The sequence below is a fragment of the Notothenia rossii genome, assembly GCF_949606895.1.
Source record: "Notothenia rossii genome assembly, chromosome: 9".
In the NCBI taxonomy this organism is placed as follows: domain Eukaryota; kingdom Metazoa; phylum Chordata; class Actinopteri; order Perciformes; family Nototheniidae; genus Notothenia; species Notothenia rossii.
Window position 1 is genome coordinate 62,509,349 of NC_136907.1, and position 71,872 is coordinate 62,581,220.

Below are 71,872 nucleotides of genomic sequence, written 5' to 3' on the forward strand. Positions count from 1 at the left end.
GGAAGGGGGAAATAAAACAGGTTCACAGTTCGAGAGACTCTTAGAGAGAGGGAGTGGCGTGTTGTTTGTAAAATGTGTTGTATAATCCCACCGCATCACCCCTCAAACATCGCGTCTCTCCATTCAGAAACAGCCTCCACCCTGAGGGACGGCTTCAGCTCCAGAGGTCACGACAGCCCGCACACTGTAGTATCAATCATTTAAAGGTTACACCTTCTAGTGCCCATTAAGAGAGGTGGTTAAAAGAATATGATCAATGTCTGCTATCTATTTAACTGAAATTGAACAAGCGCAAAGGAGCTATTTGCAGATTAATTGAATTGTTCAAGTCATTTTATCGCCAGGCACTGACTGATTAAAATGTCAAGCTTTTAAAAAAGATTAAGGGAGTATTTGTCCAGCTCAAGGGCCCTTTAGCTTTTTGATTGGAGTCCATTTACAGCTAGGAACACATACTCAAGCGTATAAAAACACACACGCAAGTGGTGTTTTATTCAGAAAAGCAGAGACGTTGGTTTCCACTGCTACAAAAATAACTTGTCATATGGTTGCTGTGGTGTGCATGAGTAAGGTATCATGCACCACAACAAACAAACTGGAATGCATTTTATAGGGATATGTCATTTCGTTAAATGTACCTTTGCCAGTGTCTAAGCTATTGATGTTTCTTGGCAGTTTCATGGCCATAAATGTTCACAGGTCTATCTGATGTTATTAAAAGGTACATCCTTATAGGTGTGAAATCTTAGCTCATCTAAATGATGTTGTATCTGTTGTGTACGTTGTCAGCCAACAGGGTACTATAAGGACTCCAAGTGATGGATCAGAGGTTTTTAGACTCAATTCCCAGCAGGTTCCTGGTGGTGGAAGATTTACTGACTCAATCTGTGATTCTGCTGCGGGGCCTGTGATGTGCTGTCTATGTGCATCAATCGTTAAAGACCCACGCTGTTACTTGAGACATTCAAAACAGAAGAAACCTTTTTAGTGATTGGTACATGCTATGTTCCTTTTATCTCCCTCATTATTTCTACTGAATAGTTCTCCCTGCTTCTGTTGGTTACACATATTGAGCTCAGTGGGATTGAATCAGTGATTAAATGGAACATGTTCAGCTAGGTCCACATTTTCATATCAGCTTTTATTGTACTCAATTTCTCCCTCTCTCCAAAATACATTTGTTTAATTTTGTCTCATAGATCAGTGTCAATTTGTTCCATTCTCTACAAAACATACCTCCTCCGTCAGTCTGTACACCCATAGTAGGCAATGGGGACACTTCTGGTGTTTATCCACATGTCCATCAGAGCAGCAGGGAGAGAATGATATCAGCTCAACAACAGCTCGCGTGCGTCACAATGGCAGAAAAGCACACGCCCATATGTGCATATGCAATGACAGCCAATTGCAAAGATGGAAACACACAAAGCCTCGTAAAGCTGAATCTTTCTTTGATATATTGTATCAGCTCAAGGACACGTTATCAAACATAAACAACTGACTTATAGTAGCAACCTTGGATTTCTTCCTTGATGGCTTAACATTGATGAAGCCATATGTGGTCATTCTTCCCCCCTCTCCTTTGTGTGTTTTCTTCCTCACCTCTTCGCCCCCCGTCATGAGGCTGGGAGAGAATGGCACGCCTGTTGTCATGGCTCAACATCTTCTCAACCAACGTCTCCATGGTGACGCAAGCTCATGGCCTTTCATCTGCTTCCAGCGTCGTCTCTCCCCACAGGTTGGTATCCTCCTCTTCTCATTAGTCGCTTCTTTTCTTAGCATTTTCTGAGTGACTTGAATTCATTACTTTTCTCTTCTTTTGTACCCATCCGGCTCATCTCTCTCCTTGTGCCAATTACTGTGTTTAAATCATGGTCCTTGTCTTCAGGAAGGCAGCAGGTGGTTTCAGCCAGGAGCAGAGCGGGGGCTGCATTAGGGCAGCTACATGTTGTCTGAAACCATTAGGACAGAGGAGCAGTCCTGAGGGTAGAAGTGGTCTGTCTTGAGGAACATAGGGAGGAGAGAGGGAAACTGAAGGAGTGTATGACAGGAACAAAGGTGGACATTTTAAACAGGTTTAGCATTTTTGAAAAGGGCAACATGTCCATGTTATGCTACAGGAAGCCTGTGTGTGGGCAAAAGTATATTTGTTTTTTAATGAGGCTGAGTTCACCAACCGAGCCTCTATCTTCTATTAATGGCCCATGTTAATATTTGTCTCTAATAAGAGTTTGACATTTAGGACATGCGTCACTTTCTTGCTGAGAGTTAAATGAGAAGACGATAAGAGTTTGTGTGATAAACATATACAAAAATGTAGCACCTGGTTGGCTTGGTTCAGCTTAGTTTAAAGATTGAGAAACTTTGGAAACAGCTAGCTGGGATATGTGCAAAATCCACCTTCTGTACTAGCAATTCTAAGATCACTAAGAAGCACTTTATACCTTTTATTTTACCTTTATTTAAACAGGATATCATTGAGATTAAAAGTCTTTTTTTTAAGAGAGTCCTGGCCCATCTTGTTTGTTTTGTCCGTACAAAAACAGAATGAAGAAGATGTCGTTTAACAGTTTTTTTTGTGCCAGATTATTTCCTGGACGGGAGCTGTAACTGCTGTTCTGGAAACTTGCTCACGACCAAGACAAGTCCAGCAAATAAACCACAGTGGTGTTCAAATTGCTTTTTTTACACCTTTGGACTGAGCCCCGCTGTTCTCCATTAACAGTCTCCATGCCAAGCTTAGCTAACCAGCTGCTAGCTTCAGCTGCACACATATTCAGCGAAGACTGGTTTTGATCATCTCATCTAACTCTCGTACTTGACTTTGGAAAAATGGAAATCTCTGCCTCTCTTGCAAATCGATTTACCCTCAACTCATTTTTACTTCTCAACATTAAAGCCACTATTTCAAGCACCATCACAAACCTATTCTCTCTTGTTGAATCAGCAACCAATCCACAAAGTGTAGCACTATTTTATTAAACTTATCTTCAGTTTCAGCTACTTTTACCGCCCTGCCTCCTGCTACCCTGTCAACCAACATTTCGCTCAATACGAAAACCCTCTTGAATCTTCTTTGACTACATTCATATCGAAGGCTGCAAGTGTTCACCTTGGTGTTCTGACTCATCCCCCTTTCATCAGACCGACGGTGAGCTTTCGTGCTTGCTCCAGCCCTCCACAGTGCATGTGAGCACACGTGCACAGATTATGCTAGTGTCTATGGTAAGAGATGCAGTGTGACTCACTTGCTGACGTCACCAGAGGCAGGATGTGTGTTTCTGATGAAGGAATCTTGTCAATGGAGAGAGCGGAATGAGAGACTTAACAAACCAATACAAATATTTGCAGCAAGAATGATACAAACCATCGTGCACATGGTTGTGTTGTGAAGCTTCAAATAAAGTATCTCAATTCGATTTCTGTCTCCCTAATGACTTGCCTTATGTGTTCATTCAGATGTACAGCTTCTAGGCAACCGGTGGTCATGGTTCTGTCCCCTCTACATGACTCTATCTGAGGCTACAGGGAATTGTGTTTTTGCAAATGTGTATTGACACTGGTTACACAACAGCTCAGACAAACTGTATATTTATTATCACAAAAACCCAATATGCCCTATTCTTAAGTATCCAAACACTAACAAGCAGCTGCTTCTGCAGTGTGGCACACCCAGCAGGATCGTTTTTTGTACACTTCATTTTAAATATGCTCTTTCTCATAGCATGCTGTTCTAATTTTATCTTATATTGTTCACAGTTCACCCTCTCATCTTCCCATTGTGTTCAGTCCCATTCATCCACCCTCCCTCCCCTCCTCTCCCCTCGCCGCCTCCTCCTACTGGCTTGTTTTCCAACCTCCTCCTCTGCTTTGTCCCTCCCACCGTCCCTCCTCTCCCCCATTTTTCTCCCCCAGTGCTTCCTCCCTGTGGTCTCCGTCTCTCCCTCCACCACTCCCTGTCGGCGGTGCAATGATGCTGTCCTGTCCGCCTCCCAAACCGCTTGCCCCCCTCACTCTTCCACCCACACACTTCCCTCCCCTCCCTCCTGATGCTATAAATACCCAGCATCGGTGAGTCATCGCCCAGACATATCGGTTGCCTCTCTCTCTCTCTCTCTCTCTCTCTCTCTCTCTCTCTCTCTCTCTCTCTCTCTCTCTCTCTCTCTCTCTCTCTCTCTCTCTCTCTCTCTCTCTCTCTCTCTCTCTCTCTCTCTCTCTCTCTCTCTGCTCAAGCTCATTGCCAGACCTCACACATTTTCCCACCTCCACTTTGGCCCTCACATCTTGATAACCCAGCTGGGCAGAGTTGAGGTGTGTGTGCCTGGCATGGAGCAACCAGTGATACCGAACGCTGCCAAAGGTCAGGTTGACACTAAAAAAACAAAATCAGCAGGAGTGCACGCAATATGGGGAAACAGAGCTAACCAAAAAAGTAGAGCATCAGATTCACTAACTTTTAATGAGCTGGCTCTCCTTAAATGTGCTGTTAGTATCGTCAGCAGCGGGTGAAATATCTTTCTGTATATCTTCTTGTTTTCAGGGGTAATTGCTGCTAAAATATGATACGAGTGAAATGCTGAAAGCCAAGATTGCATTAGTACATCAAGAAAATATGTTGGATGTTTTAACTTTGCTATTTTAACACAACATGATATACTTGGTATATTTAGATGCATTTGAATATGGATTTCAAATTCTTTAGCATTGTGAGTGTGACAAAATACATTACAAACACAATTGAGAAGCTACATTTCATACAAAAGTGAGGGGTGGAAGAGAAAGAAGGCAGCTTTATTTTTCTATCCTGCCTTCACTATCCACATTTTTTCTAAACTAGCCCCTACTGTAACGTAGTGTGCTTTATATTTCATTAAGACACTCCAGTGTCACATCTCAGTCCCTGGCCTCACTATCACTCTCTCTGGTAATCATTCTCAGTTTTTTCTCGAAGTACCACCCACCTCTCCAGAGTTATGAGGCAGACCAGCTCCTCTCATCCTTGGGTAAACTCCAACATGGCCCTTTGGCTCACACTGGAGTGTGTGTATGAAGCACAAACAGATACAAGTCTGTGCGCACTTCTGAGTCATAGGTAGACAGGAAGAGGGAGCAAGCAGGGCGCAAGGGAGGGACGAGGGAGAAAGGAAAAGTTGGAATAAAGTATCAGAAAGTAAAATGAAGGCTATCACATAAACACATAAACACATACACGCATGCACTCACACACAAATCTCATTTATGCAATCTAAAAGATGTCCTTCACAGTTTCTTGCTGTCTGGTGCTGTTATTGTTTTGTGGTAGAGACACACTGTGTGTGTGTGTGTGTGTGTGTGTGTGTGTGTGTGTGTGTGTGTGTGTGTGTGTGTGTGTGTGTGTGTGTGTGTGTGTGTGTGTGTGTGTGTGTGTGTGTGTGTGTGTGTGTGTGTGCGTCAGTGCGTCAGAGTCAGTGGGCTAATGAAGGCAGCATGATGCCTCTGACGCACTCTCCAGTCCCATAGGGTTAGATGAAGGGAATAGAGGAGGGGAGGAGTCAGAAGAATCAGTCATCTCTCTACGGTCATATAGCTGCTGTTTAATGTCAAATAAAACGCGGAAACGGAACCATAACGCAGGACTTCAAGCATCTGCGTTTTCTAACATTGCTCTTACATGAAATGTTTGTCGTTTTCAATACGTTTGTTATCAAATACCTACATTTAATATGTACCCGTTTTGTTATTGCCTGAAAGCTCTGAAGCCGATTTGGACAGACCAGAATAATTTGTACTAATTACAGCTGAAATAATCAGTCCATTAATAACCTGTCAACTAGAGAGTTATTTTTGTTATGTTGGTAAATCTTCTGAGATGTGAAAACTGCTTTTTAAATTCCTACTATGATACTAAACAGAATTACTTACATTTGTTTTGGAAGGGCTGGACCTGGTCAGACAAAAAATATTCAAATATATAAACTTGAGCTTTGGGCAAATCTGACATATTTTCCCTATATTACCTCATGATTCATCATCATCAGTTACAGTCCCTTTATCTGATCAGGGCCCAATATCTAAGATAAATTGATCATTGTTATCCTAAGCAATGCAAATAGTGTGGTAAAATGCTGGATTATATCTTATCTAGATGTGTATGGGATCAGGATAGCAGGTGCAGTGAGCAGTTAAGCTTCTTCCTTACATTTCTTTTAAATGATTCACCAATCAGAAGCCGAGGTCGACACATTGTGAATAAAAGCAGCCTATGACTGGAAGAAGAGAAATCCTTTGTTTACTAGCGCTGAATGAAGGTTGACTCCGAGGACTGCATGTTCTGTTGGCGTCCTCATACCACAAGTCTTTCACAGACCACACTCACTAAAACACACATGCACAGACACACTCGTTTCCGTTGCCATAGAAACTCAGGATGATTCTAATCAAGCTGCTGATCAAACCAGCCACACGTCGTGCCTCGCTTTGTTTAGTTGTCAAACACACACACCTCTGAAACACACAAGGACAGCAGCAATTACAACACAACTTTTTTATTTTCATTACATCGTTTTCAAGGCCAAATTACAAATAAATAAGGAAAGAGACAATTGCAAATAGCCTGGCTCGCAGGGCCACTTAATCACACAAATCAACGAGGAGACCCTCGAAAACTGGTCAGTAACAAAGATTATTAAATATAACAGGAGACTTTACACCTGTACAATTATTGGTAGTTTGAATGGACTTGAATTCATAGATCCCTTCCCCTCTCAACCTATTTACAATGCAAGTGAAACTAGAGGAGTGGTCTTCCCACCGCCACTTTGTCTTGGCCTTGCTGAAATGGATGTAGCAGGACACAGCATTGCGTGCTATCAACTAAAATATGGGTAGTGCTTCACATTCTTAAGACCCCTGAAGACAGCTCATGTGTGTCAGAAGGCAACTAGCTGCCTCTAGCCAGGCAGAGGAAAAGCAGCAAACAGCACAGTAAGCTACTGACTTTTCACTAAATGTCGAGAGAAAGAACTGTAATAAAAATCAGGAAGGGAGGAGTGGCTTTCCATTTCATCATGATGGTACTGTAACTTCTGTACATGCTAAAATAACCTTTACGCTGAGCTAGTTGGATAAGAGAACTAGTTAAGAGTACCTGACTGTACATTTGTTAATGCTAAAATTCTTCAGTACAAGCAAAGCAAGACTTGCATTACAAGAGGGCACCTGGGGGATAGACGTCGGCCTTACAAAAGACCGTTGACCAAAAACTATTTTGTGTTTTACCCATAAATGTGAAGCGAAGAAAGAAAGACTGAAGCGAGGGTGTCACTCGTACTGATGCCATTCAGGTCATTTCACCACCAATCTGAAAACTACAGTATGACATGTATTCAGTATTTTTTACATGAGTTCAAACATGTGGCGGTTGAACCTCTTCATATAAGTTGCAATACAGTGTCATACACATGAACCAATTCGAAGATACTATGAGGTCTGGTAAGTTTATGCTATTTACTAACAATTAAAAAAGGGAGTGTATTGATAAGGAATTTCTTCAGTTGTTTGACTGGAGCGCTTTCCTCCTCATTTCTTCCTCAAATATGTATTCAAGTGCTTTGGTACAGTTGCACACTTTATATTAAGCGGTTTCTACAGTGCCCAATAATAAATAGTTCAGTCTGAATAAAGATGATAGCATTATTTAGCACAGTACGTTCAAATGGGCTTCATCGAGACCTCCCTCTCAGTGTGTCTCAACCCCTTTAATCCTTTGCTTGTGTTCCAACATGTCTTTCAATACGAGCAACAGACCTTAACATTCATACACTACGGAGGGGCTGCTGTATGTGCGGTTTTTTTCTTCTTCCTATGTACTCTAGTTTAAATTTGTGTATAAATATTGCACATTCATTTTGTAATTCATATTCATAAGTAAAAAAAGACAAAAGTAACAGTTACTCAATCTATGGAGAAAAAAATATAACATTTCCGCCAAAAAGTAATTGAAAGAGTAACCCATAAAAGGCTTAATGTAACTATTTTTCTACGCTGGGCTTATTTCCCTCTGAGACATCCATACGGTGCATTGGTCATGACTGGAGGAATACGAGGCAGGGCTTCTTAATGATCAATGAACAGACAATACAGAATAACCATTTAGATACAGGCTGGGAGGTTTCCCGGGGGGCGCTTAGGTGGAAAAATGAAGCCGTGGGCAAAGAGCAGAGACAGAAAAAGCCCCAATGGATGCGTTTTACAATTTAGGTTTGACCCTGCTGCAAAGGGGCCGAGACCAAAAGAGAGACTGAATCGCTTCTGCTAGTCAAGTTAGCAAGCACACACTCAAATGTACAAGCTTTGAGACACAGGCAGAAAAAAGGGGCAGGGCAGGAAAGCCAACCAAAAAAGAACCTGGAAACAAAGCCCAATAAAGTACTTTGCGTAAACAAATTGGCAATACAAAACAGGAGGATAGAGAAAAAAAGACCCTTTAGAATATGACCATACAAAATACAGTAAGAAAATAATAAAAAATGTTGATGCTCAATCTCTCATGGCTTTGCAACACCGATTCCTCATACTTAAAAAAATACTCATCAAATGGGGTTTCAAAGCTGACGAACCAAACATGAGAAACGTGTAATGAAGATCCCTGCATATATTCCAACCTGAATGTTACTTAAAGCCCAGGAGAGACCCCTCCATCGCTCTCATGCTACCCTATGTCCCTGCCAGGTATCTGCACTAAGTCCACTACCATACTGAACATTTAGAGCCCTCCAGAGAGCAGGGGAGGAAGAAGAGGAGCAACAGAACGAGCGCACGGACACTGATCCAGATATACGTTTAGCCTGACATTTATTTCACTTCGAGTCATACGGACGTCCGACTTCATGTGCCACCTCGGTTGTCATAGAAACTCAAAGGGGAACGGTGAGTAAGTCGCACCGGCTGGTTCAGCCATCTATGAGGGACCATGAGCCTTTTGGTCTTGAGAGATAGCAAGTAAGCTGGTTTCAAGATTCGTCTCCCTCTTTTGATCGAAGCTGGTCGCAGGGAAGCCGAGGAGGAGATGCATGAGATGCTTTATGTGCCTGTAGTAGAGTGTGTGTGTGTGTGTGTGTGTGTGTGTCTAAAGTAGAACTGCTCCCCCAATATTCCTTGTAGTGGCTTCTGAGCTCCATGTGTATGTGTACAAGTATATATGTGGATGGGTTGTTTAAAGCATTGTTTTATTTTCCTCCGTACATTCTCTCAATGTCTTCCTGGTAGTGTGATTTCAGCTCCTTGCGTTTCAGTTTGAATGCGTCGGTGACCAACCCAGTCTCCGGGGTCCAGGGCTCAGAACTCAGACGGATCTTCTTGGGGATCTCGAACCGCTCCATTTTCGCTGGTTTGTGGAGAGAGAAGAATCACAAGTCAGTTTGTTAGTGTAACACTACAGCAAGTCTGTCACAAGCCAGACATCATCGCACCCCATCTGAACCGTGAAGTTATGATGGAGAGTAACACATCTTTAGTATTGTTGAGAAAGCTTTAATGAGGGCATTTACAGAATGAATATAAGCGAGGAAGACGATTAAAGGCCTTTTGCCCCTACCTGAGAGGGCAGCTTCAGTAATGATGCGAAGAACTTCTTTCTCCATCTGGGAATTGTTGCACATCTCCTCCCATGTGCCTCTAACCTGCACCTGCTCCGCCAGGGCCATGAGCTGCTTGTGGTTAGGCACCACGAAGCTGATCACATACGACTGGTCACTGAAAAAAAGTACAAAAGAGTCCAAAATGTAGTTTTACCACCATTAGGGTCTTATATCTGAAAGGAACAGATTTCAAAATGGAGTGTGTGCAGGACTTTACCTGTTGGCATAGGCACAGATGTTGTCTATGAGTGAGCAGTTCTTCAAAACAGCCTCCACCTTTCCAAGAGAGACGTACTCGCCTGCCTGTAACTTCACCAGGTCCTTCTTACGGTCTGTTGGAAGACAACCAGGTCACAGTCCTAATCGAACAGATACAAGATGTGCCACACATGCTCTAGTTTGTGGATTTCTTACCAATGATCTTCAGGCATCCGTCAGTGTGAACCTCTCCAATGTCTCCTGTACAGAACCATCTCTGGCCATTCTCATCCACATAAAAGTCCTCACAGTTCTTAGTTTCATTTTTGTAGTATCCCATCGTTACGTTGGGGCCGCCAATCAAAATCTCCCCCCGTGGGTTGGGCTTATCGGTGCTGTAGTATCCACCTAGAGGAGCAAAGGCGTGATTAGAATACCAGTACTTTTTATTGCTTTTCTAACTTTAGTTTTTCTCATATAAAAACATTACAACAACAGCTGTGCACGTACATAACAACCCTAACAAAACAAAAAGATGCAGTTGGGAGTCACACTCTCATTTGACCATTTGTCAGAACAGTTCCTCTAACTCAATCAGTCAGTATTCCTTGTCGCTGGTTTGAATCTTAAACATTGACCATTTCTCTTCATATTGTGTTTCTTGCAGTCCCAGTCGATATGTCATTTTTTCCATTATATGAATTTCCTCCACGATCTCCCATCCACTGTTCCACAGTAGGAGGCTCCACCTTGCACCATTTCCTAGTTATGGCTTTCTTGCCAGCTATCAACAGTATTTTTTAAAGATATCTATGTAGTGAACATTTTCCTCTGTAAAATTGCCCAGATAAAGTATCATGTCGTCCATAGGAACCTCATATTTATTGCTTTCTTTAAAGTTGGGTTATTGGAATTGGACTCACCCTCCTCCCAGTCTTTCAGTTTCATCTCTGAACAAACCAATGGAGCACCAACTCGTCCTGTGCTGTAGTCCCACACTGAAAAGAAAACACCAGCAAAGACTTATGGTAAAAATATAATGACTACAAATCAAGATGTTTTATATTTTTCATTTGCTCTTCTCTTAATTTCCCAAAGGTGGCACAAAAACGACTGCCGTTTCACATAAAATGCAGTCTCTCTTACTCTCGCTGATGGTGCCGGCTCCACAGGTCTCCGTCAGGCCGTAGCCCTGGCCCACCGGGCAGCACAGGCAGATGTTCATGAAGCGCTGTGTGGCAGCAGAGAGGGGGGCTCCGCCTGAGAGCAGGACCCGGGTGTTCCCTCCCAAGAGCGCACGCACCCGTTTGAACACCAGACTGAAGGAGAGGAGGCAGACAAAATGAATACAAAAAAGAGACGAATGAGTGACTGATGAGGCCAATCAGATTGTTGTATACTACTACGTATATTCCAAAATTTACTTAAACCAGGGGTGTCAAACTCAAAGCCTGTAACCCCATTTTATGTGGCCTGCAAGAGTTTGCAAAGAATATAATATAAAATACAATTGGTGTAATTGTTGAATATTTGCTTTAAATGATTTTCCCTAGACTTCTGCTTTCAGACGTAGTTATTTATGAAGTTATTACCAGAACTGATAATAATCCAATGCAGAGCCAATAATGTAATATAATACATTATTTAATATATATTATATATTTATATATGTGTATTGATATAGTCTTAAAGTTACAACCGGCTCTTTGAGTGCAAAGAGCCGGTTGCTAATGTAGCCCACAATGAAATTGAGTTTGACACCCCTGACTTAAGCAAAATAACATCCTCTGCAAACACAGTGTCAGAATCCATTTTATGCAACGATTTACCTAGTTCCCTAACCTACTTTTATGACTAACACTAGGATTCGATTAACCATGTTACTGAGGTTAATGTTTGCTCTTGTTTCACAGGTGTCTCTCTCTCTCAGAACAGGAATGAAATGTTTATTTACCTGTCGCAGAGTGGCGTGCTGTAACCCTTGGAGATCTGCTCCATCTTGTAGTTGTAAGCCAGCGCAAACAGTGTCCTCTGCAGTTTGCTCATCTCCTCCACTTTAGTCATCACATTCTTGTAGATGCGATCCATGATTTCCTACGCACATTAGGCAGGAAAACTCTTTCAAAACACTTATTACAAGCCATATTACTACTAACAATTGATTTTTGGAATGATAAAAACATCTTACTGGTACAGCAGCCATGAGAGTAGGTTTCAGCACACTGGTGTCCCCTTTACTGCCCTTCTTTATCTTGGTAGACTGTAAACAAAACAATCGATCAACTGTCAGTAAGGGAGGTAGATACATTTTAAAATCATGACCAGAGGTAATTGAATGGATTTTTGCCAGAGTAAAAAACGGGATAAAAGTCAGGTAAGATCTTTAAGGACATTATCAAACACCAAATGTTGTGATAGGATTCAGGGATACATCGTTAAGGAAGTTTAAAAAGGATGAAGTAAAAACATGAACGATGATTTCCAAGGGCATCAGCAAAGGAAACGGTGCATTTCGTAATATATGAACGCGGAAGGCAACTAACACATTCTGCCCACAAGGTGCATGTGTGTGTTTTTACACTAACCTGGTCAGCTAGAGTCTGGGGGGAGGAGTAGCCGATGCTACAGCCGTGAGAGATGCAAACGAGTTCTGCGCTGAGCTCTAAAACATGCGCCAACGGCAGGTAGCCAATATAGGTGTCTGATTCACTGCCGGCGCAGAAATAACAGCAGATTAATTTCAACAACAAAAGGTAGGTGGTGGTGGTATTTGAGTATGACAGGATAGATGTGATCGTGTTTCAGAATCAGTAGAAAGAAGGGGAAGAATGGGAGTTGGGGGAGTTACGTAACACAGGACAAAGAGGACAGGAAGTGATTCTGATATGGACATACTTGAGGTTAGGGATTCGCTCGGCCATGCCAGTAATGCCAGCAATGATGTTGCCATGGGAGACCATGACACCCTTGGGGATGCCTGTGGAGCCGCTGGTGTACATGATGACCGCGATGTCTGAGGACTCTGGCTGACTGCGGTTTACTGCGACTGCACAGGCAGAGGAGCAGAGGGAGATGGTTAGAGAGAACATGGATCACACATCAATGTAAACATTATTAGTTTAAGAAATGTCTGCTCACTTAAGTAAAGAACAAATGGTACAGTGCAAAAACCATTAAAACACAAAGGGTGTCTATATTTCTTTTGAACCAAAGCTGAACTAAAATGATTTACAATGAGAGAAAATGATAAATGCAGCTAATCCTCACACTGAGTTTTGGAAATAGTTCTTGTTTTCTAAATTTCACAAGTATCTTTCAAAAGTTATTATTTCACACATTTATTGTTTGTTTTCTATTTTAATTATCCAAGATTTTAAAACAATCCACGTTGGTTTTCTTTACAAATACTGCAAGGGGAAATTGTAAAAAAGGTCTTAAGTAATTTTAGTAGCACAAAGTAATTTCTGTTTTCCTTAATTTTCCCTAAAAGGTCAACCAATGATATTGTGGCAATGGGGGTTTGACAAATTGTAATTTAACCTCTAGCTGACTGTCATGCACTGCACGTCACTCCAATTACATATGAGGGTGTCCGCTTTGAATTAATCCTCCATTAGTTGCGCTTCCATTAATTTCCCCGGACGAAATTGAAAACCTTTTTAATCACAAAACACGAATACTCACTATTTTCAGGCTTGGACCCTATCTCCTTCACAGCGTCCATACTGTAGACTGTGATTCCTCTGGGGATGTTTGGCCAGCTTGTGGGTTTACTGTCAACTACAATGATATACTGCAGCCTCGGCACATCACACACTATGGCCTGGGACCGAGAAGTTGGATGTAGGAGGGAGGGATGGAGAAGAGAGGACATTTTAATGATGCAAATGGAACAGAGCTTCTTATTAAGCCATAATGTTTTACACAATAAACACCCAATAATGAAGTGAACTTTAAGTGAAAACATAGCCTTACCTTGAGACGGCTCTGAAGCAGGTCTTTGCTTGTGATGATGTGCGTGATCTCCGTCTCGTTCAGGCCGTGGGCGATGGCCATGGGTCCGAGAGTGGAATACAGTGTCACAACTGTCAAAATCAAATCCAGTTAAGTTGGTCATTCTTTTCTTACTGTAGGCTCAAGATGGTCTGAATACACATTATGTTTGTCTTTCTGTCACTCACGTTGGAAATTGTACATAAAGCAGGCTTGTGCTACCAACATCCACTCTGCTCTGGTCTCGCAGAAGATGGCGATTTTACACTGCGGCTTCAGGCCGAGTGCTGCCAGACCGCTGCCAAAACACTTCGCTGCCTCGTAGGCTTCCTCGTACGACAGCCAGTTATAGTTCCCTAGAATTACCTGCACACAACATGCAATTGTAAAATGGATAATGAAAGATTATTTCCACACACTACACCACGATACATGAAAACTGTCCTATGTACATACATTCTACAGGACTACACATCTTCAGAGATTTCACTAAAAGTGTCCACAATGATGTGATTAATGTGAGAACTGTATAGCTGTATATAAAAAAGGTAATACTGACACAGCTGAATCTAAAAGAGGTCCGATGTTGTTACCAGTGGCAACATTATCCTTCATGTGTGGTCAGTTAGCGCCATCTGTAGGGCTTTTGTAGCCATGCAGGTGTTAATGAGGAGGCTCTCTGCTTCCACCCACATTCCTCACACTGTGCAGTGTCTGTCAGCCTCGCACACACAAGCAAACTTCCTGTTATCCCACAGATTCACCTAAAGCGTATACAGTTCTAAATGTACATATGATAAGCGTTGCCACCCACTGACATGACTATCTTTCCTCCTGACAACAGAACAATCATTCAAAAGAATACTGAAGGCAGTGTTTCCCCTAGGTTTACTGCTTTGAGAGCGGTGCTGCCTGAGCGTGGGGGGGGGGAGGGAGGGGGTGAAATATATATATTTTAATTTAAATCTATTGATTAATGCATCAGTGTTTCTTAGGGTCAAAAACACTAAACTCACAGCTTAAAATGAAAGTGTTTAGTTTGTTTTTTAACATTTAAAAATAAAAAAATAATAATATATATATATTTTTAAACAACTTGAATTTCAAGGGGGGCGCGGGGCTCCGTTGGCGGGGCGCAGTACCCCTCCAAGACAATGGTAGGGGAAACACTGGAAGGTGATAGAATTGTTTTATGAAATAATGTGTGTGTCTCACCTTTTTGAAGACCTTGCCGTTCGGCTGGATCTCATCCTCTTCACTGAGCACCTCCCTGGTGCCTAGACAGTCTCTCTGTGGAAACCGACTGGCAGCGTATTTAAACATTTTGTCCAGGGTGCCAACATTGGGGTGCATCCATGCCACCAGCTTGTCTTGACTGTTGGTGGCCCTGTAAGGCCCTAATGGCAGTCCACTAACTGAGCGTGCCTTGATCCGGTTTGCCCGCTCTAGGTTGTTGCTAGCTCCTGAGAGGAAGTACCAGGGTATGAAGGTGATGACCGAGTAGACCCACACCACAGAACGGAAGACTTGCAGCAGCAGCGGGTTCATATCCTCCTTCAACTTCATCTTTGAGGATGAAGGTAAATCAAATAAATCAAACTAAACAAGCGGCGTCACACTCTTCTCAGCGCTTGAAGTGTTTTGACTTGCTGCGGCTGAAGATTGCAGGCAGTCGTTCGTTTGTGCAGTAAGTCCAAACCTGCAGCACAGAAACACAACATGAAATGATAGAAGTATAGTCTGGAATACAACATTTAAAAGCACATTTGGATATTTGAGCAGCTGGAAAAGTGTGGAACTGCGTCCCAGTAAATAAATCCTTGCTGCCTATTCTTAGGCCGGCTCTCTGGTACTATCTATTTCACCAAATCTACTGGCAAGCAAGATGCTTTAGCAATTATCATCATCAACAATAATAATCGTGCTAGTTAATAAACAGTCAAATGAATGGCCTCTCCTTTGAAATGTGCAGTGTTTTCATTTCATTACCAATAAACATTGCCTCCATATGCCTCCCCACTAGTTTGCAACTCATACCAACTCAAGACATAATATTACATTCAGCAATACAGCATATGTCATACTTGTGACTGCTCTCATTTCTTTGGCTATACCACAAAACACTTTGGCTCTACTGGGACACTGCCCCTGCACGTCTGATCCTGAGCATGCTAGAAGTTGCAGCAGTGACTCATTCCTATGATTGAGAAGTCAAGAGTTCACGAAGGAGGTGAGCATAACCTGAGCAGCTAACAGGACTGAGAAGAATCTAACACTGACTGATGAGAGGGGCTGCTCAAACACAAGCTAAAGGAAACAACTGAGGAATGACTCTGTAATTCTACATGTTTAGCAGCACAAGAACATTTAGGGACGCTCCTGTCTAGATAACAAATAGTTTTCCTTTAAACGTGGCTCACAGCAAGGACTGTGAGACCATGGCCAGGATAATATTACACTGCAGGGTACAATCTGTTCCTACACAACAATAGTCATTCTCTGTACAGAGTTCGTTATTAATGCAAATCAGCATATTTATATGTAAGTGTGTGCACACGCATGCTACTTTCTCATGAGTTCTACACTCAGAGAAAAAACAATAATTTCAAAGTGAGTATATTGGCACATCTATTAGCAACGTGTGTATACATATAATGCTGCTAGGTGAAGGAAACAACATTCTGTTTCTGTTGATCTAGTGCAGGGTTTTAAAGGAGGCAAACAGCAACGGCCTATACTAGAGTATAATTCTAAATACACATTTTATAAATTGTGTCACAGGTGAACGTTGAACTTGTCTCACCTGTTTTGCAGGGAGACACATACCTCAACCAACTGAAACTTTAATTTAATTGTATATTTGGGCACATCAGGAAGGTGAAAGTTCCCTTTGTTTCTTGTAACACTGGTTCATTCATCGGGTGCTTTACTTTGATTTAGGTCGACACACCTGCTCCTACTTACTTTTCCAACAAGAGTGTGGCACATGATCAGATTGTCTAATTTAATCAGGATAGAAATTATTTAACATGGTCCACAGTTATGATTACAGAGCAGATATTCTGCTTCACATTCACAACTTTCATAATAAAAAATATCATCAGGACTGTAATGCCAGGCCATCTTTCCATCTTTCTTTGTCATGCCACAAAGCCAAAGGCCTAGAAAAAAGGTTCTGATCAAAGCAGACTTAAATAAACAAACACGTTGCCAATACTTAAAGGTTTGGTATGTAAAGTACTCCATCAACATGCTTGACACTACAGATTTACACCACAGATGTCAGCAGACTTGCAGCTTAACTAAAGTATCAATAATGATTTTATCGAGCTTTAATCTGATAATGAAGATATTTTATCGAGAGTTATAGTATAAAAACAACGTGATGAGGTTAAATGATAAACCTTTCCCCTTTATGATTTACATCTGGCAATCGTTACCTGCCTTTTTCTCCAACTTATCAATGAATTCGATATTGCGTCACATTTGAATTTTCAACAGGCTGTATATTATGTTTTAGCTTAACTATGATTAACGTTGTTTATATGTATTTATCTGTTGATATCAATAGTGTTTTGATTCGTGTGTCGATATCATGAATATTAGATAAAATAATAACACATAACTGTTATGATAACCTATACACAATTATAGATATGATGTGTGATGTTATCAAAGCATAACCTGGCACGGTGGTTGTTTTCATTCTAATCTAATAAACAAGACATTTGTATTACTCCGCAGTGTGCGTCTCTGAAGCTACAAGGCTAACGACGAAGCATCAAGCTTAGCAGCTAGCATGTAGCTCAAAGACGAGCTAGTATTTAGCATTTCAGCTAACCACTGCAGTTGTTGTTAGCCCGCTGCTGATACAGTTTGTTAGTTTGTTTAACAAAATTCAGTTGAGAATCAAACGGGAGCACACACATCGTATTGTACACAATTACATGGCACATTGTAGGCGATGTGTTGAGCAAACCGGTTGCTAACCATCAGTCTCATCAACATCAGCAGTTCACACAGCCATACATTCTCACCTCTTTTCCAGCCGCTACGCCTAAGTCGCTGCAGGGTTGAATCAAGTCTCTTTATCGTTGTAACCAAAGCTCTGACATCATATTGGCATAATCTATAAACAATATGTGTTTGGGTATGAATCACATCTACTACCCTGTTATTAAACGATTGAAAAATGTAGTGAAATTATAAATTTGAGCATCACCGGGCCAGTGCTGCCAGCCCGGAAGCTTCTGAGTGATGTCAGGACATTACTCCACAGCGATTGGAGCACTGGAGGTGGCGCGTGCTTGGGATAGCTGGACGTCAGTGAGGTTACTAGCGGTCACAACTGTGGCCAGCGTCAGTCGTCGGCACACTGTGACCCGGGATATACCCGGTCCCAACGGGTCAATTCGACCTGTCACCGTGAACAGGTTTGACTTTGCTCCAGTGTTAATGCACCCTGAATCCCAAAGATCGAGACAAACCTAAAGGTGTGTGTACACACCAGACATAGAAAGGCGCACATGGTAGATGGAATTGAAACTGAATGGTGGGCTTTACAGGAACGTATATTTCAGAGTCTAGACTACAGACTGTGCGAACAGTCACCAGCGTATTCTCCTAGTTACCTCTCATGTATGAAAAATTGATTTAATTATTTTTTGGGCAAAATCAAACAAGCGAAACTCCTTTTTCTTCTGTTAGTGCCAGTAGCCCCACCATGACTCCTCGTGACTAAGGCTATGGACTATAGACTTAAAGTGGACCTCCTACATAACCACCATGCAAAAATCCCCTAAAGTGGCATATGTAGCCTACAAAGGAAAATAAAGGGGGGCCCAGTGGTTTGCTTCCAGTTCCATTCTAAAACAAACTAAATAGTCAATACGCAACACTCTGGTATAGTGTTTTCTAAACATTTCCATAACGTTGCTATCCTAACATAGGCCTACTGCAGGATTTAAATTAAAAACATGAAAGAATAAACTAAAGTTAAGTGTTAACTTGTATATACTGTAGTTATCATATCCATGTATAGCCTATTCAACAGAAGAATAACACTGCAGGACAACTGATAAAGTGTACCTGTATAAAAAATCGTAGCCTATTTACAAAGGAAGTTTGTGTAAAATTAGCAATTGGATGGATTTTAAGATCCCTTGGTCAAACCCTTTGGTAAAGATGTAAGCAAACCGTCCTCTGACTGCTGACAGTCTGATAAACTGAGGAAAAAGATTGGATTGAAGGACTGTCGAACACCCATAAAACTGACGTCATGACCGTGTTCACAGCAACATTAGCAGACACTGACAGTGAGTTTCAACATAATGTACAATGATTATTAGACTGAAAAGGTTTTTTATGGTTACTATTATTTTTGTTTTACACTGTTAGCCTACTGTTTAATACTATTCATAAGGGATCTCACTGTTAGTATTTTATAATTTAATTCATCCAACGCTCAATTTGAAATTGCAGCCTTGTTATAGTAGCCTATATGCAGATTTATATTTTAAAAGGTATTCAACTCATATTATAATGGTTATGCTGGCTGTGATGTTGTAATTATTCAGTTATTTATGAAGTAGACCTTGATTATTGTGCTACATGGCTTCCTCAATCACAATATAAATAAATATACAGCAACAATAATCAATAATTTCCGGGATAATGTTTTTGATGCAAACCATTTTTATTTGGTTTTATCGACATTTTAGATGGAACAAATGTGTTATTTCTTTCCCTCTGCCATTTAAACGTTCTCTCATGTTCTTACAAACTTCCAGTTAACATTGTTGATTTTAATGTGTGCTTTCATTTTGGAGAAAATGCTGGGGGGGGTTCTCAATGAGGGCGGAGTTAAATGTATAACCCCGCCCTCGTTAAAGTGACACCCCCTTTATTTCTCACTTCAATCAGAAGGTATTTCAAGTCAAGTACTTGGCCCCGTTGGTAACTGTTAGGGTATAACTTTGACCCAGTTTATCAGTTCAAACTGTCCTGACTGAGCACACGCACTGTAACCTTGGCTGCTGTACTCTCAGTGTTTTGTCTCCCTGTTCCTGCCTGTTGGCGTCAGCTGATAGAGGTGTTATGATTCTATCTTGTTATGCAGCATGTTGATTATTCTCTCTGAACTAGCTAAATACATGGGTCTGGGGTAGAGTTCTTCAGATTTGACGTGGCAACTCTACCGTGAAGTCAGAAACTCTGGCTCTTGGACTTGTATTTTTAATTCTCCGGCCGAAGCTCCTAAATAAACCATCAGTGTTTGACATCAAAGCTATTGCTCTTCCCGTGTCTACTTCATGAGTCGATGACTCCCACTGCATTGCTACATAGAAGTTTCCCCCACATGAACCACTGGTTTATAGAATAAAGCAAGCTCTAACCTTATGCAACCAACAGATGTGACAATGGTGATATTGTATTCTAATATACGAGGTCCAATTGTATCCAAGACATTCAGTCAGATATAGGCCTTCTTTTAGAAATCTTTGTTATTCCAGTTTATCACTCAAGGCAACACCACATTAATGGTAGCTGCATAATTCATAATTTATTCACTACATGCAGTATGTTGCCATTGCAAAAATAATGTTGTTCATTTTCATCCTTTTTACCCGGAATACCTAACTAAGATTGACAGCGTTGGGCATTTTTCACCATAATAAACATTATAAAAACAGTTGTGGTCCTTAATAAGACGTATTGATAAGAGGTGCTTGCAATAATGTGAGTTGTTTGTGAAGTATTGGAACGTTTTGAGTAACAATGCGGTAACAGTTTCCTTTCCTCCTAGCTGTCCCTGTCACTTCTATTTTTGGCTCCTGGCTCGTTGTACTTCTCCCTCAGCTTGTCTCATTTGACCTTGTTTCTTTATCAGTCTAGTTCTGTCCTCTCATTTGTTCAAATCAGAAGAAGGATGACAAAGAAGAAGAGAGATCCAGAAGAGGGAAATGGAAGTAGAGTAAATGGAGAAGGGGCTATAATTGAGGAACCTGGGGGTGGATAATCATTGAACCATTTGAACTTCAGCCCACAAAACTATAAAGATTACAGTTAACCCCCTAAACAAAACATAAAAAACACATAGTCTGATTTTTTTCTTTACTGCGATCATCTGACAGGCACCATCCCTGATAGAGCCATCTGCAACACAGTGTGGATTAGTCATACTGTTACTGTTGAAAATCAATATATTCTGGTCCCATGACAGTACTGGTGGCTATTTAAAAAATATGTCATTGGGCAGAATACACCAAAGTCACTCAACTACAAATATATTTTGGGTCACTGTACTGGCAACTGTTGTTCTTTCACCATTTTGATACAAAGTTTGTATGTAGTTTGTAATAACTCTACTGTGTAACGAAACCATGAACGAAACTAGATGATTCCAGATACAGAGAGAAGAGGTTATTTTTTCTCTACTGTAATCTCACATGTTTACACTAGAGGGAGTTGGTGCACATTTTATTCATTTTTTTAACTGCATTTTTTTATAATCTGATTTGTTTCACGTTGACAGAGAGAAGATCCAAGAGTTCAAGACAGAGGAGAGTCTTAACATCTGAAGAGCCACATAATGGAAGTGAAATAGCTAGGTAAGCCATGTTTGACACATTGACCCTAAACCTTGATCCCTTCTCACTGGTCTCTGGTGTGTTTGCATGCTTGTTAGGCATATGTCTGTGCAGTCATAATCTGACAAAAACATGCACTCAAAACACAAGTTCATGCCTTTTTCTCTTCATAAACCCACACCATTCTCTCAACATGTGATCACATGACGAGATAGAGTGCGTACAGAGTGGTGATAATCGCTCTCCTCAGGCTATGTCTGAGGTCATCTTGATGGGACACAAACCATCAGAGGGCAGATGTCATGAGCAAAAGGAACACTTTCATCTCCTCTGTGAAATCCGTGTGTCCAATCTGATAACGACACACTTTGCTCACACTTGAAGGAAAGACACAGGAAGAAAAGAAATGTATCCTGGAACTGTCTGTCTCTGTGTGACCCTGTTTTTTCTTGACAGCATGCACAGTGGCTAATGGCTGTTCCCTTAGTGTCATGTGACTTGTTAGAGTATTCACTTAATGATAAGCTTCTTTTAAGTTCTTGCTGCTCTCAACAAGACTTCCATGCACAGTAAAGACCAACATTATAAGACTTAAAGTTCCCCTATTATACCGTTTTTCATCAATATTATAGGTATTATAGGTCTCAGATATATACAAAACATGTCTCTGAAGTGTTTGGCTCGAAATACTAAACAGATCACCCATTGTAGCATTCTATAAACCCCTCTGTTTCAGCCCTGTTTCAAAAGTGCTGATTCTCTGTCTTTTACTTTAGATGAAAATAAGGAGCCACTCCCCACGCTCATCTGAGAGATATTTGGTTAAAAAGAACACAAAGGTGCTCTAGGAGGATATTCAGGTGATAAGGTGGGGGGTGTTACCTTGGTTGGTTATTGGCTAATGGTTACATGAGCCAAAACATCGTTATGACATCATAAAGTGACAAAAATCTTATCAGCTCATTTTCAGACAGGTTTTTATATAAATGGATCAGGACAAAAAGTGGGCAAATATTTTTTCCTGAAACTTTCAGAATCTCTTTACACAGAGGGGACACATGTTTATGTAGAAAAGACATGAACAAGTGGATTTTGCACAATAGGTGACCTTTAAATAAAATAGTAATGTTGTTACAAGAGGTGTATCACTGTTATATTCCAATCTTTTCAAAGTAAAACAACGAAAAAACCAATACGTTTTGACCCCCTGGCTGATTATGAAGCCCCTTGGCGTCCAGTTGGATTTATAGGGAAAAGGAGAGGGGGGGTCTGTGTGGGGATTAGAGAACAAAAGGTTCCTTCTCTGTCATCAAAGAGGATCTGCTCAAAACTCATCCCCTGCTCTGTAGCGACAGCTTCTTATTTTGGGGAGAGGGAGTGATGGCTGGAGGGAGGTTTGGCTAAAGCGGGAGAGTTTGATGGCAGGGGATGCAGATTTCAAAGTAATCTTTAACTTTAAGCCCTGCAGTCCCTGTGAAATGAAGCCCTTTGCTCCAGACTCAGTGTTGCCTATGGCTCCCAGTGGAAACCTGCCACCCCTCCTTTTTTCTCAAGCTTTTGTCACGGTGGCATTTAAGTGGCATTACTCACCGACTGGATGACCAAGTGAAGGAGTCCCTTTGAGAGATCTGAAAGAGATGGATTTTTACTCCCGAGACCAGTGTCGCCTCTTAAAACAACACTAAGTGGAGATAAATACCTACTGTGTTTTTGTGATACAGCTAAACTAAATGGAGACATCTTGTTAAATCATAACCAATCTTATAATAACACAAACCAAGCAAATTGACAGCAGGATAAACACTATTATACTTTTTTCTTAAAGGAAATAATGGGTGATAAGAGCATCTGTTTTCGTCCTATTATTATAAAAGAGATCGACAGAAAATAAAGTAGCAATTATTTTCATCCCACACTTGCCTGTAACCCAAAACCTTTGAGAGTGATCTGGGCGTGGACCAAGTCGTTAGTGGAGTTTGTATGTTCTTGCTGTTTATATGACTATAAAAGCAAACTTAAGACCATCATATGATTTAGGACCCCTAGGAGGTCATCTGCATCTATTGTTTAAATACTTTACAACACTACTTATTTTGGCCCCATACCCCAAAGTTATTTCTCTCATCTTGTGAAGCCTCATGTCCCCTCGGGGTCTTTGGCCCAGGATCCCCTGCTGATCTGCTCCTCTGCAGGGAGTCAGTGTAATCACATAGAGGCAGTTATGGGGTTAGCAGGTTCTGTCATTGGCACTATAGGTCATGTTATTAATAATGCTGGTGGTGCAATGACATTATAATAAATCAGTTACATAGCAACACGTTGACACCAACGTACAGTACATGCTTGTACAGAAGCTTCCAAGCACCCTATATTAAGTCTGTTGTGTAAATAATGTTAGTGCAGGGAAACAAGTGGGAGGAGATGAGCAAGACAGTATCTGCTAATGTTGCCATTAGCAAGACAAGTCAAAGTGCTCTTTCTGTGATTTTAACCTTTAGCATAAGCATTTGCACATGATCACAGTTGCATTTTACTGAAACCAGCAAGAACTTAAGGCTAATGGGCATTTCCTTAAATGGGGTCCAAATAACAAATATTGAGGTTCATCAAAGGTGCATCCTGTGAACGGAAAGCTGTAAGAAGCCAGAGAATCTTACAGTTTTTCTCGATTGCTAACACACTAAAATGCTACATAAAGCACAATTATTTTAACTGACACTCAAAGAGCCATACATCGGCTCAAATCTCCAAAACTCAAAACACGTTTTCAGCTTTTCACACAATTTGCAAATCAACATGGCACGTTTTTGCAAACCACTGCACACGTTTCTGCACGTAAGACACAGGCATCTGACATAAAGTCACGTGTTAGCAGGTTTAAAACACTGATATTCAAAATGCCTCACACATGGACCAATGATCAAGAAACACATTCCACCTGACCAAGCACCTGATAGCATAATTGTTGGCTCATCAATCAGGATGTTAGCACTATAAAAAGACCACAGGTGAGTACTTTCTTACAGCAACAATGGACGCCAACATGGAAGCAAGAGCAAGAGGAAGAGGAAGAGGAAGAGCTGGAGGGAGAGGACATTCAGAGGGTTCAGCCTAATCTATGCCGATTTACTGTTGCCTCTGTAATCCGGACACCTAGACTTGAAAACAGGTTAGTTACCAGTTTTTAGCTCTGCATAATTCATGATATATCAGAGCTTATATCTGTTGTGTGAAACGTATTTACTTCATTACTTTAATTGAATTGTTAGCATGTTGCATACTATAACTGTACAAAACTCCTGCACAATGTACTGTGGTATAATTACTGTTATGCAACACAGACACTGACCAACCACTATATTTTTGTTGTTTATCCGAAGGACTGAGAAACAAAGAGGTGCAGGTGGAAGGCTAAGGATTTTCAATGAGGCACAGGAAGCAGCAGTTACAAACTGGGTTTTGGCAAACAATGCCATCACACTTAGAGAGATCAGAAGCATAGTAACTATGTGCTGAGATGCATGTTGCACAATGTTATCTTTGAATAAAATGTGATTTTTTTATACAAATCAGTTGTATTTCTTCATTCACTGTATTTCTTTATACTCAAGCAATCTTTCTCTGCAGAAACCTCTATGTACAGAGCATAGCCCATAAAAGATGGAAGTGCTTTAGATGATGCTCAGCAGTGTGTAGTTGGGTGGTCAAACAATCTAGTATTATGAATGAAGTCATATTTGGTACAAAAGTTTACATTTGGTAAGTGTTTATGTAGTTTTGAGTGCAGTTCTTCATTTAGCAGGAGCAATTAGGTGTTTTGCACTTTGGGTGTGTGGTTTTGTGAATTGTGTTTAGTGTTCTGAGAAACTGAGCAATTAAAAAAAGAAATTGTGTTAGCAATCGAGAAAAACTGTAACACATAACATCCAAATTATTGTATTGTATTGTATTTTTACTCTGTATTAGTAGATACTGTAGTATTGCTTATTTAATGATGCTCATACAATCCGTTAGATTCAAAATAGGTATTGTTTTGTAAGAGACATCATTTATAAATTAATTACAAAAAGCACATGTACCTTATAACTTTAACAATAACTCAAGCCCCAGTAAATCAAGAGAGTGTGACCGTGAACCAGCATGCACAACACCATAACCCTGAAACACAAGCAGCTAAATGGAATCCAGCCAACAATCATTTTCATTTTAACACCTATCGTTTTCCAAATTCAAGTCATTCATCCTTCACAAACACTGAAGCATCTATATATCATACTAAGCACACTGAAATAAATAAACACATTTACCTTTAATTATACTAGTCTGGCTATTGTATCCAGATTCGCAGCCAGATGATTACATCACATTAAGTGAGGAAACTGCTGGCTTCAGTTTCAGGTCTGTACTTCAACATGCACATTAACCAAGTGAGGATGAGTGAAAACGGGGCTAGGACACTGGCAACAAACAGACAGATAGGGCCGACGGGCCACGACGTGTGATTAAAGTTATGCACAAAGATGAGCCCCAGAAATAAGAGCACCACCATGGACATGAAAGAAAATATGGCGCACACGCAGCCGGTCATGAACGCAACTTCTTTGCAAGTCTGACAGCTGGCGTTGCTCTCCTGGGAGGTGGCTGAATACGCGGCTGAAACTGTCTGGACATCTGTGAAGGATGAGTCCAAGGGCTTGTGATTTTTATGCGGGAGCGACTGAGTCAACGCACTGTTGTCGGGGAGGTTGTACACACGGTACTCCGGCACCGGAGTTCGGTGGCGACACACGGGGCAGCCGATTCTCCATCCACGACCCCCACGGATGTGCAGAGCGTCAAGGCACTCATGGCAGAAGGTGTGGGAGCAGGCCAGCAGTTTGGGAGTGTGGCGGCCCAGGTCGAAGTAGTTGTAGCATATTGTGCACTCGTATTCCTCGCTAGGGAACGAGTCGGTCACGTCAGGCGGAGCTGAGCCACACTCACCTCCTGTAACGACCGCCTCCGCCATGTTCCCGTAGAATAGGGCTACCGAAACAGTATTATTTCACGAAGATACATTTTCAATAAACAAGCACAATCATATTGTGCAGTATTTCCTGGTTGGAAGATGGCCGTATTTCGATACAACGCTTTAATGTGAGAAATATTATCTCTGCATCACTGCATGTCCTATGAGTCAGTCCAGTCGTCTGTCGTTGGTCTACCCGGTTGTGTCCAAGTCTGATCACAGACTTGTTGCGTAACCGGCCCGGGGCACAACCCGTGGACAGGGACAGACTATGGGACTCATTGGGATCATATTACCAGAACTAAACACTGTTTACCATAAAATCATCCAGGCGGCAAACGTGTTCAAATTGACTTTCCAATATGGTCTGTGTCACCTGGTTCATTTGTCACAAGTGTGGGTCATGTGTAAGGTGTATTAAATAGCCCTATTTAACCGTATAATTAGAATGTAGTGCCTGCAGCGACAATAGACAGCACCACCTTTCGTTTGTCCCGTAGGCATTTCAGAACCACATGCAGTGGACAGCGCCGAGTAGTGCAATCAGCAGTGACACCCTGAGCTGCAGCGACATATTCTAGAAATAAGTCTGTGTTTGAAGTGCTGTTATTTAACTTTCAAGATGAAGGACATCATATTTGCCAATGGTCTTTTGCTGTCCCAAATGCTGCCCCATTTTCTCCACACTTTAAAACTCCCTGTCTTTACAACCACTCTTATGATCAGTTAAAACTTGATTTTGAATCTAAAAACACTATCTGACCACCATATACGCATACTTTTTTTATGTCAAAAATATTGATGACATTTTTCAAGATGGATTAAACCCTTCAGGCTCAGGTTGCCCACCTTGACCCAGATACACCTGTATATCAATTTTGAATGACTGTACAAAGTGTTGACAACCTCTGCAGCATCCATACCAAACAACTGCCAAATGTCGTCATGGTTTCATGGTCCATAGAAATGCACTTGGAAATGAAAGCAAGAATAATTTTATAAATGGATTCCCCTGCTGGAAAATCAATTCATTTGGGGGATTGAATGTCAAATAGTGTTAACTCTTCTCGTCCGACTTGTTTTAAAACCTTGTCTGGTTAACAGAAATTATATTGTACAGCCTAATTTATATTTGATAAAAAAAGATCAACTGCTGTAATTTCATCACCTCGCCACACTTGATAACACACAGTGAGATCTATATAAAGTGAAGTTGTGTCTTTCAAGATTTTTTAGAATAGATACATGTCCCTGTAAAATTATGTTAGTGGGTCTCATGGTGTCAGACGGAACTTGGAACTATGGTATTTCTCCGAGAACATGTGCCCTCTTGTGGATGAATGTATGCATGCATGTTTGTACAAAAAGAATAGAGGCCTGCTAAGTAGCATATTGTGTCTAACTGGATTACAGTCTCATACAATTACATGCAATAATGACATTTAACATTGTAGTAACTGTAATGAGTTACAGTTATTTAAAGCAGTAATCCGATTAATAATACTTTTGAAAGTACTTGTTCAATTAGACCTGCTTTAAAGCATGTTAGGATTATCAAAAGAGAATAGGTGTGATAGAAGACAAGTTCTCATACATTAATCATGGGATTAATGATTGTTGTTGTTTTACTATGCAAATATGTACGTTTCAGTAAAATAATGTTAAATATAGTCCAGAAATGTTTACATGAAAGAAGTAAAATAATGTGAAAACAGTACAGTTTGCATAGAACCCAATTATGTTCTAAAAACAGAACTTATATGACATAAAATGTTGGATCCCTGCATGTTGCGCGATGGCAAACTGCAAAACATTGAAAGCAAAGGGCAGCCTTGTGTTTGACATGTTTTGGTCATGTCCAAGCAAAAGTAATGTGCATAATATACAGCCAATTGAAAATCACCTATCATACAATATGTTTCACAGTTGCAAATTGACTCACAACATAACCTTGTACTGAATTATGTCATAATCTAAAATATATTATTGCTTTATATCAGGATGCATCCAGTTTCTTTGGGGAAGTGTGAAATCCACTTCATGGGGCATGTCACAACACAAGATACAATGTCTTCCTTGCCTCTCTCTCACACACACACACACACACACACACACACACACACACACACACACACACACACACACACACACACACACACACACACACACACACACACACACACACACACACACACACACACACACACACACACACACACACACACACACACACACACACACACACACACACACACACACACACACGCTGAAGCAGAGCCGTATAATGTAGGAAAGATAAGAATCTTATAGTATCTCTGTATGCTCATCATGGCACCATAAACTAGAGACTCACTATTTTCCATCCTCGCTTGCGGAACTATTAAAGTAATCCTACTTCCCCAGAGGCTGTATATTAACAAATGCTCTCCTACTCTTTTCTCTCTCTCACCTGGGTGCACCTTTTGGCTCTTTGTTATGATAACTGCACTCAGTTTGACTTCCCACTGAATTGTTGTGGGCTGTATGTATTTGATAAGATCAAACACATGGGAAAAACAGTGCCTCTTTTGGAGGTACCTTGTAACAGAAACATCCTAAGGATAGTGGATTTCCTTCTTCTGCAGATGCAATGTTTTCTGAGATGCTTATCTAGATGTCGGCCTGGCCATTCTTCTAATCTGTTTCTCATACTTCACACAATGTCTGCTCTGTAGTCTTTGTGATGCAAAGCTCTTTTGAATTGTCACTGAACTGCTGCAGGCTCATAAAGGCAACACATCAAACATAAATGATGATATATCACAAACACTAAAACTATAACATCAGATGCGATTCAATTCATTTTAAAGGGGAATTATAACCGCACTTCATGGTCATTTCTATCCAATGTTAACATAGGACATAGTGTGTTGCCTCAAATTAGAATTGAATGCAGAAATCATTTACATTAAAATAAATAATGGAAAACCATATAACTTTGGACTTTATTTCAACTAATACATTATTACCACATCTTTAGTTTAGGAGCTGTGTCTGCATGCCATGTGACCAAAAAATATTCAAGCACCTTTTAAAAATAAGTAGATCTGTATTTAGAATATTGCATAGAGAAACTGGAATAAGTAATCAATCTCTTTGTCGAATCCTCAACTATAATTAGACCATTGTGGGTGAGAACTAGAGACATTATAGTGCATTATTCAAAATTCCCTCACAGCAGTTGCATGATTCTCTGAGGACTAATAAAGGTTAGGCACACACTGTTTTACAACTAGCTGTTATTTTAACGTACTAAAACCGCTATAAAAACCCAATGAATAATGCAAATCAGGGTTATCCACTCAAGGTATCTGTCTTTCTGCTTGTGACAGTAGGCTAGAGCTAGTGTGTCAACTGTGTGTCTGTTACATGAAGGAATGCATGACTGACTATTTTAATTGTGAGAATGAATTGAAGCTTCTTCATTTAGAAGTTTAATCACTGTGATGGTCTGATTCATTTTTATCTATTTTTGATCTGATGGTTAATCATGAAGACTGAGCAGTATTGTAAGTTCCTCTGGAGAGAATGGAGATGTTTCCAGTGCTCTAAATAGGCCTTAGTCTGACGCACTGTAGGAACTTATCGCTATGGCCTCAGCCAAGATCAAAACTGCCTATGGGTTATGGGGCTATTTGACTAACGTTATCTTTATTGGATGCATAGTTATTCTGGGATTTCTATGTGTTCAATTTCCGAAAAATACAGCCTCGAAAGCCCATGGCCCTATCCTGTGCGTGGGCCTAGTAATTTTAACACACTATTTATTTTCAGGGCCATTTTGTTCCTTTATTTTTTATGCATTTTGTTCACCACCACTGCACATTTCTGCTCAGCTTACCCCCACTAATTGATTTGACATGGTAGATCCAATATCCTTTTCATGATAGTCAAACTTTAGTATGATAACTTTCTTTCCCCCTCTCAATTCTTTCTTTTATGGACATATAATGTTTCCACATGTTCCAGGTCCACTACACAATATTTTCACTAAGTCTTACAGGAGGAATACAAAGTACACTAAGCAACATGCTGTGGGATACTGCACTGAAAGGAGCAAAAGGGTGACTATAACGTTAGGTTAATAGTAACAATAATTTCAAAAAAGCTCAACAAATCTTATGTTACAACTCTTATCCCCCATGGGAAAATGCTGTTTTTTTAATTACTTTTTTACTGTCACAACAGAAGCACCAAACAACTGGTTTTTCTTATTCATATTTTCACTTAAGGCCGCATTCATTCTCTACATAAGGTTGTGATAATATTTTTTCTTGATCATTGTTATGTTTAGACAACAATATCTTAAGGTGATCAATTAATTGCCTGCCAGAATGATGCATCAGTTTGTCTAAAGAGGTCATGACCGACCAGTCACTCATGGTGCAGGTTGTGGAGGCCTCTAAACAGAATCAGGCAGTATTATGGTCTTATTCCTGGGGGGAAAGGAATAAAATGTATCGGTCTATTAAACACGCCTAATTATCATAATTATCACAACTCTACAAGCTTCAGAAAAGTCAAATGATCCCTCATGTGGTTCTATGTCTATAATCGACCATTTGCACGGATGTGTTACAGCGCCGTGTGGCTGAGCCACGGGTCCGCGCAGCACCTATTGTTGCATTCAAACAACTATCAGAAGACTGTGCAGAGCTTTTGCGTGGGGTGTGGTGGAACTCGTGAAAAAAATAGATCCTCCTTTGCACGCTGGGAATCCCCCGCATCCACACAATATTTCTCTCCTGGACTCCATTGTGAGTGCTGTCTGTCTTCAGTAGCGAAAACCTTATTACGTCCTTTCTCTTGGTGATTAAATAAAAATGAGCCAGTTCTACTTTTCAAAGTTTTTATTCCCCAAATGTAATTTTTGGCATAAAATAAAAATAACATCGTATGCAAATCAATTATAAAAACTGAAAGAGTTCGCATCATAAACCCCGTGTTATTAGTGGCGTATCTATTTACAAAGTGACACAATACAAAGCTTTTGAGAAAAGAGTAATAGACTGATGCACCATGTGGACTCCTTTGGGTGCAGAATCTCATTTGTTGCAATTAAAACAAAGTGGTGTTGGCTTCTAATGACCACAATGTAATGTTAGTTATTATTATTAATAATAATACTAATAACAAACAACATGATATACTTTGTTCCTTTCAAATAATTGTTAAGTGCTGTCTTTATAATATTCCCTGTTTAAGTTATTATAATAGGTCGATGGCTAACATTTTCCCACGTGCTGCATATCTTTCTACTCAGAAATGAGAGCCCAAAGCGAGCACCTGCGGTGCACCACACCGTCATAAGTACTCGGTAGCTTTTTAACATGTAAAATAAAATCTCCACGCTCATAATATACAGTGATAATACCCCGTATTTTCCACAAGCATAACTCAATGCGTAAACAAGATCTAGTTTTGAATTAATTCATTGCATTTGTCAGTGTTTATAACAATAATAATAAAAAGTTAAACACTGATAGGCTAAAAACAAACAACAAATTAAACAACTGCATCTGTTTTAATATTTTACCAGATCGAAAAACAATAATACATTTTCTTAATATGTTTAAGTATGGAAATATAAAATATGCACCAATCTGTGTACATGTGTGTTGGGAAGTATTGTATAAAGTTTGAGAATCTTTGTATTCCGGTCAACGTTTCATAAATATAAGCTAAAAATACATTATTTATTAATTATTTATATACTTCAAGTATAGGCTTAATCATTCTGCACTCTTTTGTTTACTGTTTGGTACAACACTAAACGTTCTTGTTATAAACACCCAGTGTCCAGACACACGAGCATAATACAGATTTCCGTGAAATAAATCAGATATCCGTACAGGTAATTCCTTGCTTTTAATAAAAGTTGTGCTGTTGGTACAACCTTCTTGCAGAACCTTGTGACACCACAAACTGAACTCGTGAGGTCAATCCAGACAGAAGGGAGCTCGTGCTGTCCAATCACAGAGCTCCCACAGCCCCTGAACGTCCGGGTCTTCGACCAATCGGGAGGCGCAGCGCGGAGTCGGAGGGGACAGCCACCACAGATAAAATGTTTGACTTCCATCCATCCTCTCAAAGCATCCCCTCTATCCCCGCAGGACTGTTAGCGACCTGCACTCTGATTTGCACTCTTACCTTAGCCCACTCCGGCCTCTGGATACCAGTCAGCCACACTGAGGGGGCTCCACTGTTTGTCTTGTTGAGGCAACCTGTTACTTGAGGAAACGCAGGCTGCATCGCGTCTGTAGAGAAGGCGAAATATTACAACAAACAAAAGGGTATTTTGTGGGATTAAAAGCGAAACACAAAGGCAGCTTCGTGTTACCTGACAGAAAGTCAGGAATCATGACAGCGCTTGCAGGAGGGTTACCCAGGATGATGAGACCGACTCCTCACCAGAACTTCCCCCGGGGAGGATACTCTCTGGAAGGTAAGACCCCACCACCAGTTGCTGCTCCACTTTTCGATAACTTCAGTAAAGTTAAAAAACACGAGTTCTGAAACGATCTAAACCTGAAGAAAAATAGCCAATGAATAACGACTTGTTTAATCGTGTATGTTTTAAATAACCATTTATAAAACAATAGAAATCCCGGCTTGAGTCGTTATAGTGCCACATTATCTTTTTTTATGTAAATTGTATTTATTTAGTCTATAATTGATCGCTTTTTATTTTTTATAATCACATTAATTTGGCAAGACATGAGTGAAGATTTCTGGAAATAAATGTATTTTGTGCTGTCACGCGAGATGCAACATTATATTTCTTTAGGTCTGTTGGATTTTTTCCAGCCTGAATATTTTGCCTATAAAACGAACGATTTGTTTTATGTTAAATACGTTTGATCACACTTTAAAAGTGTAGCTATTCGCGGATAATAATCTACAAAGCTACTTTGCTACAGTTTGTAAGTTGTTTTCTTATCACTTAATATAACCAGCGTTCGAGTTTTGAAACCAACGAAACCAACATTGTTTTATTCTACAAGTTATGAATATTTTATTAACTTAATGTCATGGACCTCTGTGCAGTGTCCACTCCGTTAGGACAGGGACGGGTGAACCAGCTCGGCGGTGTCTTCATAAACGGCAGACCTCTCCCCAACCACATCCGCCATAAAATCGTGGAAATGGCCCACCACGGGGTCCGGCCGTGCGTCATCTCCCGTCAGCTGCGCGTGTCCCACGGCTGCGTCTCCAAAATCCTGTGCCGGTACCAGGAGACAGGCTCCATCAGGCCGGGAGCCATCGGAGGCAGCAAGCCTAAGGTGAGACACATGTCCCGGTGCTATTTGTCTAAATTAATATACTAAAATGTGAGGAATTTGACCACCAATGTATCTTAAATTAAGAAAAAGGTTGTTATGCGGTTTAAATGGCAGTCTCCACTGTTTGGGTGTGAACAACACAAGTTAAATCAGTTTGACTTGAAGATCCTCTTCTTTTGGAACATGGTGTTACAACTCTGTTTTTAACATATAATTCAAAACTTTATAATGTGGCAGTGTCTCACCTTTAATGAGACTATTAAATATAAAACAAGTGACAAACTGTTCTTCTCCTCTTTCTCCCATCAAAGCAAATCGCTTCTCCAGAGGTGGACAAGAAAATTGAAGAGTACAAGAGAGAAAACCCGGGCATGTTCAGCTGGGAAATCAGGGACAAACTTCTGAAAGATGCGGTCTGCGACAGAAACAACGTTCCCTCAGGTGGAGACAGTTTCTGAAGCTGGGACGCATAGAAAAAAACTGGCTAATATTTAATTAGCTTGTACAAATCAGACAGCATTTGTGAAAATAGTTTTTTAAAATGTTTTTGTATTCCTTTGCATGCAGTTTATTTTTGTATTAATGTGTAACATCAATAGTAATTTCTATATCTATCTGTATTTATTTTTGTTTCACATTCTTTTTTGAAGTGAGCGCCATAAGTCGCATCATGCGGTCTAAATTCGGTGGAGGCGGTGATGACGATGAGGAGGATGATGAAGTAGTAAAGAGGGAGATGGAGGAAAGCGAACCACGGACTAAACACAGCATCGATGGCATTCTGGGAGACAGATGTAAGTGCAGCGTTATATATTTATTTTTTCTACAACAAGGGACATCTTTGCTGTGTGCTATAGGATCCAAAAATATGTTCAACTGATCTGGTTATGGATGTTTGATATTTGGTTGTCGGTCTCATCTTGGACGGAACAGTTTTACGACAATAGTTTTATAATAACACACACGAACATTAAAATCCAAAGAGCACTAATGTAGCAAGAATTGTAACCTTATTTGTTTATATGGAATTTATATAAATGGCCACCCCTGTTTATTATGGACCTGCACAAAAAAGTTAAATACATAAGTTCCAGGTGTTTACGCATGCGTTTAGGCCTTCACGTTTTAACAATAAGGGCATAGATTTTTTTTAAGTGGATAATCAAACATTTGTCTAACTTCCAAGCCTGAGAAACTATTTTTTACGCACAATCGGACACTTGAGGATGAACTTCAGGGGACAAAGCAGGGAGAGTCCATTGAAACCCACACCTCAGTTTGACGAGCACAAAAGCCAAACTCCAGTGAGCGGCTCAGTGGTGTACAAAAAGACGCCAGGGCCTTTCAAAATGGGGAAAGAAAGGGAGAAAAATCTGCGCTGACAAAAGGCCGGGAGAGGACATTATGAACCCGCAATGAGCGATGAATTATTCAGGGACACCAATGGGCCCAGAGCGACCTGGTTTATAGACTGCTCAAAAAAGTGCCACTTCTTGGGGCTTTTCCCCACTGTTTACAGTTTGTCATTCAAAAAAGATGAGAAAAAAAAAGCTCGGGCTTTAGACAAACACCTGTTGATTTACGACCTGTTGTGGTCTAAGGATGTTGCCGCAAAAGGAAAAGGTTGCTGTTGGAGACATAATGCGGTTTGGAGTTAATTATTAATGACTTGTCCTTTGGAAACAATGGTGTTTGGAAATATCAATGATTATTGCGCGGATTTGTTTATTATTTCGTTGTTGTTTGTTTAGATTCGTTTTTACTGTTACATTTTAAGTTAACAGAAAGAAAAAAAAGTTAACGCATTTGGCACCATGGCAAAAGGCTCGTGATTTTTCCCTGCACTGTGTTAAATTCGCGTTATTAAATTGAACGGTATACCGTTACTTTTGCGCAAGGAGCTTTTGTCACAGTCTTTGCGCAGTGAGTGTGACGCCTTCAGCCAGTGAGCGCAGGGAAACCCTTCTCTCCACTAGATTAAATCCAAACCTTTTATTTCTCTCCACTTTCATCTCAGACAGAGTCCGCCCCTTTCCTTTTAGCCTAGGGCGCACACATTCATGCAATATCTGTGGGCACTTCCCTCTCCCTCTTCCAGGCGAGACACTTCTCTAATACTGATCAGCCTGTTGACTTTTCTAACTTTTAAAACGCATATACTGCAAAGAAAATTTCAAAAAAAATAATATATTAATTAGGATGCACCCACAGCCTTTTCTAACATCCTCTGTAGAGTTAATTGTGTTAGTATTTTGGATGCAACGTTGAAAAAACCCAACATTGAGCAATTTTTTTTTAATCTTCAATTTATAATTTTAGGCTGATATGAATTTTGTGAATGAAAACAACTAACATTAGCCTTTTTCACATCAAATGGTTGACATTCTACATGCAAACATCTCTGAGGAACTTTTCCCCATTGATATACAGAACAGCACTATTTCATTCTTGTGTCTCTTTGTGGAAGTAGTTGTTGTTTTTCCCTTTTATAGCTCTTCATTAGAATGTGAAAAGGGAGGTTTGGGGACTGAGAGAGTGTCTTCTGGCCAAATATTGATTAAGTAGGTGTTTGCAGAGGCTATTGTTGTGGTGGAGAGAGGCCTGTTGCTCTCTGCCCCTTTCTCCTCTACTACTATTGTTGTCTTTCCTTAAGTGCTAAGATCAAAGCTGACTCATTTAGATTTATTTGTCTGGGAAAAGGACTGCTTAGGTTTGTGGGATAAAGTTTACTGAGCTGCCCCAGGTCTGCATGGCATTAGCAAGTGGCTAGAGCATTGTGGGAAAAGGATGTTTGCTGGGATGAATCTGAAGCTAAGTTGTTTACATCTCTTTTATCTGTTGAGTTATGGACGAAGAATTGACTCTGGTTTAAACAGTTTTTAACAGCAAGTTGAGCTCCCACTTGACAACAATTATGTCTGCCATTTATCGCATTTGCCCAACAAGCAGGAGAATATCAAACTCTCTGGTCTCTGGTTTATAATTTTAACTTGAAGATTAAACCCAGAAATTGTCTCTGTAATTTTTATTTGAAGACTAAACAGTCTCAAGTAATTGTTTTCTGCCATAAGTGGCATTGAATTAATTGATAGCTTCCTTGCTTCCATTTTTTACCGTTGGCACTTTAGCCTCATTTAACTAATTAAAGTAACCAAAGTCATGAAAGAGGAGTAGCCACTCTCGCAGGATTCATTTATGGCAGTGGGGGTGAAAGGGAGAAAGAAGGAGAAGAAAAAGAAAGCTCAGAAATACAAACAGTCAAAGGGGTAACTTCTCTTTAAAGGGAATCCTGCGGTGCCAAATTGAATGAGCCCAGTTCTTTCAAATCTGCCATGGTGAACGCAGTCAACATGTAATAATTGGTTTCATTGAGGTGCATTCCAACAATCTGCTGCCATTCTCCTGCCTCTATTGTCCGGAGGCAGGCAAATAGCCAGAGGGACAGGAGGAATCAAGTGCTGACAAAACATGAAAGATTTAGCTGCTTTTGTCAGAGGAGCTGAGTAGGACTTTGTTTGTGTAAATAAACTGGGTAACTGGCTCCCTGTGACGTTGGCATGGATTTAGAGTGAAGGAAATTCAGAGAGTAATGAGAGCAGAAAAATCATATTTGTGTTTGAGATTTGACCATATTTTCGAACATTTTAAAAGTGTTTGTAATAAGAATTTCCGAAGGGGAAAATGATGACGGTAGCAAACTTCCACATGCAGTTACCACATTCTAGCTAATCTAATTCAAAAGTTTCATAACCCACATTCTGACGAGTAATCTAGGAATATAAACATATACATTTCTCTCACACGCAGAGAGCAATAGCAACAGAGCAGCACGGCAATAACCCATAACTGTAAACAGAGAGATAGATGTTGAATTTCTACAACTTGTGTCTTCGTCAGGGGTCCTCGCATTTCCACTGTAAATTGAGTTAAAGATTGGAGGTTTAGGGGAGACAGAAGGCTTCATCGCAACCAGAGGAATGTCTGCTACACCCACATTTCCATTTTCCTGGGGGGCTGCATAATGTAGAGTTTTATATGTGGGCCTCACTCTATGTTTTTCTCTTTTTATAATGCTAACCCACAGAATTTTGTATATATTTTTTTAAAGATTGATAGATAAATAGATAGATTGATAGATGGATAGATAGTTCCTAACCCCTTGTTTCTCTCCCCCTTTTCAAATATCAATACTCAACACTTTTACCTTCTGTGTTGGCATCACTCTCAAGGCTCTGTCTTTCTCCCCAAAAAAAAAAAAAGAAAGAAAAAATCCACACTGGCTGATCTGCAACTGAATGCAGACTCTATGCTTCATTAAAGCCTCTTTCTCTGTTGGCACCCACATTGTGATCCTCCAATATTAATTCAAAGGACAATTAATGAATGCAGGCCAACTTTGAAGTAATGGGCCGGGGTCCTGCCCTGAGCCGGCCCCTCGGCGCTGATGTACTCTCCACATTCTCCCCACTAACCCCAAAGACACTGTGAAGTGACTGAAAGAGAAGCAGTGAGCAATAGAAGGTCAAGGAGAGGAGCCCCAGTAGAAAAAGAGCTCTCTATTTCCTTGGAAGTATTAGCCAAGCAAAACTCTGTGATGGGGAGGATAAAGGAGTGTGAAGAGAATAGGGTCGGGGGCGAGGGGACTCTGCAAAGAGGAACACAATGGGATAGTTAATTGAGTAAAGCCAGACAGCGTTGTCAATCACTTAACTTTGTTTAGCCTCAGTTCTTGTGGAGCTGTTTCGTCCAGCACATTGCACATTATAGACACGCCAGCACAACTCTGTTTCTGATTTGATTAATGTCTCTTTTTACCTCTATAAATAAATAAAAACCTCAGACAACAGACGATTAAGGATAACAAATATAACAAAAATATATGTTTTTAAGTTATAACTTTTATGTCTTACATTTGTCCAAACACAGGCTTTAAAATGACAATAAAAGTTTAAAATGTGCGCTTAAAGCTCATAAAACAAATAGAAGTACACCTTCAATTGGAGACCTCAAGGTAGTGTGGAATGTGAGGATGTGTGAGTTGTGTTGCAGGGTCACTGGTAAGGGTGCCATGCAGAAGCTGTGAAAGGTCAGGGGCTAACCGAGGGTCACTTGACTGTTAAAACTATCAGGGACCCAGGAAAAAGAGGTTACAATAATGTTTGGGAAAAGATGACAACGGACCATCTCCATAAAATCACATCAGTGAAACAGTGTTATTGAACCTTCCCTTTTAAGATGGGACAGCTCTGGTCTGCTGTGTGAATTATAGTACAGGTTTTTCTGTTTGGAGAGCTGGTTCTTCTGATTGAGGTGATTGGTTTGGTTGTCTGAGTGTCTGTCTAAACGGGGTCTGCTGGTTAGTGTCCGTTTGACTGGAACGTGCGGCAGACTGGCCTGTTGCTTCGTCCCTGCGTGGGTTCTGTGCCGTTGCTTTGTCCTTGCCCCGAGGGTGGAAATGCCACCGTGAAAACCGTCACCTAACGGCACCACGGTGGAACTAAATAATAAACACTGCACACTGGGCACACATAATGGCCATGAAGGGCCATTTGTGGCTTTTTGTCACGTCACCAATATTAGACTGAGATGCATCTTTCAAAGTCATATCGCCAGCTCTTTCTTTGTCCGTTAAGTGCCAACCTCCTGTGCGTATTCACTCCACTTTTTCTGTCCATCACATCATCATCTCCGTCTCTCTTTCTATATATCTGCCCCCCTCGCCCCCCCCTCCTTTTCCCGAGCAGCTGCAGAATCCTGGGGGCTCTTTAGCAAGTCAAGTGAGCAGCCCACTCACTCCCATTTTTCCCTTAACTGTTAACCCCAGCTGAGCCCATAAGCTGTCAGTTAACTATTCTTTTCCTCCAGTGCATCTGCTCGCTCTGGCTCTATGTAGCATGCCACTATTTTATTCAGTGGCCCACTCACACTATGCTCTGTGGCCTGAAAGGGCTAGATCTACTTCCCTGGGCAAATAACTAGTTCATTTGTCTCTTCTGCCCTTTGTTTTGTGTTGCGAACACATGTCAGTAGCTCAATTACCTTCTCTATTAACTGCCCCTGGAGGAAGGGCTAGCCAACCCCTACCAAGACAAGGCTATAAACTGCCCCATATGCTCCGCTTCTCCTTCTCTTTCACACTCCGGCTCTTCATCCCTGTCCCTTCCTACCATTTCTCTACCTTTCCTTCCATTTACTTGCTCATTTTGCTTCCTTCCCCATTTCCATATTCTCTCTGTCGCTCATTCATGTTTTTGCCATTTCAAGCTACATATGTGAATTTGTGTGTGCATTTATGGGTGTGTGCGTCTTTGCATGTCTCTTCATATTAACATCTCTTGAACGGATGGAAGGAGGGGGTGAATGCTTGGCAAGAAGAGTCCTGGCTGATGTATACTCCGCAGTAAACAAGAGCAGTCTTTATTCTCGCTGTTGGACTCCTCACTCGTTTTTGTTGGCCTGTTATAGGCTGAACTGCTGCAGGTGAAGCTAATAGAACTGGACGTTCCCAAAGTTCACATCTTGTGACCCTCTGGGGTTTATCTTCCCTGCTTGTCAGTCTCCTCTCTTGATCAATAAATGGTTCTGTTAACCTTAAGCGGTTGGTCGGTAGCACTGCCTTTTCCCCGCTGGTCTTTGGCTTTGTATATTTGTGTGTGCACATACAGAGCTGTAAGCGTACCTCTTTAATTACATTTACTAATCAGGGAAATAAACCTGTTGAATTCACTTGTTGAATACACCACTCTAAACTATGTGAAACAAATCACGCTCAATCCAATCTGCTATTTAAATTAGCTTGTTATTAGTGTATTCATCTACATCTCACTTTGTTTTGAAATACATGTTTTATGGCCAACTCTCCAGCAGCCCCAATTTCCGCTTGAGGGATAATAATCTATCTTTCTATTAAGATTCTTGTCAGGACCACGGGCAGACTGTGAGCGGCTATGGGGTATTTTCAGCTCCCTAGTGCTTTAGCTGCAGCGTAAAATTTGATTTGGGGTGTTTAAGTAAGGAGGTCGAGGCCTCCCTTTGTGTGTTTTAGTATCGTCCTCTGCAGTTTGTCGCGGGGAATGTGTGGGAACAACCCTCTCCGAGTCCGCTTTTGCATCGGCGTGCCTTAAAAATCGATCCACAGCAGCGTAGGAGCCTTGTTTGAAGATGTCAAAGTAGTGGATGCAGCGGCGGGTGAGCACACAGAAACAGAGAAGTGAAGTGAATGGATGTGATGGAAGGGACAGGTCTGCTTTTATGAATGACCAGCACCCCCATTCTCCTTAGCTTGGCACCCCACTCCCCTTCCCCTGCATCTTCTTCAGGTGCCTTCAGCCTCCCATCTCCTCTCCATGTCAACCTCTTCAACTCCCCCATCCCCCCGGCTCTGTGCCCCTCAGGCCGTGGAGGGAGGGGATGAAGGGGTGCTCCCCTGCTGTGCCCCTCCACAGCCCCCAGTGGCCCTTCTCTGGACCCCTTTGTGCCCCCCCTTTTCCCCTCCCACCCTTCATTCCCCCACTCAGCCCCTGGCCTTACAGCCCCCATCTCACCCTACAACCCCCCCCGCTCTCCCCTGCTGGGCAGGTGACAGACCCCTGAATGCGGGCCCGGGCGTCCCTGATGGCTCCTACAGATGGAGCGTGGTAATCGGTCCAACAGAGGCCTGCCACAGGCTTTCCCCTGCTAAGATACAAAGGCCTGGCCTCATCACTTCCAAAAAAAAAGACAGCGAGTGTGAGAGGAAGAGAGCAAAAGAGAAAGTGCAAGCCAGAGGATGACAAAAGCAACAATGTCATTTGCCATTAAGGGAGAGTCTGTGACGGAGTGTTTTCTCTGTAGTTACTAATAATAAAAACAGGGAGGGGAAAAAGAGAGGGAAAGACAGAAATAAAGCGGGCAAAGGAGGAGAGACCCACCCCCACCCTGCAGTTAACATGAGTTACAGTGCCATTGGGGAGCTTTCTCCTCTCAGGAGTTTTATGAGCCCTCCTTCCCTCCCGTAGGAATCTTTTCGTTTCTGCGCCGTCATTGGTTCCCTGTCTTTTCCTTTCTCTTTCTTTCAACATCATTAAAATGGTAATGACATTGCATTTAACTTTGCTTGCTGTTTCCTAAAATCTGCTCTAGTTATGTTTATGTGCTGATTATTAGAGGTTTTACTCGATAATCCAAACAACATTGATGTTTAAAAATCTGCTTACAGAAAAAGTATCAAGTGTTCCTGCTGTGTGGCCTTCTCCTCATGGCAGTGGTTCTATAAAATGAGCTCCAACTGCTCTCAAGCCACATCCTTACCTAAACAAACCACATCCCAAACTCTCAGAGCACGTTCCAGGAGTATCTTAGCTTGAAGCCAATCCTCTGTGAGACTTTATGTCAGCGTGGCGCCCTTGGTTCAAATGTAATAAAGAGCTCTTCGCATCAGAATCTTGTGTGCTGGCGGGCCGAAGCACAGCAGCATTCCCAGGGAGCAAATCCGTGTGTAATTCCTGGTCAGACACACACTGGCAACCGGCACAAACATTTCCTGCTTGGCTCCAGAGGCTCCAGAGGCAAGGGGAGATCCCTGATACCCCCCTCCTTGTCTGACTCGGCACTTTTTAATTAAAGCTTTAAATCTGGAGGGCAGAGAGAGAATGAGCAGTCTGGGGCAACAGGCGAGCTTCAGTCCTCTGCTGAAGCCTTTCTGTTGCCTACACCTGTCTCTCTGCTTTTGGGGTCTCTTATTTTCTTTTCTTTAGCGTAGGTGCTAGCTGCATAGTTTCAAAAAGGTGCAGTGAACCTTCCTCATGAGAGGTCCCTCTGGGGTGGATTTGGGAGTGGATTCCAACTCTTTCTGTCTTGTGTCCATCTGCGTTTGACACATTGTCATAGGCCGCGTTCATTGAGTGAAAGCTCATAGCCGAGACGCAGCAGATGCATGTTTGTGAGTGCGAAGGACTGAGAAAGAGATGGGGGATTGCAGACATGTAATGGCCGACAATGGCAGGCTGTCACGCTAGTTTACGGAGCCTAATCATTTCTTAATAGATGGGAAACCTCCCCCCGAAAGGCAGAAAAAGTCCTCTGTCTCTACTCTCAGGCCTTCATTGATTCCCCTCTTCTGCTGAATTAGATCCCAATGGCTGTCTCCAAGTTACCCAGTCGCTCTCTCCTGCCCTCAACTGAACAAACAGATTAAGAAGCACCTGCAAAAGGCTGCCTTTTCTTCACTATGGGACCCTATCGGCGCAGCGCACAGCATGGCTAAGACTGAGAGAGACACAGTGTCCCAGGGAATAGAAGCCCCAGAGGGATCTAGCCCTCTTTAATCCATGTTCAAGCAGCCTCTGGCTTTTGATCCCCTCAGGCACCACTGAGGAGTTTAAGGAAGGACACAATCCAAATCTGCTCTGTACAATGTGTTACACTCAGCAAAACCCTTTGTCTCCAATCTGTCCCTGCTTAGTATTTACCCCTGGGTTTTCTCAGCCTCATTCCCTTGAATGTAGAAGTAACAGTGTGTTTGTTTTTTCAATTCCAGCCAGTCACTCGGACGAGGGCTCAGACGTGGACTCTGAGCCAGGCCTGCCTCTGAAGAGGAAACAGCGTCGCAGCCGCACCACCTTCACAGCGGAGCAGCTGGAGGAGCTGGAGAGGGCCTTTGAACGCACCCACTATCCCGACATCTACACACGGGAGGAGCTGGCTCAGCGGGCCAAACTGACGGAGGCTCGAGTTCAGGTTAGACAAATGCACAGACTCTCTCTTGACAGCAAAGATATGTGTCGATCTGTCATGGATATGTGTCTTGTGGGTGTTAAATTGCGATGGGTTGTTGCCACACATTCCTTACAGCTATTAGACATGTGTCCCCCTCGACTCCACGCTTGACCCCCCTTCTACACATGCATAGACACAGACAAACTCAAGTACACTGCACCCACTGTGTATGAAGACGGCTAACTATTTTTGTCAGACACTCTACAAAACGATCTATGTTTAGATCTTAAAATAGATGTCTGATTTAGATAGTGTGCTAATATAGGCTTTAACAGCTGTTACCCGATGAACCCATTAACTTGCAGTAGCACACAAAGATGTAATGTCTGTGGTTTCACTGCACGCTCCAGATGTTTAGATCTCTATCAGTTTAGCCCTTTAATGGGTCAGAGAGGCCCCATACCAACACACACACGCACACACATATTCAAAACACCATGCCCTCTTAAATATATGTACTGCACAATTAAGCTTATTCTATCAAGTTAACATATAAATCAAACTAAAACAACTTATTTCTGTTCTCCTTTCAGGTGTGGTTCAGCAACAGAAGAGCTCGGTGGAGGAAGCAAGCAGGAGCCAATCAACTGATGGCGTTTAACCACCTTATCCCCGGTGGTTTCCCTCCGTCAGCCATGTCGGGCCTGCAGCACTATCAGCTTTCCGAGAGCCCCTACACTCCCACTTCTATATCTCAAGGTGGGTTTAGCTGAACACACCCAAACATACTTAATGTTTATGTTTTTACATTTTTTTATTTATACAAATCTGATGACACAAATTCTAAAATGATCTTATAAAAGCAGCCAAAGTATATCGAATCAAACCATAATTTGATATTAAAGTATAATTTTTAATTCCCTTCAGCGTCCGAGCAGCCCAGTACCGTCCACAGACCGCAGCCCCTGCCCCCCACATCCGTGCATCAGAGTGGGCTTGGTTCCTCGGCCGGCTCCCAGGATGGAAGCTCTGCGTACTGCCTGTCTTCTGGGCGTCACGGGTTCTCAGGATACTCGGACAGCTTTGTGAACCAACCAGGACACACCAACACTGTCAACACCGCCATCGGAAACAGCCTATCACCACAGGTTCGTCTCCTTTATTAAAATACAATATTAAATAGATACACACAAAACTGTGAATGTCGGCCTCCATGCACATACTCTTATACACACATAGAATCTGCCTCACACACACACACACCAGGAAAGGGGACATTAATAGTTCTTCACGGTGTTTATGAGGCGCACCATATGGAAGGATAATGATACACACAAACACACACTGTGTGTGACCCAGGAGGTGTCATTCCGGTGACATTGATGAAACCTTGTTAGGCCAAGAAACACGGTAGCTTTTCATTTTTATTTATTCTGATGGGCTGTTTGATGAATTTAAAATGTGGCAAACGTCAGTCTTTGGGGAGGGAAGGGGACCAGACATGAGGAAGGATGTATGGATGTCGACGATGACACAAATCAAAACTGAAAAGACAATTATGGTCGATTACACAGTCATCAGTGTCCATCACTGGCTCCCTACCAGCTCAGAAGATGGACTAACAGGCGGAAAACGAGCTTTTAACCGCCACAAAGGGTGGCCGGCCCTCATGCAATGCATGCTGGGTACTAATACCCATGAGAGAGATTCTCAGACTCCTGTCAGGCACAGATAAAAAACAGCCTCAAGCAGGATAGTTTCTATGTGAATGCCTGAGGATGTATATATATTGGGGGAAAAAGAAGATCTTTGTTGTGTCTGCCAGGGTGCACGGTCAGAAAGTGGTCGGTGGCACCATTGAGGCAGAGTATAATTAATGGCTTTGATATATGAGCTCTAGTTAAGGAATGGATTTTGTTGTTTCCCCCTAAAAAAATAGCCACACTTTTAAATCATTATTCTTCCTGGATTTTGTATTTTTTTTCAGTGGCAAAAGTATAGAGAAACATGGGAGGGTGAAGATGACATGATGAAGGTTGTGAGCGACAGTGGTTTATGATTTTAATCGTAGCATAATTAGCTATCTTGTAACCTGCTAATAGCTGCTATCCTGTAAGTGAGTGCATATCCTTGGTGTGAGTTGACACATCCACGGGGTCACCAGTGACTTTAACTCCAATAGAAAGGCCAAAGGTGCTGTGGCCTCATGGATGGTTTCAGCATTAACCTCAGTGGGCAGCTCCGCACACAGTGGACATCTCATCTTGCGCGGGGACCTCGGCAGGCCTGGAATGTTGTCTCCGTCTGGAATTGCAATCACAGAATGTTCCAGTGTCTTAATTGATTGGAATGAAGTAATCTATCCCCTCGTAACAAAGTGTGTAATTTATGCAAATGACTCACTTTGTTGGCTAATTTGTTTTAATTCATGTATTCATTGCAGCTGTTTGAATGTATATTGCAATACAGTTTTCTCCATTTCAGACGAGGATAGAATTAATTCCCTGATTTTAACTTAATAAGAGGGAGGAAATGAGGATTGATTAAATTCTCTGACATTGATGGTTAATACATGAAGACCTCTCTGCACTTAGAAAACTTTACAGCTTCAATTTCCTCCACTAGCTTCGCAGCTTGGTTTATGTTGTGTGAAATTCTTTCTGGAATGATTGGACTATCTGCATTTTGAATCAGTCTATTAAAGCCACTCAATCTACTTCTGTATCCATAAGGAGATTCAGAGGTTCAGTTAACTCCAGATACGGTCACATTTGAGCGCCATGCAGTTTTGATATGGATAAGGTTGACTTTAGATAGGGGATATTGTTGTCGGAGCAGTTAGAGCTGTATTTGGAGCTTCAGTCAGGCCAGAGGTTTCCCTGTGGTGCGGGGTCTCTGGCGTCTCACCGCTGATCTGGTGCATACCAAAGGAACCCTTTCTCACCAAGCAAGCGAGCGGCCGGGGATTTGCACCCCCCTGAGACCTAATCCCCGGAACAACCTCAAAACAGACACCATCGGGAACTGCTGCCGTTTCAGTTGCAGACAGAGAGTGCATGAACGCATGAGCGTGTAGATAGACACAGACCCTCTGACACAGGCATGCACTCTCTCATACACACACATAGCAAACATGTATGGAGTTTGAAGGAGTATGGCTAAACATCACCTACTAAAGAGGAAAACCATAAAACATATTTAAGTGTCTGTAGCAATAATGTCATTTTCTGATACTTCAACTGTTAAGGCAGCAGGGAGATTTATGAGTAACTGAATTGAATTTGTATTTTCTGGAGATCATGCACCAACATTTTAGAAATACTCACATTGTAATGGAGTATTTAAACGGTATATCACAAATTCTTAACAGGAAGATAAATGAATGTTCGTGGTAGGCCACATTAATTTGTTCCTCAGATGTGTGAGGTCAGATAACTCTGACAGACAACTGTAAATTACCTACATTAAAGAGTCCTGTGTGTTCATGTGCATGTGTGTGTGCCAGCTGGCTGTCAGTTGGGAAAGCCTTATTTTAATATTACTAGAGATAGTTATTCTAGAATTTATTTTTAAATAAAAACTTTTAAGGTTATTTTCAGTGCATTTTGAGTTGGCTTTAGATTTATTTTTCTTTCCTACATGGACTGTAACTCTTGTTCTCTCTTTAACTTAACTTTTTCGACATTTTTGTGACTTTGCTTCTCACGCAAACCTATGTGCAGCTGTTCACGATCTATCACTGATACCCCTACACCCCTGACATCAGAGCAAAAAATGCTTATATTACACATGACCGCGCACACACACACACACACACACACACACACACACACACACACACACACACACACACACACACACACACACACACACACACACACACACACACACACACACACACACACACACACACACACACACACACACACACACACACACACACACACACACACACACCTACTGTTAAATACACAACTCCACACATAGCAGAGGTAGCTCTCACACACAAACACGCTCTACTCCTCGTTCCCACGTACCCTTTGGCCTCTTCACCCTGGCTTCACTAGGACACGGTGATTTTGGGGCATCAAGAGAGAGGGAAAAACAGACAATAAGAAAACAGACACAATACATCAGTGGACACACACAGCATTTTTGAATTCTGGTTGAAAGGTATCACATTCTAACAAAAGTGTTGTTGAAATATATATCTTATGTTATGTAAAATAAGCCAAATTCAATTTTTTATTTCTTTTTTTTAATCAATTTCTTTTGTAACACAATGCTAGAAGCATAGCAGCATTATGATAAGAACAATTTAAGTGAAAAAATACCTTCTCCATCCATAAATTTGAAAGGATTATTCTAACAGAAGCCACTAGTGAGCTAAAGGATTGAAGTCTTTAGCCACCATCAGCTCCCCAATCAGTCAAGCAAAGTAAAGGGAAACCACATGTGTGAGGGAAGCCAGTAATAATGTATTTCTGAAAATGAACAAGGAGAGGGTCTACACTTTGGGCCACCCGAGTCGGTTGGAAAAGTTGATTGAATGGTTATTTTTCAGTGAAGAACTTTGCCATGTATTTCTCATTTTGAATCAATTATTCAATTAGTTCAATAAGTGTGTTACTTTGTGATTTTCTAGTCCAACCCCCTAACTCTTCCTCCATTTCCCCCCACAGGTAATGGGCCTATTGAACCCGGGTGGAGTGCCACATCAGTCCCAGGGTGACTTCGCTCTCTCCCCGCTGACCGGAGGCCTGGAGCCTAACGGTGGCATGGCTGCCAGCTGTCATGGCTCCCAACGCTTGGAGGCTCTACCAGGCCTGACCAGTATGCCCAGTCTGCCCAGCACCCAGTCTTACTGCCCACCTTCATACACCACCCAAGCCTACGCCATGGACCACCACCCATCCTACCAGTATGGACAGTACAGCCAGAGCAAGGTATGTTTGAAAACTTCATTCTTTACTAGTGATGCATTCACAAACATAATACAAGTTCAATCAAAAAAATAATGGAGATATGGTGAAAGGTAAACCCCATTAAGCCGATAGTATTTCAAATGCATGTTTACTAACACATTGACACAATTTCAAAAAAAGAAGGTATTAGAAAATAACACTTACAACGTACAAAAGAAACGTAACTAAGACTTTAATAGCGATCAACCTTAAGTAGTTAATGGTCCAAAAACATTTAATCAGTCTACATTTTAACATAAATATTTTAAATACAATAAATAGAGCCAATTAGATGACTTTCAGATTTCAGAGTATCTAATTGAGAAGTCCCCAGCTGTTTGGTTTCTAAACTGGAATTCAAAATGATCTATACTTGATTAGAGGTTATGTGCCTCTATGAAGTCCTTCTCTGTCTATGTGATTTAGTTTATGTTTTCTATCTCACAACCCAAGCTAATTGCGCAGAGCCCTCTGATGAGTGAGCTTCTCAAATCACCCTGCGCTGTGCTGAAATTACATGTATGTTAGAGCCAGGTTACCTCAGTTTACATTACCATCATCGACAATCCACGTGGCCTGATGCAGAGGCATGTCCGGGTCACATCCCAACACACACATTTTCACTCACTGTCCTTTCATGACCCCATATGATGAGCTTGCCCATCAAACCCCCGGTATAGCGCACCTAGCCATGTAATGACCTCTGTGTAACAAAGATAGCCGCCCCAAATGAAAGGAGCCACTTCCCAAAGCGTGTTTGACAGGAGGCAGGGGAGAGCGCGGTGTGTTTCTGGGGCTGATCTGAGCTACACTACCACATGTTGACCGGCCCATCAGTGGCAACATCTTGATGTCATTAATTTAGCCGGTCCTGGGAGAGACCGAATTTTGGGGGTTTGAGGAAATGTGTGTGCCTGTGTGTATATGTGAGCGCATGTATGTATGTGTATGTGTATAAAAGGAGGCTCTTTAGCAGGGGGCGATTATGGCCCTTGGCAGGCCAGGATTAGAACCATGTGTCCTACTGGAGGTCAGATTTAGAGTTGTTATTGATCAGTGCTGCAGAGCTACAGATCCAGGCTAAGGCTCTGTCTCAGGATAGTTTTACCCACCACATTAAGTTCAAAGAATGTCTAAGAAGATTCCCAAAGCTATTCACCAGTTTTATTATTTAACCTAGGACCCCAGTTTCCATTCTCACCTGCTCCCAAGCGCTCTTAAAAATATCATCCTTCTTTCACAGTATTACACCTCTCACTTAAGTTCACGTCGCACACATATTGCTATATTAACCAACAGAGAATTTAAGCATTTGAATTAGAGAATGCAGAGAATCTCTTTAACGCTGCTCCTGTCTTTCCTTGTTGTCCTCAGGTGCCTTTCATTATATGAAGCCCCCAACATGGCCTGAACAGGAGTCTTCCCTGACATTCACCGCCAGAGAACACCCCCACCCGCTGCCTTTTGCCTAACCGCCCCTGCCCCGAGGACACTAAGAGAGCGGACGGGTGGGTAAAGGGATTGAGATGTTCTAGTCCAGCAAGGGAAGCAGTTGAGATGAAGGTGGTGGCGATGGAGGGGGTTGACTGGAATAATTAGGACCAAAGGCGCAGCCTCTCCTGTTACCTGGCAATCGCTTTGCTTTTGTGTCACGCTCCAAGGACCAAGCGCGGCTCGTTGTCCATGCCTAAATAAGAAGAGAAGAGGGGGGGGGGGAGAGGGAGGAAAGTAAATACATTCAAGATTCTGTATTTGATTTTTGTAATAAGTGCCAGAGAGGGAGGTGGACTTTGGAAGCCCCCTGTGCTCCTGGGGTCCAACTTGATAGGGGAGGGGCATATTCTTATGGTTGTCAAAAGGCTGTATGGTGATAACATGTTGTGCTCAGCCACAATGTTCTTCTAACGGTCTCTTCATCACAGTGTCTTAGAAAAAAAATATTTCCTGTACATTGAGGCTTGTTTAAGACTTTAAAAAAAACGATTACGCCCGGGGAAAAAACAGCTGAAAGGCATAAATGGAGGGCGAATGGAGTCATAGTGAAACCACTGCAACCCAAAGAAAGTGCAATACATTCATACCTCATGTGATGTAAATTAACACGGATCAAATGTCCCTGATAATACCCTCAGAAAATATGCTCTCTTTTTAATGTCATTCATTTTGGGTTGTGTGCATTGATCAATCAGGGGAAATCATCAAGTGATGAGAAATAGCAAATGTAGTCGTGATGTCATTAAGCCAAAAAATTCTCTGCCAGTGAATACATTATTCAGTTTGACAGTTAATTTTTTATTTTTGCATGTGTTAAGTTAGTTTTCACCAGGAACTTGCAAACATTAGTTCCATTTCTTATTTATTTAGCATTGTTCAAGTGTTATGTCTCTTCTGTGTGTTTTGTATAAAGTGCTCTTAAGTCTTACACAATGTTCCTTATACATGTTTTTTCTTTTGTATAATTTCCATTTCCATTGATGTAAAATGATTTTGTTGTAAGAAGTTTTGTGTACAATACAGCACTATTTACTATTTATAATAAACTATATAAAATTGTACAAAGTTATGATTTTGAGTGTCATTAATGGGATTCTGAATAAATGGGATTTTATTTCTAGCATTTATAGACTCAACATGACTCAACATAAGACTCAAATCAATCATTAAATAAATCAATTATGTAAAAAGGCCTCAGAATGTTGCTCTCGGAATTTAAGAAAGGCTTTTAAGCAACATGTAAACTTTCATTTCCAGACATTTTAGAGAAAGCATGATTGAACAGAAAACCAGATAAATACAATATGGAAATTCAAGTATTACAAATCATTTAAAGAATGTTCCTCTTCTTTTACTCTGTTAAACTCAAACATTTAATTTTTGTCTTCCCATTTTCCACATGCCAGCTGTTACCCCCTCCTATCTAAATGTGGATGAGCAGGACAGTGACAATACACACTCCTTGAGCACTAAATCATAAATATATCCCCTTTCATAAACACTCATTTCGGACAATTTCCTGCTCCCTAGGGGCTCCTTCACATCCCTAATCACTAAAGCAGAGCTGCTGTAAATTATATAAGCACAGCGGCCCATAGTCACACCAGGACATCAGTCACTGACATGGCTGTGCAGAGTTCAGAAGGGTTTAGGCTCTCACTGCCAAACAGAACGGGAAAACACTGTTCACCCAGTTGGCAGACTCCTCAAAAGGTTACAGATATCACCGGTGCATTTTTATCACTCCCTTGTCTGGGTTTTTTCTTTTCTTTTTTGTAGGTTTAGGGATCAGGTATGCAGCTGTCCATGTCATTCATGGTATAAAGTGTCCACGCATGAGAATACACTGCATGTTTGTTATGTTTTAAAACCTTTCACTGCATGCATTTGTGTGTTTGTTTGCATGTTTATGCTCAGTGTCCAACACAGCTAACAGATAAGATCAAGGCAAGATCACATTTCAGTATTTTCTTTACCCTCTACAAACTTTTCTTTAAACTTTTTTTTTCCTTTTTTACAAGTGCTCAACTTGTAAGACACAATGAGTGAGAAAGCCAAAGGGATTGCTTTGGAGTGGAGTGTCAGTCAAGCAGCAACACACTGGAGACAACTTAACCTCTGACCCCAACACTCTTTGAAATGAGCAGACTACTTGACCGGAGCTGACAACAATCCAAGCGTCTCTGCAGCTTCCAAGACCCCAAATTGAAAGTGAAGGAATGAGCACAAAGAGGCCGGCCAAAAAAAACAAAAAAACATAGGAAAAAATAGTTGAAAGGGAGCTTTAGAAGATACTGTGAGCAAAAATGTGCTAGAAGAATTGTAATCTTAGAGTTTTTGACTGATTCAGATTCATTTCTGATGAAAGATTTGTGGAAATCCTTTTCAAAACGAGGTCATTGCTGTGCTTCATGATATTTCGGCTGCATCCAATAGGACAGAAAAGGATTGGGCTTTATCTCTGAAATACCCCCTTATCAAGTCTCTTGAAGGGTGGGTGGGTGACTCACAGCGTGCCTTTCCTAAAGTACTGAGTGCCTGCCTCTCAAACTTTCCATCTGTGGTCCTTCCTCAGTTCCCCTTTCCATTTTCTGTCTAATGTCTATTTTGTTGCCGTCAGGTCTGTGTCCACCTTGTATTTTGGGATGAAACTCATGAACCGGACCCTCCTGCTGTCTCTTCTCTCCAGATGTAATCAGATTATGGAGGACTCTGGTATGGACATCAATGGACAGAAAATCAACATGACTATTTCCAGCACCACAGTGAGTCCTCTGTCCAGCACCAGTCCAGCGCCCCCCGTCTCCAACTCCAGGGACTCTTACGACAATGCTTACTTTTACATCCTGTTTGTCATGATCTTTTACTCCTTCATTGCCATGGGACTTTTTAAGTGCTTAGGCAGGGATGACGAGAAGGACCCCTACAAGGAGTTCATAAGCACTGGACCGCCGTCAACAGAAAAATTCAATACAGGCCACATGGAGGAGAAGTTTTACTTTGAAGAGGAGAGCAGCCTCTTTGAGCCACAGGCTTTGTAAGGAGAAGGAGGGAGGGTATGAAGGCATGGGGGATGTTTTGACAGTCACCAAGCCAGAAAAACGTCAGAGCGGACTACTCAGAAAAGACCTGCTAGTGATTTTGCAGAAAAACCTGTAGTAAGTTCATTTTTTCCCCCTTCTCCCTCTTCCATCTGACAATCAGAAATCTCACGCAAGCAAACAGGCTGGAGGAGACGGCTGCCTCTCATGATCTGAGAGAAGGGTGGAAACATGGAGAAGAGTGGGTCAATGGCAGGCCGGAATCTCCTCCTGTGAGGCCCAATCAGGATCAATAACACCGGGGCCTTCGACATGCACACACCACAGGGAACTAGGGATACCTCAGCAGACTGATGGTGTGGACAGCACGGACACTGTGTGTGTGTGTGTGTGTGTGTGTGTGTGTGTGTGTGTGTGTGTGTGTGTGTGTGTGTGTGTGTGTGTGTGTGTGTGTGTGTGTGTGTGTGTGTGTGTGTGTGTGTGTGTGTGTGTGTGTGTGTGTGTGTGTGTGTGTGTGTGTGTGTGTGTGTGTGTGTGTGTGTGTGTGTGTGTGATAGAGAGAAAGGGAGAGAGATTATTGACATGCAATTGGATTTTCCATTCACTGAAATGTAATTTAACTGGACATACTGAAGAAATTAAATAAGGGTCTCACATTATTTTAATTAATTTCAGATGCAAGTATTGACAGGCATTTATATATGGCTTCAGTATAGTAAATATGAATAATTAGTTTATTTAAATCTGGATTAAAAAAGTATACTTTGATGCGTAATTTCACTTAAGGTGTACAATAATTGCATCATCAAGCAGTTCTTCATACAGTAGTCAAGATATGTGCCTATAAAATGTAAATGCATGCACACGATGTTTCTGAAGAAAATGAAATGACACTCCAGTTTCAAATTGGTTGTAATTAGTGCCAAAAGCGCCATGCAACAGCCGGGACTGAGCGACATTCCTTTGCCATTACATTGTAACTGATCTTTGGAGACTGGACGCACGGCTACAGGGCCGCTCCAACCTCGCAGTGACCCCATATGATCTAAGTTTACAAAGCTGTAGCGAAACATGAACCCGAGACTCACTCCGTAGAATTAACTTCAATTGCGCAGCGGGATTGTGGAGAGGAGTTTACAGAGAACACACGCTTCTGATTTGCACCACAAATCTGATAAGGTCCGAGGACGCGTCAGATGTGCAGACTGGCAGCTGGACAGGTAGGTTATAGTGGGATCGCGCAAGTGCATCAAAGAAATAAGAAGTTAACTCGTTTTTATTTTCCCATTAATTTAAAACATCCGGGTCAGAGGTGACAATGCTGGTCTAATTCGAACTATCCGCTCATAGAGGTCATGCCGGTCCCCGGGGCCATGTGGACCTGTTTCTTCTTCTCCCCTCATAATTACATTTTTGTCTCATCCTCCCCTTGAAGTGCTGGGGTCACCACGTGTACATCCTAAACAGCCAAACAACCCTGCCTTGATGTTCTGGGCTAGCATCCCTAAACATTTAACTCTGAATAGACAGTGACTGAACAGCCTATGCGTTTTTATTTGTATTTAATTTTAACAAACGATTTAAAGTGAGAGGCATGGTCGTTAGTGTGTGTGTCCCCTAGCTGTATCCACACAAAAATCCCCGTAAGAAGATTACATTTATAATCATTGATCAATAGAAAGTATTACATAAACACGTCCACATTAAGTAGCCTATATTGTTTTGATATATTCGAGGAGGAATAGGGGAAGTTATTTTATCTTTAGCATCTTTTAGTGTTGCATCATGATATCTATGATCAGGAAACAAATATGACATAGAAACAATATGACATAACAGCATAGTTTAGAAATGTAGGCTTTTTTAATCATCATCACTGGCAGCACAATAAGATTATGACAAAGCCACATTTAAAAAAACTGATTAGAGCTGCATTTTAACTCTATTTAGTTTATAGAAGCAGACACAACAGACCCAAGCCCAAGGAAACTATGACAAATATTAAAGTGTTCCTCGGAAAAATAAAAGTTATACAAGAGAAACTGAATTTGAAAGGGACAGGTGTAAAGGCTGTAAAGTTGAGGAATACAAATATTATATTCCAGCCATGATAGAGGGTCTTGTGATACTGTTACTTAATGATGCTTATTAGCAAATAGCATGAACTACGATTGAAAAACAACTTTTCAAATAACATATTCATCACATCTTTAATTTCAAAGTAGAGACTTTTAGGTGCTGAGACATTTGAATAGTGAAAGGTACCAGAAAACACATTTTTGGTGAGAACCTGTGTGTATGCCGCCATCTGCTGGTGAAGATTTGACCCTACTGTTAGAGTTGTGGCGTTTCTGCTACCAGTGCAAGAAAACTGTCAAAGCCTGATGTGTTAATGAGCGTGCAAAGGTGTGGCTGCAGATACATTACTTCTGACTCTGAGGATGATTGTTAAATCAGACCCTGAGACTGAGAGCCACAATACCCTTTCAGCAGCAGGACTATATGTATTTCAGACAGAGGTGGAAGAAGTTCTCAGATCTTTTACTTAAGTAAAAGTAGAAGTAACAGAGAATACTCTGTTAAAAGTCCTGCATTCAAAATGTTACTCAAGTACAATTAAGTATTAGTTTCAAAATATACTTAAAGTACCAAAAGTATCGCAATATGCAAATAGGCCCATTTCATGTTTTGATTATAATTATTGACGCAGATTAAAGTGTTATCAAAGCTGGTAAAGGTGCAGGTAGTTTTAATGACTTTGTATGCTGCAGGGTAGCTTGTGAATTTACTCCATGAGTATCTAAAGCATTTTTTAAGTATTGATTATATTTCACATCATTAATCCAAATATGCAAAGTAACTAACGGTATCAAATAAATGTAGCAAAAGTACAAGATTTACCTCTGAATTGTAGTAGAGTAGACTATATATAATACTCAAGTAAAGTACAAGTATCTCAAAAGTGTACTTCACTACAGTACTTGAGTAAATGTACTTCCCACATCTGACTTCAGCAAATGTGCACTTTCTGAAGAACAATAATGCCACTTCTCAGATGGGTTTGTGTGACTAGTAGTGGAGTCTGCGCAAGCTGTGGTTTTGCTGCCATCTACTGGTATACATTTTGTACCTTTTGCAGCATCGCTTGAGCGTCCAATCAATGATCAATGGACCCAAAATAAATAAATTCAAACACTCGTTATGTCCAACATTTGTGAAGAACACCTTATTGCACATTCAATTATTTTAATCGACCAATTATCAAACAGTTACACATATGCTATTCCCTTCAGAGTCATGATGTCATGTGTATGCATACGCTCCCATTCTACAAATTGAATACATAAACGTATATTAATGGCACTAACACAAATATACATTTCTGTTTCTAAAACACACAAATATTGTTTTACAACATCCACTCATAAATAAGTTCTGATTACATAGCTCTATCACTTTATTTGGGGAACTCTCGCGAGATAGGGTTGTCGGGTCTAGCGAGAGTTTTTGCAGTTAGAAAATTGAGTCCCTACAATTTAGCTATACGTAGGGAATATACACCAAGAAAGGTGGAGTTAGAAGTTAGAAAATAAGTCTTCCAATTCAGTCAAGGCTGCGAAACTATTGATCTTTTCATGGGAACATTTTAAGTGAACTGTAAAGCTCTCTCAACTACTCTCTGGGAAATGTGTTGAAGGACATAAAGTTAACAAAATGTAGTCCTGCTGACATTAAAGAACAGGAGTAAGATTGTTTTTAATTAGGTCAACGTTGTCCGACGGTTGCATACGAGAGCTAAAGAGGAACATCAACAAAAAAAAAAACACGATCGCAATCAAAGCAACACATGCAGTGGGAGGACATCAACTTGGATATTTGGACATTGAACACTTCACGTCCATGAGAGAGGAGAATTGGTCTTGACGTCGAAAAAAGCAAGTCAAATGTATTCCCCTTTTCTATATGTTTGATTGAGGCGTTCTGCGCGTATTTTTTCCCTTGTGCAGTTGATGAATTAGACTACATTTATGTTGTTAGGACTCTGCTGCATTGATGCTTCTGTCTAAACGGTCTGCATGACACCAGAGTTTTTAATATTTAGAAATCACCTCCATTTTGCATACATGTCACATGTGAATACGTATTGACGAGTTCTGCTGCTTCTGAGAATGTATTCATCCTCGTTTTGTCCCTGACCTTTCCTTAAAGGAGAGGTAGTAGGACTACATTAAAAGATCAGACTTACAGCCCCTGACTTAAGTGACACCCGTTATGGATATTTCATGTTGTATTCATAATTCATTGCATAACAAAATACACTTAACAGCTTGTGTTCAGGTCATACAGGAATTTATAAAAACATAATGTGTTGAGCTGATCTGATACTTTCTACTACTTTCTTGAGACAGTGTATCATATGCTCTCTACTGGTAGGCATGAACATAGAAAGAGATGCATGGATGGAGGGAATTGGATGGGGTTTAAATACACTACCCAATACAAATATTATTTATTCTACATATATTTATTAATAAACAATAGCTTTACATTTTAAGGTATTGTTACATTAATTGTTCTATTTTATCTATACACAACTGTTGATGTGTTGTATTTTTAAAAGTATGGCAGTTACAAATGACAAGTATTTAAAATTCTTCCTTATAACCGTCAGCAACAGGCTTAGTTTTCTTTCGAGCGTTATCTCAAAGTAGAAAATCTCCCCATTCGTTGTACATTAACTTTTAGTTTCACAACATTTTTAGACAGTGACATTTGTCGTAAGATGTCTTATACAAACATATTTTTTCCTGTTGAATACAGTACTGATATTTACACACAGCTAAAGATTATCACCTTTGATATTATATTTGTTAATATATGAATGTCTATGTGTATACCTAAGATTTTCAATCTAAATGGCACATAGGAAAATCGTGTAGTATTTGTTTTGTATCTGTAAATAATATCATCCTGTATATTTTGGGGTAACAGTTAAGGAAACACATCTCTAGATTCAGCTTCTCAAATTATGTGATTTTTAAAAATGTTTATTTCTGTAGTCTTCTACTAAAATAAATGAAGTATATTTTGGTGTTGGATTGTTGGTTGGCTAAAACAAAAATTTGAAAAATCATCTTTGGCTTTGAGAAATTGGGATTGGTATTTTTTACACAACATTTGACATAACATGACTTTAGAGATTATTGAGAAAATAATAAACAGAATAATTGATTTGAACAATAATCCTTAGCTGCAGTCATTGTTGGGGAATACCACTTGATATAAAACTGTCTTTTTCATGTCATTTTATAACCAAGACTTTAATTAGGCACTGAACGTTTTTTTAAGTGTTCACATATCATTGTTTAGTTCTGAGAGTCTCTGTTGAATTTGATGCGTCCGATAGTCGAAGTGCAGCCCTCACAGTTCTGCTGGATGAACTGTGTGAGAGAGAAAACACTCAATGATTTGGTGAGTGACAGAGATGTGTATAATATTCATTTTTTGATATTGTAGCTATATGGGAAGGTTGCTTGTACTTACATTAGATAATGCCTCTAAAATAACGTCACTTTCCTCTGTTCGGGAAGAACCTGAAACTCTAAGGTGAATGGTAACTGTTTTGGCATCTGTAACAAAGAAAAAACGTGCAAATATTTAAAACTGTTAACTACGTCACTGATGCACAGATCTCCATGTAAAATACTTTACTTGAGCTGACGGTGAAATCTGTGCTTGTGTTGGAAAAAGCAGATTTGCTCCCATCTACTGGTGAAGATGTTACACCACTAGTATCCTGACGTGTGCTGGTCTCTGCAATTGTTGTCTCTGCTGAGGGAAAGGAAGGTATTGTTTAGTGAGCATGATAAGGGAGTTGTATTAACTGAGGGGATTGTTGGCTTTGGCTCCTGATTGACAAGATTGCCAATTTGGCCACAACAATAAATCAATACACAGAAAAATATCCCCCAACTGTTCTGATTAAACTTAAATTGTATCTAGAAATAGAAGAAAATACATTGAGCATCCTCTCAAATAATGAGATGTTTTGCTTTTCTCGTTTTGAGAATCATATGAAACTGATTTTTTTTTTTCGGAGTTTGGTACTGACAATACAAGACAATACAACAAATCACTGCGAGTAACAAGAATGGACATGTTTAATAAAAAAAATTGTTTTGTTGATGCCAACTCCATTTTAAAATCTTACTTGCAGAGATCACAATGACCAACCTGTAGCTATTGTAGATGTAGTACTGCTTGTTTGGCTGGTTGTTGTTGTTGTTGTTGTTGTTGTGGAAACAATTGTGGACACTGGGTTGGGTCTCCTATCTGATTCAGTTGTGCTGCTTGTCGTACTGGGAGTTGTTGTTAGAGAGACTCCGGATGATGAAGATGGGGGGATATCTGTGGCTGTAGATGTACTACTTGTACTTGTTGGTTTTGTATCCAAAACTGTAGCTGATCTACTTGTACTCACTTCCAGCGGTGCAGATTCAGTTATGCTGGGTGTTGTAGTATTAGAGACATTGGAGTATAATGTTTTTACAATGTCTTCTGTTGTGGGAGTAGTATTGCTATTTGTTGTGCTGGGTGCTGTTTTTGCAGAAGCTGATACAATTGGGCTGTTACCTGCTTGTGTGAATTTGCTACTGCTTGTTTTGCTAGTTGCTGTAGTAGCAAACACTGTGGTCACCGGGTTAGTGTCCACAGTGTCTGATAAAGTAATGCTGCTTGTTGTGCTGGAAGCTGTCGATGGAGAAACTGTTGATGACAAAGATGGCCGGATATTGCTCTGTGTAGATGTACTACTTGAGCTTGGTGGTGTTGTATCTGTAACTGCAGATGCTGAAGTTGTATTCATTCCCACCAGTGTTAATGTTGCAGTACTCCCTGTTGTGCTGAGTGTTGTAGCATCAGGAACTCTGAAGCCCAACGTTGTTAAGATGTTTGCTAGTGTAGGGATAGAAGTGCTGTTTGTAGTGCTTGGTGTTGTATTTGAGGCTGTGGATGCTGAAGTTGTGCTTTTATTTGCTGGTGAATACTTAATGCTGTTTGTTTGTCTGGTTTCTGTAGCATTAACAACGGTAGATGCTGAAGTTGATCTCATTTCCACCAGTAAAGGGGCTGCAGTGCTGCCTTTTGTGCTGGGGCTTGTAGTTTTAAAAACTGTGGAGGCTAAAGTTGTTAAGATATCTGCAAGTGTAGGGCTAGTATTGCTGTTTGTTGGGCTGGGTGCTGTTGTTAAAGAGGCCGATGAAGTTGATTTGTTATCATCTGGTGTAGATAAACTGACACTTGTTTGGCTGGTTGTTGTCAAAGCAAAGTGTGTGCTCCCTTCTGATGCAGTTGTGCTGCTTGTTGTACTGGATGCTGCAGTGCTGCCTGTCTCAATGGGTGATGTAATATCAGTGAATTTGGATGCTAAAGTTGTTACGTTGTCTGCTAATGTAGGGGTAGTATTGCTGTTTGTTGTCTTTGGTGCTGTTCTATCTGAGGCTGTGGATGCTGAAATTGGTTTTATATTTACTGGTAAAGATGTAAGGCTATTTGATTGGCTGGTTTCTGAGGTATCAGTGACTGTGGATGTGGAAATTGTACTCTCTTCTACCAGTCTAGATGCTGCTGTGGTGCCTTTTGTACTGGGTGTCATAGTATCAGAGACTGTGGATGCTAAAGATGTTACAATTTCTGCTTGTGTAGGGCTAGTATTACTGTTTGATGTGCTTGGTGCTGTTCTATCTGAGGCTGTGGATACTGAAGTTGTTTTTATATTTGCTGGTGAAGAAGTAATGCTAATTGATTGGCTGGTTTCTGATGTATTAACAACGGCGAGTGCTGAAGTTGTTCTCACTTCCACCAGTGTAGATGCTGCAGTGCTGCCACTGGGCGTTGGAGTAGAGACTGTGGATGTTAAAGATGTTACGATTTCTGCTAGTGTAGGGCTAGTATTACTGTTTGATGTGCTTGGTGCTGTTCTATATGAGGCTGTGGATGCTGAAGTTGTTTTTATATTTGCTGGTGAAGAAGTAATGTTAATTGATTGGCTGGTTTCTGAAGTATTTACAACGGTGACTGCTGAAGTTGTACTCACTTCAAACAGTGTAGATGCTGCAGTTCTGACTGTTGTGCTGGATGTTTTAGTATTAGAAACACTGGATTCTGAAATTGTACTTTCTTCTACCAGTGTAGATGCTGCTGGGCTGCCTGTAGTACTGGGCGTTGGAGTAGAGACTGTGGATGCTAAAGTTATTACAATGTCTGCTAGTGTAGGGCTAGTATTGCTGTTTGATGTGCTTGGTGGTGTTGTATTTGAGGCTGTGGATGCTGAAATTGTTTTCATATTTTCTGGTGAAGATATAATGCTATTTGATTTGCTGGTTTCTGAAGTATTAACAACGGCGAGTTCTGAAGTTGTACTCACTACAGAGGCTGATAAAGTTGATTTGTTATCTTCTGGTGTAGATAAACTGACACTTGTTTGGCTGGTTGTTGTCAAAGCAAAGTGTGTGCTCCCTTCTGATGCAGTTGTGCTGCTTGTTGTACTGGATGCTGTTGTTGGAGAGACGGTGAGTGCTGAATTTGTACTCTCTTCCACCCGTGTAGATGCTGCAGTGCTGCCTGTTGTGCTGGATCTAGAAGTATCAGAGACTGTGGAGCCTAGAGTTGTTACAATGTCTGCTACCGTAGCATTGAAGTTTGTTGATCCAGCTACTGTTGTTACAGAGGCTGATGAAGTTGTGCTGTTATATACTAGTGTAGCTTTGCTGCGGTTTGTTTGGCTGGTTGCTTTTGAAGCAAACATTATGGACTCTGCGTTTGTGCTCCCATCTGATAGAGTAGTGCTTCTTGTTCTACTTGGAACTTTTGTTAGAGGGCCTGGGGATGACAAAGACGGAGGGATATCTGTCGGTGTAGATGTACTAGTGCTTGGTGGCAATGTTTTCGATGCTGAAGATGTGCTCACTTCCAGCTGTGCATATTCTATTGTGCTGGATGTTGTAGTATCAGAGACTTTTGATGCTAATGTGACGATGTTTTCTAATATAGGTGTAGTATTGACATTCGTTGTGCTATGTGGTCTTATATTCAAGGTTGTCAATGCTGAAGTTGTCCCGATATTTGCTGGTGCTGATGTGATGCTGTTTGCTTGTCTTGTTTCCAAAGTAACAGCAATTGTAGAAGCTGAAGTTGTACTCACTTCCCCCAGGGTAGATTCTGCTGTGCTGGGTGGTGAAGAAGGAGAGACTGTAGAAGCTTTTACAATTTCTGCTAGCGTAGGCGTAGGGATAGTGTTGCTGTTTGATGTGCTGGGTGACGTTGTTGAAGAGGCTGATAAAGTTGAGTTATCTGCTGGTGTAAATGTGTCTCTGCTTGTTTGGATGGTTTCTGTAGTAGATACTATCGAGGCAGAGGTTGTGCTGACATCCAATAGTGCCAATGTTGTATCTGATGCTGTTGTTTTGGAAGTGTTGGTGTCATTTTCCAGTGTATGTCTGATACTGCTTCTTGTTGTGCTCTGTCTTCTTGGTGGCGAAGGGTTAGAGCCTGTATTCAAGATGAAAATGTGCATTATAAAACTCATCTCAATCCCAAACAGGCATCACTGTGTATCATTCCTTTTCCATGTGTTCACCATCACTCACCTTGTAAGCAGGTTGAAAAGTAGTCACTACAGCAGTCGTTAAATAGCACGCAGGAAGTGTCACAGTAACAACCCCTTGCACAACTGCTGTTTTGACCAGAGCAACACAGCAGGGGTGGACCTGCACAGCCTGCACACACAACACATCTTTAATCAATCATTTACACTGTATCAATTTATAACTGTTAATCCACTGTTTCATGATCACTCTGGTGTCTCACAACCTCATGATCGTCAATCAAATAGTAAAAATGCATATGACTTATTATAGCATAGCTTATTCTATAGCAAGTGTAGGTGTAGTGTAGATATAATGAAACTATTAGTTGTAGCTAAAAGTCTCTGTTCATTGTAGAGTTGGGATGGAGGCAGATTATGTGTCACTAGAGGATTGGGAGCAAGTAGTTGGCTACAGTGTGTGAGGTGATTTTACCTGTTGGAGCTGCGGATTGAGCTAGAAAATCATAAGAGACAATGACATGTCATTTCAATGGAATACATAAAACAAGAACATTTAAGTTCAGCATTTGCTTGAGCTGAAAGAGGTGACTTGCATGGATATCAAAGTTAACACCATTGATGTTGTTCAATCTTTCCTATAAAATGGTTTTAGTGAAGTGTCTATTTCCAAGTTTAAGAGAAAATCACACATTCTAAAATGAATTCCTATTTAAGGAACTACTCTTCCTTGTCCCTTCTACATTTACTTTGTTTTAATTTATACATTTTAAAATGTAAATTAAAAAAGTGTGTGTTTGTCCAACATTCATTCAGGTTTTGAAGCGAAAATTCTGCAGGTAAAGTCAAGATTTTGTTGTCTTTGTTTTATTGTTTTTAATTGCAGGGACTAAAGTCAGCACTTGAACACTTTGAAACCCTTCTCACATGAAGTTGTTGTCAAGAACCTTAACGTTTCCATTTGGACACAATTTCAGTTTAACTGTTTCAAGTTTTGTTTCAAATGTCTCATTGGAGGCAATTGTTTTTATGGGAATACCAAAACAATACTTAAATATGAAGCACTGTGTGTTAATTTTCATTTCTTGAATTTACAAAGTGACTACTGCATAAACCATTACCCTGATATAAAGCAACATGTACTGCGATATAAGATTCCAGCCATGTTTTCCACCACAAGTAGGCAGGGTCAATGACCTGATCCAGCATATTTATTTGTATTTTAGGTGGAACTGCATTTATGAGACCCATTTGAATAATCTACCGTTATTATTTGGAAAAAAATACAATCAGGTGGGTCATGTCAATTTAGATTATTAATTAGATTATTTATTTGGCTCGTTACAATCAGGTCAAACAACAAAAAACTAGGTCATGATTAAAACAATTGTTGTAACTGTGTATTCTAAATCTTCTATCAATAAGAAACTGAAAAAAATGAAATTAAGATAATTATACCACGATATTACTTTGGTAAACTGTTCAATATTAAATGATGTTTTACTCACCATTACAGAGAGGTAGCAAGCTCGACAGGACAAAGCAGCAAAATGAAAACCGACCCATGACTCTGTCGCTGTTGAGTGTAACAACGGCTTATTTATAGGTACACTCGTGATGACAATAATCCTATTGTCTTCACAGAAAATACATCTGCCTTTGTCTTCAGAATTATAATCATGTTACAGAAGTTGTGTAAACGTTTTTCTTACTGTAATTATCAGACACAGACTGTAGAAATGTCAAGAATGCAGTTGTAGCTACACTTGAGACTGAAATGTCTAGACTAATGGCTACACCAATGTACAGTAACCATAGTACTTAATCATTTGTCATTCAAATACACTTTATGAACAGGTACAAGTCACAGAGAGTTTCTTTCCAACAATATTGGATATTGATACATCATTGTATTGTCATGCATAACAAATACTTTACCCTAATGACAACGGACAACATCTGATATATCTCACAAGGAGTACAAGGATTTCTTGAAAAAATTAAAGATGTGAGATATTTCATCAAAGTTTGTTAGTTCTTAAAAAATGGACTTGAACGTTAGACATCACATTCTTGAAACAATGCAAAATCCCAGAAAACGGTGTAAGCAGCAGACATGTCTTATTTTACTATGATAAACTTAGTGTGTATAACATTTTTATAGTCCAAGTCCTTTTAAAGTCTTCATGGCCACAGGTTATGTTTGTTCCAAGTCACATTTTGGCAGCTTAGGTTTGGAGATGACATGCTGTCTAAGGAAAAACTGAAATCTCCTTAACTCTTAAGTTTTTATTAGGGTAAGGGTTCATCAGTGTTGAGCTTTTTTGTGAATGCCACAGTGATGTTACAACTAGTCGTCAACATTTCCACAGAGTACTTTTGATGTCTTATCCCGACGTCCACCAATCTTTCACACTCTCCAGCTCTCTCCAAACTCTTGAACGTTCTTGGCCCTGGTACCATCTGGCTTCATCATGTCATTCTCCTTTTTACCGTCAAAGTTCCCACACAGACCCCCAACTTTCCTTTTATATATGCGGGGTAGAATGATCTCTGCAGAAACAACATCAACAACAGAGCATTACCTTATTACATCTTTAACTCTCTTCCAGAAAAGAATTACTCATTAACTGACAATGTACGAAATTATGAATTGTGATTTAAGGATTTGTTGATGAATTACCTGCTGTGCTGTGGCCGTCAAACTCCACGGAGAGGCCAAAGTCGGTCTTCAGGTAGATGCGAGAAGAACGTTCCCAGATCTTTAGACCAGCAGTCGGTGAGGCGGGAATTTTTGTTCTCCTTCCATCCACCTGGAGGGGGACAGAGAGGGGTAATTCCCAATGTAACTTATATTAAGTAGACTTGTCTGATACAATATGAAGTTTTAGCCATTTGTGTCAGTGTTACTGTAGTGATGGTTGTTGAGACTGAACAATCTCGACAGCTATTGGATACATTGGCAACAATATTTGGTACAAACATTCATAGTCCCCACAAGATGGTTCTTTTCAACCTTAACATACATGTCTCTGTCAGGTTAATTTATAGTAATCACTTTTCAAGTGGCCCCTTTCATTGCAGCACAATCTAAATCCGTTTCTTCAGAACTCTTTACAAAAAAACAACATTATCAGACTCATTTGTACTGAGTTTAGTGCCACTGACTACAGCACTGTTTATGAGCGCCACACTTTGTAACATTTTTTTCCAACCTCCATTGCTAAAGTCCTTACAGCATGGCCAAGAGGGAAATCTCACATTACAAAGAAAGACACAGCATGCATCAGTTGCATTTATGCTGTTGTAACAAGAAACACTGGTTATTCCACTCAACGCTTTCACAGATGTCTTTGGGCTTGCAAGAATATGATGATCTTATCCTAATGTACCTGCTATGAAGGAGCCACAGTTTAATGACATGGAAAGAACAATATTGTTAGAAATGTCTTTGATACTTACAACCAGCCTCCGGTTTTTCTTTAATACCACAGTATGATCATACACTCTGATCTTAAGCTCTTGTAAACTGTGGTTCTCCTTGTGCTCTTCACTTGAGTGATCATGTTTGCTATCATCATCATCATCATCGTGGTCATGGTCATCATCATGGTCATTATCATGGTCATCTTCATCATCATCATCATCATCCCTAACTCTGCGACTGTGGTCTTCTTCACTGCTGCTGTCGTCATGTTGATGACTATCATCCTCATCCTTTACAGTGTTGATACCCTCGATGTAGACATGTGGAAGGTTATTTGGCAAGTTGTTGGTCCGGACCAGCACATACGAGTGGTCACCCTCAAAGTCGTGTTTCATTTGATCAAATGATCTGTATTCAGGGTCTTCCCTGATGGTGCACTCACTGAAGCCTGTGAAGAAATTCATAAGTGATTTCACAAGATGTAACATGGTTAAGATGTATCACAATTAGAAAGAGTTAAATGGTGACACTTGCAGTACCTGTAGACTGGCAGTAATAACTGCCCTCATCATTTTGAAGGCAAACAGCATTTCCATCGCACTGTTCTTTATCATCGCACTCAATCTGACCCACGCCATGGTCTTTCTCACATTCACATTTCTGACTGCAGTGATTGGTGTACCACACATCGGAGAACTGACAAAACAAAAGTAGCCGTAAGTATTTTATACTGTAAAAAACATGTGACTTTGATGAAGAGCTATTCTGTCACTCACATCATATTTGGTGCCATTCCTTTCCACACAACCACATCGTTCGATAGGCACACAAACCCTCTTTTTCTGAACAAAGCCTTCATCACATACACATCCCTGCACACAACCCTCATCTTCAGTGCAACGTGGTGGGCCATTCAGGTGTGTGCAGGTTGGACTGCAGGCAGGGATACAAGTGGTGTAGTGACTGTTCTCTGGACAAGAGGGTGCTAAAGAGAAAGAGTGTATATTCTCAAGCTTAACATGATAAACAACAAAAGGTCAATACAGAGGTCTATACAACCAGGGCTGAGTGGTAAGTCAAAGCCACATATCACATTTCACAAGCACTTACAATCAAACATCATGTCATAATATGAAATGATTAAGCTTTTTTTTTAGGGTTTAATTTCAATAAAGTGAGACTAGATAATCATGTCCTTTTCAACACTTTGTTGTTCTGGATAACTAAAGTGTTTTGGTTTACATACTGTAATGTCTTTTTTGTTAATCACACTAGAGGAGGTGACATTTCGTCACAAATATGAACATGCCCAAAGCCTCAGCTGTCAATGGTGCCTAACCTGTGAGGTGTAAAGTATATATTATACCCAGTCCATGTATATACGGAAATACTTTGAACTTACTTGGTACAGGGGTAACTGGTGGTTGAGGTCTTGCCAATGTTGTTGATGGTGGTGTAGCTATAGTTGTAGGCTGCGGACTACCTGTTGTTGAATGTGGTTTATTAGTTGTTGTGGGTTGTGGTCCTGCTGTGGTTGGTGGTTGTGGTTGAACTGTTGTTTGTGGTGGCTTTGGTGTAGCTGTGGTTGGTGGTTGTGGTTGAACTGTAGTGTCTGATGGCTTTGGTGTAGCTGTTGTTTCTGGCTGTGGTAGAGTTTCAGATGTAGGTTGTGGTCTACCTGTTGTCGAATGTGGTTGATTAGTTGTTGTAGGTTGTGGTCCTGCTGTAGTTGGTGGTTGTGGTTCAACTGTTGTTTTTGGTGGCTGTGGTGTAGCTGTTGTTGGTGGTTGTGGTTCAACTGTTGTTTGTGGTGGCTGTGGTGAAGCTGTGGTTGATGGTTGTGGTTTAACTGTAGTTTGTGGTGGCTGTGGTGAAGCTGTGGTTGATGGTTGTGGTTTAACTGCTGTCGAATTTGGTTTATTAGTTATTGTAGGTTGTGGTCCTGCTGTAGTTGTTGGTTGTGGTTTAACTGTAGTTTGTGGTGGCTGTGGTGAAGCTGTGGTTGATGGTTGTGGTTGAACTGTTGTTTGTGGTGGCTGTGGTGTAGCTGTGGTTGGTGGTTGTGGTTGAACTGTTGTTTGTGGTGGCTGTGGTGTAGCTGTTGTTTCTGGCTGTGGTAGAGTTTCAGATGTAGGTTGTGGTCTACCTGTTGTCGAATGTGGTTGATTTGTTGTTGTAGGTTGTGGTCCTGCTGTAGTTGGTGGTTGTGGTTCAACTGTTGTTTTTGGTGGCTGTGGTGTAGCTGTTGTTGGTGGTTGTGGTTCAACTGTTGTTTGTGGTGGCTGTGGTGAAGCTGTGGTTGATGGTTGTGGTTTAACTGTAGTTTGTGGTGGCTGTGGTGAAGCTGTGGTTGATGGTTGTGGTTTAACTGCTGTCGAATTTGGTTTATTAGTTATTGTAGGTTGTGGTCCTGCTGTAGTTGTTGGTTGTGGTTTAACTGTAGTTTGTGGTGGCTGTGGTGCAGCCGTGCTTGTTGGTTGTGGTTTAACTGTTGTTTGTGGTGGCTGTGGTGTAGCTGTGGTTGGTGGTTGTGGTTTAACTGTTGTTTGTGGTAGCTGTGGTGAAGCTGTGGTTGGTGGTTGTGGTTTACCTGTTGTTTCTGGCTGTGGTAGAGTTTCAGTTGGTGGTCGTGGTCTATCTGTAGTGTGGGGTTCATTAGTAGATGTAACAGGATGCTCTTGTCCTTCTGTTGTTTGAGGGTTTTCTGTAATTTCAGGTTCTGGTTGATCTGAGGGTTCAACTCCTGGGTGCTCTGTTGTCGGTGGTTGGGGTCTAGCTGTAGTTTCAGGGCCAGTTGTGGTAGTTTCTATTGGTTTGGAGGTTGTTGAAAGCTGTGGCCTTGTTGTTGTGTCTGGCTTTGTAGGGGATTGTGTATCAGAAGCAGTTGGAGCTACTGTTGTTGTGGGGATTGTTGTTGTGAAGGTAGTTGTTGATGGTGGTTTTGTTGAGTTATTCTCTTGAGGAAGCTCTGTACCTTCTGTTGCAACTGGGTTGGAGGTTTTGGGAGCAGGGGTTGTTGGTTGAGCTAGGTCTGTAATGATATTTCACAAACAAGTCAGACACATTCCCAGTTACAATGTGTGTGAACAAAATTGAATGTCAGCAAGAGAAAATAGTTACCTCTGCAGTGTCCACGATGAAGTGATACATCATCTATGGCAACATCAGACTGATCATTGGAACCTATTCGCCCCTCAAATATAACCTGAAATAAATTGCACATGTTCATACTAAAGTACATTATACCAGCACAAGACCAATTACTCATCTATTTTTTCAGGTAGTACATTTTTTGTGTTTTGCTCCGCAAGTTTTGATCATTAGTCAGATGAGGAGAATAACATTTTACCTGGAAAGCTCCAGATGTTGCCAAGTCCACCTGAGCCAGGTGCCACATATTTCCTTGGTCATTTTTCTTCCACCAAACACCATCAGCTAATCTATCCTGGAGCAGGTAAACATGGAGGCCCATTGTATCTGCTGAGCCGTACATGTGGTACCAGAACTGCAGACACTGAGGACCAGAGTCAGAACACTCAGAGCTAATGAGACGAGCTGTGTCACCATGTGACGCGCTGTTGGCTTCGATGTAAAGATACTGGCCACCTGGTTAAGGACAAAAGAGTTTGAAAAAAAAAAATGCATAGCATACTATAAGTTTAAGGTATATCAAAATGCAACTGAAATGGTTGCTAAATGTGGACAATCCAAATGTCCTCAAAACACTAACATACAAAACATTTCTTAATTGCCCATCCTCAGGATGTTAGCGGAAATATATCTTACCTTTATGTAAAACAGTACACCAGGAACTCATAGCCTGACAGTCTACAATTCTGGTTGAACGAGGAGGAACTATTTCAACAACCAAAATGTTTTTCACCTTGACTGTGTGGCTAAAACTGGCAAAGGGTGTGCAGACAGTACAACACAAAAGTTACATGGCTTGTGTGAGAAAGCTAATTACCTCCCGTAGTGTGATCTGAAGAAGGCCCAGTCATTATAGTTGGGGTGGAGCCACTATGCCTTGTCCAATCAATAACATCAGTAGCAAGTTGGGTCCACTGACATAGATCTTGTTCATAGTTGCAGTTGAGTTGGCATACTATACACACAAATCAAAGATATCTTTAATTAACTGGAAATCACAAAAAAAGTATAAAAGGTCAGACAGCCGGGGTTACATGTGCTGCTGTGGAATTAGAACTTTACCTGGGTGTCTGTTATCTGGAGCTTCAGTAACGTTGTCCTTATTAAAGTCGGTTGTTGCTGCCACTACGGGAGGTATGGTAACATTTGCTTCAGAGGGCTGAGCAGTTACATCAACCTGAGGGGGCTCTGGATCTGCAGTGGATGGCACAGGGACACTTGGAGAAGCTGTGCTTCCATCAGGTTTGGAAGGACTTGTTGACTCAACACCACTCAGATCTGCAACAGTTTATTTAAAACATTATCAGATTACACAGCCTTGGGATGAATATCACATTTTTAAGGTTTAGTGGTTTTCATTCACTGTGCATGTTTTTTTTACCAGAGCATCGTCCACGATAAAGCTTTACATCATCTATTGCCGAATCCGACTCTTCATTGGAGCCTCTACGTCCCTCAATGATAATCTAAGTTATGGAAAAAGTATTAGTTATTATTTTACAGTCTCTTATTGTTACAATTTACTTCTACAACATCGTTGGCTGACAATATTTCAATCATTTGAGTGCCAGGTGGAAGATGTTGCACCTGGAAAGCTCCAGTTGTTCTGATGTCCACTTGAGCCATTTGCCACATATTTCCCTGGTCATTAGTCTTCCTCCAAACAGCTTCTGCTAGTCTGTCCTGGAGCAGGTAAACATGGAGGCCCATTGTATCTGCTGAGCCGTGCATGTGGTACCAGAACTGCAGACACTGAGGACCAGAGTCAGAACACTCAGAGCTGATGAGACGAGCCGTGTCTCCATGCGTCACGCTGCTGGCCTCGATGTAAAGATAACGACCATCTAAGAATGAGAAGCGAAATGATCAACATTTTCACATACACTTTCTACGGTGAGATAGATATTTTCAATACCTCTGTGTCATACCTGTGATCATTTATAATATTACATAGAAAAGGGGTGTATTACCACCAGTGTGGTCCGCAGAGGGCCCAGTCATCAGAGTGGTGGTGGAACCACTTTGCCATGTCCAGTCAAAAGCATCTGTGATCATCTGACTCCAGCTACAAAGACTGCTATCGAAGCTACAGTCCAAATTGCAGACTATAAGGGAAACATTTGCAACATATTAAAAGGAACTAAGTATTAAGGACCATGGCAACTTCCTACACATTTAGAAAATCATTAACTGGGAGTACAATCACAAGACATACATGTTCAATTCTAACCACACATCAGCTTTCTCAACGTAGAAACAATTGGCCCATAAAAAAAGCTTCCTATGCACTTACCTGGGTGTGAGGGGAGGATTTCCACATCTGAGGAGGGAAACACAGTTCCACTAACCAGGCCAGGGACACTACCTAAAGGAGGACATTATTGGTTATGTTTAAACCCTGAGAAATGGCCATGATTTGAGATAATATAATTTATTTGTAGCATTAGAAATGTCCTTGTATCCTCAAGTCATATATATTTAGTCAAATATAAAATGCTTTGTTTAGTTAAATGAATGTCACCTAAACATGAGCCAAAGTTTATGGAAATGTCATCGATGGCCACATCTGATTGAGCATCGGAGCCTCGAATTCCCTCAAGTAAAATCTAAAAGATGTAAAAGGGAAAAATAAATGTTTTAATATACAACTGCAATAATATAATCTTTTAGGCCATTATATTGTCTGTAATGTGTCACTTACTTGGAATGGACCAGACACTCTGATATCAACATTTCCTAGATGCCATTCTGGACCTTGGTTGTTCATCA

General features: G+C 41.0%; 4 protein-coding genes across 8 annotated transcripts in view; 1 reads left to right on the forward strand and 3 right to left on the reverse strand.

The window, feature by feature from the left end:
• Positions 1-6,508: 6,508 nt before the first annotated feature.
• On the reverse strand, positions 6,509-18,128 carry acsl3b (acyl-CoA synthetase long chain family member 3b). The gene is made up of 15 exons (XM_079648327.1): positions 17,846-18,128; positions 15,024-15,507; positions 13,997-14,174; positions 13,791-13,900; positions 13,500-13,638; positions 12,711-12,861; positions 12,401-12,524; positions 12,004-12,075; positions 11,770-11,909; positions 10,962-11,134; positions 10,739-10,813; positions 10,032-10,223; positions 9,835-9,949; positions 9,575-9,732; positions 6,509-9,364 (listed from the first exon to the last, which is right to left on the reverse strand). Exons 2-15 carry the CDS (start codon positions 15,372-15,374, stop codon positions 9,207-9,209), a joined length of 2,136 nt encoding a protein of 711 aa, XP_079504453.1. The 5' UTR covers positions 15,375-15,507; positions 17,846-18,128; the 3' UTR covers positions 6,509-9,206.
• Positions 18,129-25,168: 7,040 nt separating this feature from the next.
• Positions 25,169-26,957, reverse strand: LOC307020703 (RING finger protein 228-like). Its single transcript, XM_079652234.1, has one exon. It carries the CDS (start codon positions 26,403-26,405, stop codon positions 25,764-25,766), a length of 642 nt encoding a protein of 213 aa, XP_079508360.1. The 5' UTR covers positions 26,406-26,957; the 3' UTR covers positions 25,169-25,763.
• A 5,434-nt stretch (positions 26,958-32,391) lies between these two features.
• Positions 32,392-50,915, forward strand: pax3a (paired box 3a). Its single transcript, XM_079649511.1, has 9 exons — positions 32,392-32,889; positions 33,492-33,727; positions 34,039-34,168; positions 34,378-34,521; positions 43,245-43,444; positions 44,017-44,182; positions 44,351-44,571; positions 48,106-48,369; positions 49,762-50,915. Exons 1-9 carry the CDS (start codon positions 32,805-32,807, stop codon positions 49,777-49,779), a joined length of 1,464 nt encoding a protein of 487 aa, XP_079505637.1. The 5' UTR covers positions 32,392-32,804; the 3' UTR covers positions 49,780-50,915.
• Positions 50,916-63,377: 12,462 nt separating this feature from the next.
• The window catches only part of LOC307019747 (zonadhesin), a 15,516-nt gene continuing 7,021 nt past the window's right edge, over positions 63,378-71,872 (reverse strand). For 2 of the 5 annotated variants that reach the window (XM_079650829.1, XM_079650828.1), the window contains 16 exons: positions 71,805-71,872; positions 71,625-71,709; positions 71,397-71,468; positions 71,074-71,208; positions 70,691-70,947; positions 70,485-70,569; positions 70,166-70,381; positions 69,921-70,058; positions 69,303-69,559; positions 69,074-69,158; positions 67,356-68,984; positions 66,730-66,938; positions 66,493-66,649; positions 65,989-66,401; positions 65,210-65,339; positions 63,378-65,079 (listed from right to left, as the gene is read on the reverse strand). The exon at positions 71,805-71,872 is cut by the window's right edge and continues 189 nt beyond it. In XM_079650829.1, the coding sequence (XP_079506955.1) occupies positions 64,937-65,079; positions 65,210-65,339; positions 65,989-66,401; positions 66,493-66,649; positions 66,730-66,938; positions 67,356-68,984; positions 69,074-69,158; positions 69,303-69,559; positions 69,921-70,058; positions 70,166-70,381; positions 70,485-70,569; positions 70,691-70,947; positions 71,074-71,208; positions 71,397-71,468; positions 71,625-71,709; positions 71,805-71,872 (4,079 nt within the window). In that variant the 3' untranslated portion in view covers positions 63,378-64,936. The remainder of the gene's footprint in view (positions 65,080-65,209; positions 65,340-65,988; positions 66,402-66,492; positions 66,650-66,729; positions 66,939-67,355; positions 68,985-69,073; positions 69,159-69,302; positions 69,560-69,920; positions 70,059-70,165; positions 70,382-70,484; positions 70,570-70,690; positions 70,948-71,073; positions 71,209-71,396; positions 71,469-71,624; positions 71,710-71,804) is intronic. The other 3 variants (XM_079650832.1, XM_079650831.1, XM_079650830.1) reach the window with 3 other exon arrangements.

Coding starts and splice junctions, on each gene's coding strand:
- acsl3b (XM_079648327.1), bottom strand. CDS start 15,374: ATGAAGTTGAAGGAGGATATGAACCCGCTGCTGCTGCAAGTCTTCCGT. Junction 14,175..15,023: donor ACGGCAAGGTCTTCAAAAAG/GTGAGACACACA, acceptor TGTTGTGTGCAG/GTAATTCTAGGGAACTATAA. Junction 12,525..12,710: donor GAGCGAATCCCTAACCTCAA/GTATGTCCATAT, acceptor CTGCGCCGGCAG/TGAATCAGACACCTATATTG.
- LOC307020703 (XM_079652234.1), bottom strand. CDS start 26,405: ATGGCGGAGGCGGTCGTTACAGGAGGTGAGTGTGGCTCAGCTCCGCCT.
- pax3a (XM_079649511.1), top strand. CDS start 32,805: ATGACAGCGCTTGCAGGAGGGTTACCCAGGATGATGAGACCGACTCCT. Junction 43,445..44,016: donor TGACGGAGGCTCGAGTTCAG/GTTAGACAAATG, acceptor TTCTCCTTTCAG/GTGTGGTTCAGCAACAGAAG. Junction 44,572..48,105: donor GAAACAGCCTATCACCACAG/GTTCGTCTCCTT, acceptor TTCCCCCCACAG/GTAATGGGCCTATTGAACCC.